Below are 71,508 nucleotides of genomic sequence, written 5' to 3'. Positions count from 1 at the left end.
AAAAAATATTTCATGGGGATGTAGACTATAAAAAAATATATCATGCTAAATATTCATAAATTAGCTTTATATTTTTTGGGTTTTTTTTTTAATATATAAAAACAAAAGGTCGGTCTCATCCAGGTTTACCAAGTCACACGGTTTTTGAGTTGATCTGGTGAGTTACTCGGGTGTTACTGGGCTAATTATAAACCTGAGTTTTAGACCATTTAAAAACTTAGTCAATACCCCAAGTTACTTGAGTTCAGGATCAACTAAATTCAATGTAATGTATTGAAGTTTTGTACTAATTCATTTCTAGTTTTATTCAAAAAAAAATTAATGTAGTTTATCTAAATTAAGCTTAAATCAGTAAATACTTTGATAATCACTCTTGATTTTTTCTTTTATCTAAACTTTGTAACCAACATTCAAGAAAATTTAATTTCCTAAATACGCCAAGTCAAAACTCCAACATATATGATATTTAGCCATACAGCCTGTTTTTGACATTTCGTTTTGTACCTTCCATGAATTATGTAGTTAGTTAGACGAGATATGTAGTGTTTAAAGAATACAAAGACCATCTATGAAATAGGGTGTTAAGCTCCTCTCTTTAAGGAATCACCGTCGATTAAAGAGTATGTTATTCCACATCTGTGGAGCATGTCTAAGGATGAGTAGTTTCATCAGGAATGGAGGGAAGGGCTTTAGCGTTGGGCGAGCAAGGGTGTGAAGGAGAAATCGTCTAACTTTTCTTAAGGCAGCCTATTTTTTCAGAAATGCAAGAGAGAGGTCTCGGAGAGAGTTCGCTAATGAATGCTACCGGTTAATACGGGTCTTGGTCTTATTTTTCACTTTGTTGGAGTTGAGAATGATTAGGAGGCTTAACCTAATAGTTAGCCAACCCTTTATATATATATGAGTAGGGCAATATACAATAGTAAAGGTGGAGATTACCACATAAGAATATGACTATAATATTTCCTATATAGTTACATTCTATAATACGCCCCCTCAAGCTGAGGGTGGAGGATCAACCCAAAGCTTGAATCTAAAAGCAGTAGACGAAGAAGTAGGAAGTGGCTTAGTGAAGACATCGGCAAGTTGATCCTGAGAGGAAATAAAACGAATCTGAATCTCCTTCTTCGCAACTCAATCTCGGACAAAATGATAATCAATCTCAATATGTTTTGTGCGAGCATGAAATACAGGGTTTGCGGACAAATACGTGGCACCAAGGTTGACACACCAGATAATAGGGGCAGAAGCAGTCGGAATCTAAAAATTCGTTAACAAGTACTGAAGCCAGATAACTTCACCCGTGCCATTGGCTAAGGCTTTGTACTCAGCTTCCGTCGAAGAACGAGCAACAGTGCGTTGCTTACTCGATTTCCACAAAATCAGCGTCTGACCAAAGAACACAAGGTAACCACCTGTAGAATTTATATCCTCAATACTACCTGCCCAATATGCATCTGTAAAACCATGTAAAGCAAAAAAAAAGAGTTGCGAGTAATATGTAAACCATGTGATATCGTACCACAAAGATAACACAAGATGCGTTTCACGGCGGCCCAATGAGATTCTATAGGAGCATGCATAAACTGACAGACCTGGTTAACAGTAAAGAAAATATCCGGGTGTGTGAAAGTGAGATATTGGAGAGCACCAACAAGTTGCCGAAAACGAGTAGCATCAGAAAACAATGGATCCGACATAATGGTGGCTTTGGATGCCGAAATAGGAGTATCAACTGGTTTACAGGATAACATACCAGCTCGTGTGAGGATGTCAAGTGTATACTTATGTTGGCAAAGCATAAGTCCCAGACCAGTACACTGCACTTCAATACCTAAAAAATAATGAACATCACCCAAATCCCGAAGTTTAAATTCTGAGCTTAGTAGCTGAATGAGGCGTTGTAGCAGAATATCATTATTACCCGTAAGCAGAATATCATCAACATAAACCAAAAGATAACAAATATCGCTACCAACCGAGAAGATAAACAATGAGGTATCCACTTTAAAAGCACGAAAACCAATGGATAATAGGAAGTCATTCAGACGAGTGTACCAAGCCCGCGGAGCCTGTTTTAAACCATATAGAGATTTATGCAATCGACATACATGACCTGGGAGAGCAGAATCAACAAAACCTGGAGGTTGTTTCTTGTAAACCTCTTCATCAAGGACTCCATTTAGAAATGCATTATGAATGTCAAGCTGATGAATTTTCCAACCACTCGAAACTGCAATGGAGAACACTAAGCGTATCGTTGCCTGTTTGATAACAAGACTAAAAGTTTCTGAGTAATCAATACCTTCTTGCTGAGTGAAGCCCCTAGCAACCAAGCGCGTCTTATACCTCTCAATGCTACCATCAGATCTGCGTTTAATTTTGTAGACCCATCGGCTACCAATAACATTCATGGATGGATGAAACGACACTAAAGTCCATGTTCTGTTTGCGCGTAAGGCCTGAATTTCCTCACGAGTAGCATTATGCCACGCCTCATATCTGTTAGCATCAGGAAAAATAAGTGGCTCATGCGAGGGAGGAGAAGTTACCCGACTGAAGGAGGCAGCAGATGTGGCTGCCGTGGTGGTGGTCAGCGTTGTCTTGGGCTGTCTCGGATGAAGAACCATGGAGTGTTTAGGAGCAGCTGGACATGGAGTAGTAGTACCTATACTTGGAATGTGCTGAAGCGGATAAGAGGAGAGGTCAACACAAAGTTGCAGACCAGGAGGTGAAGCCGGGGAGGTGATGGGTTGTGCCGCTACTGAATCCTGCAATTCAGAACCTGTTCCTGCACAATAATCATTGGAAAGACAAGCACGTGATGACAGTATGGCTGTGTGGGGTGGTGAGGCAGGGTCAGCTGAATCAACGGGCAAGGGTGCAAGCTAGGAAGGTGCGGCAAGGGGCAAAGGTGGGTTGTATTTTCTGCCGATTTGGGAAAGAATAGGCTGAAAACAGGAAGGGGGATGCAAGGATGGAAGATAGGTAGGTGGAGTGGGGGGAACCGAGGGTGTTGTTACATGTTCAGACTTTCTAAAAAGAAAGACACATTCATGATATGGACACATAAGGAGAAGACCGAAAATCTAATTTATGAGCATGATATGGACGTAAAAATGGAAAACAAAGACACCCAAATGTACGTAGGAAGTTATAATCAGGAGTGCGATGAAACAGACACGCAAAAGGAGATTTATTTTGAAGAACATGAGTAGGCATGCGATTAATAAGATATATCGATGATTCCATAGCATAGTTCCAAAAACACAATGGGGCATTACACTAGCCTAAAAGGGTTAGGCTAGTTTCGACAATATGTCTATGACGACGTTCAACTGTTCCATTTTGTTCATGAGTATGAGGACAAATTAATCGATGATGAATACCAATGGTTTGAAAAAAATTATTTGATTTTTGATATTCACCACCAATCAGTTTAAACAGATTTAATTTTAAGAGAAAACTGACGCTCAACAAGTGTCTGAAAACGTTGAAACGTGGAAAATACATCAGATTTCGCAACAAGAGGATAATACCAGATATATTTAGTGTGCGCATCAACAAAGATAACAAAATAACAAAAACCATCAGAAGAAAACATTGGAGCAAGGCCCCAAATATCACTAAAAATTAATTCAAGTGGGGTAGAAGTTTTGTGACCCGTCGGTCGTAATGACAAACGAGATGACTTGCCTAAAGGACATGCTTGACATTGAGTAAAAGATTGTCTAGACGTACAAATAATTTTATTATCGGAAACTAATAAATTTAGAATGCGAGGAGTTGGATGACCTAAACAACGATGCCACAGGTCGGCAGTCGCGGAAATGCAAGGAGACCAAAAAGCTTGAGGAACTGACGTAGCCAAAGACTCGGAGAGAACATAAAGACCATCATGACTCCGACCGAAAAGAAGAACTTCCTTGAGACGAGATCCTTCACATAAAACACAGAATCGTGAAATTCAAAATAAACATGATTATCACGACAGAATTTCTAAACAGATAACAACGGTTTGGTAATGTGAGGCACACAAAGAACATTAGTTAATGTAAACAAGCATTTTGGGGAATATAAAGTAGTATGTCCAACATGGGATATGTCAAGGGCCTTACCATCACCAACATGCAAAAAATCATTACCAAGATAAAGAGCAGAATTAGTTAGAGTTGCAAGGTTAGGCGTCACATGTTGATTCGCGCCGATGTCGGGAAACCAAGTCGTTGCAGCAGAATCATGTGCAACAGCAAGGTGAGCAGAGGGCTGCTGTGTGCTGCTGCGAAACTGAGAGCATTGAAGAGCTGAATGGCCAAGATTGGAACATAATTGGCAGCGTACATGTCCAGACCACTGCCCCTGATTCAACCTGAAATCTGCAGTAGAGGTGCGCCTATTCTGCCACTGATTCTGCCTCCAATTTGCAGCAGAGTGGCCTCTGTTTTGGGCCTGAAATCGATTGTTATTGGGATGCCAATTACCCCTATAACATCCCCTGTTTCGGTTGTGATTAGTCATGGCATGATGAGCAGAAATCTGAGGTGTTGGCAGCAATGGTGGCTGTTGCGGCAGAGAAGAAGAAGACAGTAGAGGCGAAGAGGATGAACCGACAGCCATGGAGTGAAAGGAATTCTTGTGCAGAAACCCATGGGTAAGGAGATGGCTATGAAGATCAGCATACGATAGCGGTTCGGCCTTGGTTATGAGGCTAGTTACCAAGTCTTTGAACTCACCACGAAGGCCACAAAACACATAGAGATTGAAATCTTCAAGAGACATTGGGCGACCAGCAGCAGCCAATTCATCAAATAACGATTTGGCTTTCTGCATATACATACTAACTGATGCATCACCTTGCCGAAGGTCTTGAAAGGAGCCATGTAGTTGCATGATCCGGGAATTAGATTGAGAGGCAAGTGCCTTCTTAAGCGTGCGCCAAACACAATGTGAAGATGCAACACATCCACGGAGAGAGAGGAGAGTAGAGCGCTCAAAATAAGTTGATCTTGTTGCTTTCAACGAAGAAAAGAAGGGCTGATGGCAGAGGAAGAACCAGCCGAAGCATCAATCATATGAGATGGAGGACACGGCAAGGAGCCGTCAACAAAGTGAAAAACACCTTGACCAAGGAGATATGGCTTCATCTACATTCTCCAATAGAGATAGTTGGTGTTCGTAAGTTTCAACGACACGGTTTGGTGGGTGTTTGATAAAGGAACCATTGTTGAAGTGTGTGTTCCCATGAGAGGCAAAGGAAAGGCAGAATCATGAGAAGAAGAATCAGACACATGTTCTACATGTGGACATTGTTCTCGGCCAGCAGCAGGAGGATGGCTAGCCGGTGATGTTGCAGCACCGGTGGAAGGAGAGATGGCAACGTCAGCAGCAGCAGGAGAGTCCATGGGGGAGAAAAAAAATTAGGGTCGGCTGCAAAGGGAGAACAGAGTTTTGACGACCGAAGGCTCTAATACCAAGTTGAGAATGATTAGGAGGCTTAACCTAATAGTTAACCAACCCTTTCTATATATATGAGTAGGGCAATATACAATAGTAAAGGTGGAGATTACCACATAAGAATATGACTACAATATTTTCTATATAGTTACATTCTATAATAGTTGGAAAGATTAGGACAAGAGTTAGGAATCTCACATCTTCGGGGAGTTGCAACTTGCATGTGTGAAAACATGCATTCATATCAATGTCAAGGTTGAAAGCTGTGATTCGGGATTACAGAAAGGAGATCAATTTGTCACGAGGTTGGAACCGGTTTGATATTTTAATTGTGTATATACACAATTAAATATTAAACCTGTTTGATAAAGAGTTATCGGTTCTTTTTCCATTTCAATCCATACTCATTAGATTTTTTGGATGGTTGGAATTGTGAATTAATTTGTTGGTTCAACCTTAAAAACAAATATAATTTTAAAAAAAAAAGTATATCATTTAAGATAAAATAATAACAAAAATTCCTAGAATTTAGTTAATTATGTCTTGTATGAGTTCAACCAAATCAATCGAGTTTGAGAAGGTTATTTTTTAAATATATTTCACATATCAACCTCTAACTTAAACAAGTTACCATACCATACAAATTCTATAACTATGCTTCAATCATTATAGGTATTATTTTCTGCAAGTTTAATTGTTTGAATTTTTTAATAAAAAATTAAGGTAATGCCTTGGACTCATTGTATGCATCTAGCTTATTTAAAGGTACTCATTAAAGTGTTTGGCATCATAAGTTGCTGCTTGGACAAAAATGGCTCAAGTACACCCTCAAAATACCGAGAGAAGCATTAGCTGGTTCAAGAGATTTCAATATGATAAAGAAAGGACTCACCAAATGATGCACGGAATGCTTTGCTGGTAATTGCCACACTGATTGCTGCAGTGACCTTCCAAGCTGGGGTGAATCCTTCTGGTGGACTCTGGGCAGGATGATAACGTTCAAGAACATCATGCAGCTGGCAGAGCAATTTATGCGTCTCAAAAAACATTCTTACTATGTTTTCTTGATGTTCAAACACTTTGGCTTTCTCCGCATCATTACTTGTTATCACATCTCTCACTTACAAGTTCCCTTTCCACTTTGATATTTGGGTTGCCACAGCTTCAATGATGGTAACTTATGCTTCTGCAATTTTTGCTGTTACCCCTCATGAAATCTGTGCATTTTCGCTATCTCTTGATTACAGCTTCAGTGCCTTTTATCACAAGGTTTTTTGATTCAGATGCTTAAGAAAATGCAGTAATAAATGTCAGAAAGATGAAGAAATAGGCGGGGAAACAGGCCAAAGTGTGTAGATGTAAGAGCTGCGAGCAAGGCCAACATAAGCTGGTTCATTTCTAATTTGTCCTTGGCCATGCTGGTTTTTTTCTTCTTTCTCATTCTTGTATCTCTTGTTTTCCTGGGTTGTATTCTCTGTATCCTCTAACCTCTAGACTATCTTCTAATGTGTTTTTTTTCCCATAATAAATTTGCATCCTGGTTTATAAAATTGAAAGGAAAAACTGATACGGCTACTGCACTAGCTTAAATTAAGGCAATCTGCCACAATAATAATCTGTATATCAAGAATACACCCCTTTCTGAAAAAAGCATTAAGGTCAAATGCAAGGCAAATTATGATTCCCCCCGATTGCATGCAGATTAGTAGGACTCTTCACCTCTCCTAGATCCGTGTCCTCTAGCTTATTGCAGGTTAATCAATTTAGTTCGTCAATTTTTCTATTCCTTTCTAGTTGCAATTTTTTCTTTTTTAATTAACTTAGATTTTCGGATCAGCTTACACGTTTCATGTTGTATAAAAATAGTTGACAAGTCACTCACCATCTAGCATCTACATTTAGGTTAGTATGGATGATCATGATCCATCCTTTTGCAACAAAAGGACTGTAGCATGAAAGTTACAAAGCAAAAGCTGATGACATAATTCATCCTAGGACATTAATTGTTGGATTGGATACATCGATGCAATCAAAATGAAGCCCCCATGATACTTTCTTGAAATAAAATAATCATGCTTAATGTGCAAAATATGGGAATAAAAGCATCAATTTAACCTTTTCCTTTGATTTCTCCTATCCAATGTCTAGCCTAAAAAGAAGTGTTAAACAATGTGCATGCAATCCTAAGGCTTCTCGTAGCTTTTGTTATCCATAAATACCATTTTACAGTCATGCCTTCTGCTCCCTGTTCCGAAGTATTCGATAAATCCCCCTTCCCTTCTTTTACAAAATCTTCCCTAATCAGGTTTTCTCCCTTTATGGTTCAGATCTTGGTAATACCACTTTCGCATTTTCATTTCAAATTACTTAATACCACAAAAAGGGGAAGAAAAAAAAGAGAGAAGGCATAACAGTACTGCCTGCTTGGCTGTTTCAGGATCTTATACCTCTCTTAAATGAATTCAGTACTCTACCAAAAGTACTCCTATCCAGATTTAATGGTGCCAGAGACTCGCAGGGGACTGAATCTTTCTTACTTGAATGAAAATCAAGTGCGTTATTCCCCTTCTCTTTAAGAAAAAATATATATTTAAAACCTCTTTGGCCCTTTGAGTTTCAATGTTAACAGAAGAAAGGAACCATAACTTCACTTGAGAGATATGGAAAATCACCCTAAAAATACTACTAGTACTAGAATCAAAAGCAAAATCAAGGTCTGCTTCAAATCTATCTCAAAACCAACAACGCCACCAGATGTAAAGCCAGAACCTCATGATATCCGAAATGTTTTGTTGGCCGGGGCTGTGCTGATCGCCACCGTGACCTTCCAAGCTGGAATTTGTCCACCCGGTGGAGTTTGGCAAAGTGATGATAAGCTGGGACATAAAGCCGGACGTGCTATTTATTCTGATCAGAGAATACCTTTCCAAATTTTCCTGCTATGTAACACTATTGCACTGACATCCTCCAGTTTTCTACTATTATGTCTAACCTTTAGGTACCCTTATTTCTTGGAAGTTTTCATTGCTACAATTTCTATGATGGGCACTTATGGTTCTGCGATATATAGTGTTACACCTTACGAATCAGTGTCGTTTCGTCTCATCTTCCTCGCCGCTCCTGTAACCTATAGTAATAAGGGTTCTTATTTGGGTGTTTTCCGCTGTATTTGACTAACCTAGTAGTGTGCCCAATGAATGGTTAAAAAAGATCGGATGTGGAAGGAAAGAACCATATCAGTAAGATGAGGTGCTGAATGTTTGCTTCTGATCCTTTCTTCTTCTTTCCAGACGGCAGAATGTAATTTTGTTTATAAATATTGTAGGCTGTGATAATATTAGCCAGATTTTTTCCCTTTTGAATTAATAATTTCGAGAAAAAAATCGGTTGCCAGCTTTTTTATGCAAAAATTGAACAAATTTATTGTCAATCACTCTTTCTATTCGTAGATTGATTAGCAGATAAAATTGTAAGCGCATCCAGCAAGGGACAAGTACAAGCCATTAATTTGTAATTCTCGATTGATTCAGTGAGATTATGAAGAAAAGTTAATTATAAATTTTTATTAAAAATCCTAAAAGTTGAACCAAGTTTGTTTTATATTAACCAAATCATTAAAAAACATGGGAACCTGAATTTTATTAGTCAATGCATTTTCAGGTTTAAGTTTAAAATCTAAATATACACCCACCAAAGTTAAGTTTTAAATTGAGTTTTTTAATATACATATCATATCTATTATTCATTAGATTAAATAACTATATAATTTATTTTTTTAATTAATGTGAGTGTTCGGTTCAATTTGCGTGTACCTTAAATAATCCCACGAATATTAAAATTTAATAATCTTATAAATTTTTAATGATTATCATATTAACAATTACAAGACTCGAACTTGAAATTGTTTAGAAGCATATAAAAAAACATCATATAATATATATATATATATATTATATATAATCTGGTGAGATGGAGTTGCTATTTCTGGATAAGAACGGAATTCATCCCTATTATTGATGATTTTCTTTTTGCAAAAAAACAAATTGTTGTAATTTGCCATTTTGCCTCTAATGCGGGGTATTCTTGACATTCTCAAAGCTGATGTCACAGAACTGACGGTGTGCTATATACATCATGGAAAGGAAATGATGAAATCATGCATGACGCTTCTTGAATAAAATAATCATCCTCGCGCGCAAAATCAGAGATATGGAAATAGAGCTAGCGATTTAACTTTTTCCCTCGAATTCTTCCATCATTCTTCTAATCTAATAAAACTTATAAATTGAAAATTAAAAAACACCAAACCTATTTCTACCCGTTATACGCTGAGCCAAATCTTCTTCGAATAGAACTTGTTATATTTAAATTTGAAAATCTTTTTTTTTTTTTTTTTTTTTGAAATCATGTACTTTATAACTTGAATTTTATTTTCAATGTATTAATCACCAGGCACTTTCGGCCCCTCTTAATTCTAAAGTACTGAACACCAGAAGGAAAAGGAGATTAAAAAAACAAACAGCACTTCCCGTTTGGCTAGCTGTTTCAGCATCTTATACCTTTCTTAAATGATTTCAACACTCCACCAAAAAGTATTCCCAGGTGAATTTCGTGGAAGAGAACCTTTCTTTACTTGAATGAAAATCAAATGCACCGTTCCCGTTCTTGTTATTAATTTATTCGAGCCTTGTTTTGCCCCGCCGAGTTTGAGTGAAAGACGGGACGGAAAAATCACTACTCTTACAATTCCTAGTGAAATATGGGATCAAGTACTGATAACAAAACCCAGACCAGTCCCTTTAAAGCTATTATATTGCCAACAAGCCCGCCATGTAAAACGGAGACAAATGGTCATGACTTCCGAAATGTTATGCTAGTCGGAGCTGCGCTGATCGCGACGGTGACCTTCCAAGCAGGAATCACCCCACCTGGTGGAGTTTGGCAAAGCGATGATAACCAGGGACATAGAGCTGGACATGCTGTTTATTCTGATCAGAAAGTTCCTTTCCAAATCTTCCTGATATTCAACACCATTGCACTAACGTCCTCCATTTTTCTCTTATTATGTCTAACCTTCGGTTACCCTTATTTCTTGGAAGTCTTGATTGCTACAGTTTCTATGATGGGCACTTACAGTTCTGGGATATATTGTATTACACCTTACGAATCAGTGTCCTTTCGCCTCATCTTCGTCGCTGCTCCTGCGCCTCTTGTAATACGGTTTGTCATAGGGGTGTTCACGATCCGGTTCGGTCCGGTTTTAACATAAAAATTCAACCGAACCGGAAAATACCATTTCTTGTTAATATAACCCGAACCGAACCGAGAACCGGTTCAAACCGAACCGATTTTGTTCGGTTCGGGTCGGTTTTTTAGCCCTTAAAAAACCAGAAAAACTGAAAACTAATTAAATAAAAGAAAACTTGGAAATTATTGACATCTTCCTAACTGAATGCAGGCTCCCTTGATGTTGAACCTGCTTCCAGAAGATCAGAGGATACATAGCAGAGAGTTTAAAGAGAGAATTGTTAAAGGAGAGGCTCATGTGCTGGTAGACGTGCGGCCTGCACACCACTTCAAGATTGTTTCTCTTCCCAATGCCATGAACATCCCACTATCAAGTCTAGAGTCTAGGTTAGCTGAGATCTCATCAGCTTTAAAGGAAGAAGAAAAGCGGGAGCATGGTGGCTTTGAATCCGAGCAGCTGGAAAGGTTTTGGGAGGGAGAGAGAGTGGGGAGAGAGGGATGGGGTTGCTGGAAGGGGGAAAGGGAAGGGGGAGGGTGAGTGGGGTGGAAGGTTTTGGGGAAAAGGGAAGGGGGTGGAAAGGTTTTGGAGAGGGGGCGGCGGGTTGGAAAAGTTTTGTAGGGTTAGGGTATTTATTATTTAGGTTTAGGATGTTTTTTTTTATATTTTGTTTTTAGATTCAATTAAACCGGTTCGTTTGGTCCGGTTTAAGTTTTTTTTAAACCGGAACCGAACCGGACCGGGTGGTATTTTAAAAAAATTTTAATCGGTTTTATTTGGTTTTTCTATCGTTTGGTTTTTTATCGGTTAATTTTTTTTCGGTTTTCTCGTTTAATCGGTATTGGTCCGGTTTTTTTGAACACCCCTAGTTTGTTCAATATGGGTGGTAGCCTCCGCAGTTCGCCGTCTAAGATTACCATTACCAAAATAATGGTTCAAAATACTGCTCCTGCGCAGTATTGGAGCTGGTTCTATTTTAATATCCGCGTTCATCATGCAGAATTTTATGTTTGATTCTTTCTTTCTTTATTTTTTTTATTATTATTATTATTTCGCTTCTGATATTGCTGTAAGCGTTGATTATAACAGCGTAAAAAAATAAAGTTCAACCCTGTAACCTCCCTAATATATATATAATCTTTTCTAATAACTATAACTTAAATTTTCTTCTTGGGTCTTTAATTGCTAGCTTTATTTCTGGTGGCATTCTGCTCTACTGGAAGCAATTAATTAATTACTATATGTTGATCTCCACTGGCATGCTGCCAGTACAGTGAAGCTCACAGTATCAGTAATAAAATATATATCTCAATTTTTATTAAGAATAATTAATCAGCATAACAACTACTCCATTGGTTAATTTAAGCTTTTTGTTCAAGTAATTTCTCAATCTTTTTTCCCACATTTCTCAATAGATCAGTCCTCCTTCCATCAAATTTTTGGCCCATCGAATAGATATATTTTATGTAATAAAATGATGTTGCTTCGAAAAACAACTATTAAAAAAGTAATTAATATTAACATAAGAACCTGATTAAGGATTGTTTTATAGAATATTTGACATCACATTGATAAAATTTATAGGTCTGATTGAGATCCAGTTAAGATTGAATATATAAATTAGAGAATAAATTAGGTTTTCCTTAAAACGTAGCGTTTTAAAGCTGGATCACAGATACTTGGAATTCAGTCCAACTTCATTCCAAATTTGCACCTTTCTTCTCCTGGTGGGGCTATTTGGATACCCAGATACCCGACACTGGTAATCACACTTCACCCATGAATTGACTCGGATAAAGCATGATTATTACATGAATTGGTTTTATATATATATTAATTAAAATTGTCTAACTGATTAGTGACAGGACGTAAGTTTTTTTAAAAAGAACTCCACTCATGAACATCTAGAAATGCTAATAAAAAATGGCTGAATAGTTAGAATTTAACATAAATTAAAAGTTTGTGGTTCGTGCTATTTATAAAAATTAAAAATTTGCTGTCAATCTCTATTAAGAGAGTTTTAGCATGGTTAGGAAATAATTATTCGATTAGTTCTCTTTTTGATTGGATAAAAATTGTGGTATTAGCTTAGTAGAATTTGCAAGGATATATAAAATTGAATTTTTTTAATAATTTTGATATGTTAACATTAAAAAATAATAAAAAATTTATTTTGATATATTTTTAAATAAAAAAATATTTTTAAAACATGTATTGCACCACAATACTAATATTTAAAGACACATTAAACCCACACTAATATGGGCTTTTTATTTCTATTTTCATTGTAAATCCTCCATTAGTAGCTGCCTTGTTGTAATCTTTTATTAATTGTTTTTTTCAATATTTTAATTATCAGCAGGGAGTAATTTTTAAATTACTTATTTTAAAATTAGTAAATTAGTACTGAACGCTTAATATTTATTATTGGTTAAAGGGCCTTCCTGATATTTTAATTATGATTTCTATTTGTTTGTTAAGGTTTTGTTTTTGTGAACATCAATTTGAGCTAAAAATAAAAAATAGCACAAATCTTTTGTGGTATTATTTTGATAGTTAATTTTATAATTAAGATTTTGAATACAAAAAATAGTATTTATGTAAACAAAAGCACCAATACAATATTGCTAGGTGGCACGTTAATTGTAGATACTGATTTATTTAGTGAAATTTTATAACAAAATTCGAAGTCGGAAAAGGAAATATAAACAAGAATAATCTTTATATCAAGAATATTATAGAATAATATAAATCGTATCCTAAAATATCACTTAATAATTTAAATTATTGAATTAAGATGATTTTTTGACATAGTATCAGAACTTTTAATAACCAAATAGTTTTGAGTTCGAATCTCATCATCTCTATTTATTTGGTAAAAATTAAATACAAAATAGTATTGGCATGTACAAGTTTCAAGTCCAAAAATTTTTTACTTTGAGGTGTATTAAAGAATAATATAAATTATATTATGTAAATCTCACAATAATATAAATTTTTTTTTCCATGCGGTGCCAACAATTGTAAAAAATAACTTCTAAGACTTGAAAAGGAGTCTTGAATATTCCCCGGGTCCATCTGCAAAACAACAAAGCAATTCAGCTTAGCTTTTCTCCAAATTTCCACCTTTCTTTTCCTGGTGGGGGCTATTTGGATACCAGATATTCGACATTGATAATCACTATTCACACAAGATTTATATAATCTTATATTCATTGACTTGCATTGACGCGGGTGAACATTGATCATTAAATTAGTTTGAAAATTCTTACATGAATCGTTGTGTGTGTGTGTGTGTATTAAGATTCAGACTTTATTTAAGAATCTTTTGTAATTATCCTTGATGAATTAGGTGTGCAGATATCAAATATGAGAATCATATGTGATAATTGATCAGGGCAGGGCCCCATCCTTTAGAACGGAGGGTCTTTATAAGTAACTTCTTGAGTGAGGGCCCCATCCTTTAGAACGGAGGGTCTTTATAAGTAACTTCTTGAGAGCCAGAGTGCTGGTATCTCCCACATATCTTTGCCCAAGTAAAAATGTCTCAAAAAAACTTTACTAAAAGCCATAGCTGGTTCAAGAAATTTCAGTATGATCCAAACAGAGACTCCCCAAGCGATGCTAGAAATGTTTTGCTAGTAGTTGTGGCCTTGATTGCAGCAGTGACTTTCCAGGCTGGGGTGAACCCTCCTGGAGGGGTCTGGCAAGATGATGGAAATGGTACTCATGTTGCAGGAACAGCAATTTATGCATCTCAAGCGGGTGCTTACTATGTTTTCGTGGTATCAAACACTTTGGCTCTCTCCACTTGTATACTTGTCATTACATCTCTCACTTACAGGTTCCCTTTCCATCTTGAAATATGGGTTGCTACAGCTTCAATGATGATAACCTATGCATCTGCGGTTTTTGCTGTTACTCCTCGTAAATCTGTGCGTTATCGCTATCTTTTGATTATAGCTTCAGTGCCTTTTGTGATGAGGTGTTTGGGTTATTTCTTCAAGAAGTACTGTATGATTGAGAATGAGAATCAAATAGAAAGTCGGGAAGAAGGAGACAAAAGGGGTGGGCAAGCAGGTCAACAAGCGTAGATTTTCTATGTTTTTGTAGATTAAGCCCATGCGCTAATGTGGACTTAATTTTTATTTCTAATTCCGTTGGAAGTCCTCCAGTTGTAGCAGTCTTGCTCTTATTGTCAGCTCTTGTAGTCTTTTATCAAGTGTGATAACTAGCCACGTATTATCCCATGTTGCTGTGATTAAATAAAGATTTTTCTGTTTTTTTTTATATATATATTTTAATTATCAGCAGTAGGATCAGTATTTTTGAATCACTCACTTTAATTTAGTAAATTACTGAACACATAATCTTTATTATTGTTAGGGTTTTGTTTTTGTTAACATCAATTTAAGCTAAAATTTAAAAAAAAAATCGCAATTTTTTTGTGGTATTATTTTTGATAGTTATAATTAAGATTTCTGAATGGAAAATTAGTAAAAGTGATTGAGGAACTGTCGGTTGAAACTCAAAATGAATTAAGGGGCAAGTTAATTAATTGTAGTTACTTAAAGATTTAGTTGAAAATGTCTCAACCTAATAGAAACAATAATAAAAGAGTGCTGGCTGGTTCAAGAGATTTCAGTACGATGAAGTGAGAGACTAACCAAGGGATGCTAGAGTAGTTGTGGCCTTGATTGCAACAGTACTATTGTCTGCATTCCAAGCTGGGGTGGATCCTCCTGGAGGGGCCTGGCAAGAAAGACATCATAAAGGAAGAGCAATTTATGCATCTTAAAAACGTGCTAGCTATGCTTTCTTGGTATCAAACACTTTGGCTCTCTCCACATGTATGCTTGTCGTTACGTCTCTCACTTACAGCTGGTTCCCTTCCATCTAGAAATATGGGTCGCTACAGCCTCAATGATGATAGCCTATGCATCTGCGGTTTATGCAGTTACTCCTCATGAATCTGTGCATTTTCCCTATCTTTCTGGTTGCAGCTTCAGTGCCTTATGTGATGAGGTGTTTGGGTTATTTCTTCAAGAAGTACTGTGTAAGTGAGAATGGAGTCAAATTAATTTTCATATGTCCCTTAAAAAAACTCATACGATGCCTCATCTAAGATCTTTGACATCCCTTTGCTAAGGTTTGTCATGGAAGGGAAGCTGCTACATGTGTTGAGGGCTTCTGTGCTGTGATCTTTTTCTTTAAATACAGAATTGTTGAGTTGACGAACAGTTGCTGCTACATCTGTTGAGGACTGCTGTGCTGTGATCTTTTTCTTTAAATACAGAATTGTTGAGTTGACGAACTGTTGCTTGAACTCAACAATATGAGCATGGCGCTTTCAAACACCATTTAATAAATTTGTTCTACTAGTTTGCAAAAACTTGGGCAGGTGATATGAGAAAGTACTTTCTAATATTGGAAATCTTGATCACTCCTTGTTTCATACTGTATGTTCTCGAGCAAACAAGTCTCGCAACAAGAAGACAGGCGTGAGGAGCACTCGCTAAGAGATGTAGATGTCAGATTAGCACTTTTTCCAAAGGCATTGTTGAAACGGCAGAAAATTTGCAGGAGGCAAACAACTGTATAATAAAAATATATTAATTCCCAATATCCATCAGTGAATTAACCAGCAACTCAATTCAGTTTTTAATACCAAGAAGTGGAGTCTAAGGCATACAGATTTAACCCTAGTTAACTTAAAACAATTTTTTTAAAAAATAAGATTTTAATATTCCTTATTAAAAAGTAAAAAAATATTTTATGTGGATATGAGCTATATATATAGTTATTCTACATGAAAAAGTTATCCCATAAAATAATTAAGAAATAATCTATGTGAATGAATGGTATATATTTATCCTACATTTAAAAGTTAATAAACATTCCATATATATGTAGGCTATAAATATAGTTATCTCACATAGAAAAGTTAAGAAATATTTTATGGGGATATAGGCTATAAAAAAAAAATATAAGACCAAATATTCATAAATTAGCTTTACATTTTTTGGGTTTCTTTTTAAATATATAAAAACAAAAGGTCAATCTCACTCAAGTTTTGCCAAATCATATAATTTTTAGGTTGATGTAGCGAGTTACTTAGGTGTTGCTAGGTTAATTATAAGCATGAGTTTTAGACCATTTTAAAACTTAGCCAATATCTTGGGTTACCTGAATTCCGAGTCAACTAAATTTGATGTAATGTATTGAAGTTTGTACTAATTCATTATAGTTTTATCCAAAAAATTAATATAGTTTATCTAAATTAAATTAAATCATTTATAATCACTCTCAATTTTTATTTTTTTTATCTAAACTTTGTAACCAACATTCAAGAAAATTTAATTCCTAAGGAAGTCAAGTCAAAATTTATGTTATGTCATTAATATTATTTGTAGAGAAGATTTAATCTTGAGTAATTAGCGGTAAGTTAGTCTAAAGATAAAGATGTTTCTGAATTAATTTTTTAAAAAAATATATAATTATTTTCTTGTTTGAGAAAATGCGAAGCTTTAATTATTTAAATAAAATCTAATATCTTCATGACATAACATTGAGTATCTAACAAAATGATTTCTTTCCAAAGATATGTTGATCAAGTTTTAGGCACTCAAAATCATTTTATTCCAAAAGAAGAAGAAAAATACTTTAGAAGGTCTTTATTCCTCTAGGGATGGGCTAAGCTCCTTCTAAATATTTCTTACGGGCCATTTTAATAGAAAATAAATATTTTAGACAATGACCGGCAGTTGAAAGCCTAGCAAGACAGAAAGCCCATTACTGATTTATGAGCCCATTAAATTTTTTTCCCGTTTTTTTCAGCGCCCATCATTATACGCTTGAACTAAATTAGTTGACTGTACGCTTTGGGCTTTGTTTTAGAGTGGTCGCTCGGCTTTGGTTTTCTAGTCCATTAAGGAGCCCAGAGCCTCCTTTATGGGTCAAACATAAAATTGGAATCAGCCCACAAAATCAAGAGAAGATGCTTGAAAGGCTGCATCACTTTCACAATCATCAACTAGCATAAAAACAGTTTCCATTTTCTAGTTTAAGCGGCTTTATGTTCTTCAAATATATATGATCTTGTGGCATTTCGAAGATAGTGCATCTAGATGCCAATCAATTTCAGATCATAAAATCAATCTTAAATTGCATCTAAGCATATGGATTATGACTTCTACACTTATTTAGAATTTGATCGAAAATCATTTAAAATTAATTTTTAAAAATAATTATTAAAATATAATATAAATTATATCTTGTAACATCATTGAAGTTTTTAGATCAGGATGGTTTTCTTACATGTGTTATAATCTTGTTGACTAAATAGTTATAAGTTCGAATCCATTCATATTTTTTCTTTTTTTCTTTTAATTAAAATTTATAAATAGCAAGAGATAAAGTAGATATATTCAATTTAATTAAATTTTTAGATTGAAATAATTTTTCAATTGATTATAGATAAAAATCTACTAAAAATATAAGTTGATAACTAAGATTTCGTTAATTGGTATGACTGATAAATAAGTATTCACTGAATTTAACTTGATTATAATATCTCAAAAAAAACCTTGTAAACAAAAAAAAAAATAGACAAAAAATTATGCATCTCCTAAAAAAATATACACTAAATTTAACCCGTGCACAATCTCTAAAGAAAACCTTTGTGAATAAAAATGAATGGACAAGAAGTTAAATGATAAGATAAGAAAGGTGAACGTGGAATTATGAAAATGGAAGTGATCTTCTTTCTCCCTCTCTCTATCTCTAACAGAGAGGGGAGAGAGTAGTTGTCCATGATTGCACATGTTGTCTGTCCCCTTACAAGAATCAGTACAACTGTCAAATAGAAGAATCTGTCATCACTTCCCAAAATGAACCACAACAAAACAGTGCTCTTTTGTCAACTACCCATGGCACTAACCATTACATCCAGCTTTACACTGCCCACTAGTGTTTCTTTCTTGAGTTCTGTCCACTCAAACAACTCATCGCCACATCCTGTGCTCTTTAGTGCCCATCCCAAAAGTTCAGAGAATCCTAACATGGACAGAAACAAGAAGTATCGACCCAATCATCCATGATGAAAAGAGAAACAGAGAACCGATCGAGTCAACCCATTACATTTTGCAGGTTAATGGTACAAAAGAGAGATAGAATTTGATAGCCAGACTGTAAAGAAGATAGTCCCATCTGTACATAAACTGAAATTCAAACCCATGAAATAAAACAAAAATCAAAAAAACCAAGGCGGTTTTAGTACAATCCAATATACGAGAGAGGAGACTGGAGGATAGTCACTATCTCTATAACTAACTACATTTTCCAGGGATTATAATTAAACAAGCTGTAGCTGTAGCTTAAACAGCAAGTTGCTGTTGTTGATGGGATGTCTCATCTTCATTGAAGCACAAGTGGACTTTTAGTGATCTCCCCAAGTTCAATGAAGATTCAGCTAAATTCAGAGAAGGTTGTTGCATCATCTCTCTCTGAAGGTAGGAGCAGTAAGTGTGGAAGGTGTTTGGAGTCACATTTAAATTGAAGCCTAATCCAAATAGAAAATCCACTTCTAGATAGTTCATCTCAATCGTGCTAATCCCTCCAACTCTTGCATAGTAAGCATTGTTGTAATACCTGAAAATCACAAGACAGGAGTCAGGAATCAAAGATGAGTTTTACTGTTTGAAGGTAATTGCCATAGTAGGAAACCTTGAGAGGCATTTTTCACGGATACAGGTCTTAAATTACCACCTGGATGAACTTGTGATACATCAACATCACATGCATTTAAACTTTAAAGTGGCTAGCTGGGCTAGCTGAAAGTTCAGAATAGGGAGTCACATGGCTGGGGAAAAAAAAGTGCTACTTTACAGAAATAAACCAAGAACTTCCTAAATCAAAAAAACTTCAAAGAACCAAACTTCTCCTATCTGGGTTTATTGAGTTCCAAACTCAGATCATAGGATCATAAGACAGAGAAATTAAATGACCATGAAGTTGCAGATAATTGAGAAAATTCAAATCAAGAGAAGCGATTTAAAGAAAATAAATCCTCGACAAGGAAATCAAAGAAATTCAATTTTCCTTGAGCACTAGAGAATTGCGAATCCAATGGGTGTGTGTGTGTGTCGATTTCCAGAATTTCAAGATTCTAACTTTGTTTAAAACCAGAGCAAGAACCAACAAATTCCCAGAAACCAAATCCAAGAAATTCAAATTTCCATCACTAAAGAAGAATCAAGAACTTACATGTCATCCATGAACTTTGCAGAAACCAAGACACTTGTTATAAGCAACCGGTGAACATTGAGAGAATTGATAGGCAAAGAAGGTTGTCTTTGAGCAAACCTATCAAGATACACATACGCAACAACAAAGCAAGAAGGGCTACAATTTGCGTACTTGAAAATTCTCTCCAAGTAACTTTGAATAGAGATAGTTGGCCTAGTTAGTCCATGGAAGACCGAGATTTTCTGTGGCTGAAACTCGCGGTTAAGATCATTAGAATCAGCAACCCTTTGAAGCAAAGAAGAGAGAAATGTGATTGATTTTGGCATCATCTTTGTGCTCTCTAGCTCTGCCATTGATAGGCAAATTTTGGTGCTTAGTGCTTGGAATTTTTTCGCAGCTTGCTTGTTTCGGGTTTCACTAAATACTATGCGTCTACATATAATAAAAGCAAACGTGGTGGTTAATGGGTTTGGAAGAAAACACCCTTATGTTTTTTAAACTATGACTTGTATGTCCTTATTCATCGGTGGACTTTGGCCCTTTGTATCCTTTTTAAAGTTCTTGGATTTGAGTTGGGTTAATGATGGTTATTTTAATTTCAAACTTAATTTGATAGAGAGGGAACAAGCTGAAGGTGTTCGATATTGGATTTTCTTTTTCTTTTTTCATTTTTAATTTATAAATATCTAACAAATTATATGATACACATAGATCTTTTGAATTATCTTGATTATTTTTTAAAGATTTAAGATTTATACAATAAATTCAAACCATATTTTGAATCATCAAGTCTTTTTGTAAGTTGATAAGTATATCTCTTTCTTTATTTTTTCTTTATTTGCTGAAAGAGGACTCGGGGTTTTATTCTGGTGATCTTTAGTGTGAGAATAGTGATGTGCAAGCCATCCCATCATGTGATTACATGTGGAAAATATTATGCGATCATAAAAATTTAAGGGTCCCGCGTTTTGAGAGATCTTGCATGTGTTTTGATTCTGCAATCTACACAATAAGGTGACATGACATGGATTTGTTGTATTAGTTCATGGCATTAGAGGACGCTGCTTATACTGCTAGCTTTTGTTTTGTCAATTAAAAACATATAACGCAGATTAGAGATCAGAAATCTTGGTCAGGATATTTGTGGGAATTAATGGAATCCTTTGGCTTTTCCTGGCTAGAACATCTCATGTTTTGTACGAAAAGGGTATCAATTGCGAGGCCAGCCAGCTCTTAGAATCTGAAGGCATATTGTCCCGCTACTAGCAAAAGGGATACCTTGCTAGCTAGCTAGCTAGGAGCTCAAACTTGTCTCCAAGCTTGACAGAAAACGAAATCTTTGGATACAGGCTGCAGGTTTGTGGTTGGGTTTGGCTTGGATTCATTGACTTGTAAAGATTTGATGGCTGTGGTTGTAATGATAGATCAAATACATGCATGTACAACTTTACAAAAAAAATCTGCACTTAATTCGGCTATTCATCAGCTTAATTGACCCACATCAATGGAAACGCTAAAATAGAGCTGTCAAATTGATTCCTATGAAGCTGGACAGAGCATAAATTAAATACTATAAGATTAATCTTTTTTAACTTTAACCAGTTATTAACCTCGCATTATATATATCCAGCACTAACACTTGGCAATATTTACTTGTTTTTTCTGAAAATTTAGGCCAAATCACTGATAATTAATTTGCTTGATATTACAATAGTTTTTATGATTTCGGTTTGAAAAAAAATCAATGCTATATATTAGTTAATTAACTAAATATTTTTAAATAAAAACACATGCATTTATACCGCTCGAAAATAAATAAACGGAGGCTAGAGCTAGAGCCAGAGCTATAGGTTTCACCATGTTAGCTGAAAATTACTCTGTTGCATGGTTTTGGAAACTCAAGGGCTGTTTAGGACAAGGCTGCAGTACAGATACACCCTCTTCTTTTGTCTTTTCCAGAGCATTTTCCGACCGACTGTCCTATAAAATAAAAGGTTAATTTTTAAGATAAAGTTGGCTTGCAAAATTAGCTTGTGTCTTAATTAACACTTACGTTCTCCTTCCTCAAAAGTTGCTTGGATAGTTACTGGATTTTCTTTTCATGAGAAAGATTCCACGTAAAAACACAATTTTTATATGGATTAATTCTTCAGAATGGAGTTTAAAAGATTTTTGTCTCATTTCGCACAAAATTGATTAATTTATAAGCTGTAATTTTCATATCCATACCTCACCAAACTCATTTTGAGATCACAAAATTAAAAATATTGCAGTATATATATATATATGATATATACACATCTAAAATTGAGTTGGGTGGGAATATCCTCCGAATCAAACGACGTGCTAGCTAGCTAGAACAAGAAATCCAACACGAGATCAAATGTTTGAATTGTCATCAAGGGATTGATTTGGAAAGTAAGCAAACGCCAAATGCCAAGCTGGAAGCATGTTTTGCTTGGAGTGAAACAAGAGCAAAGCATATGTCTTCGTAAGACAACTCTCTCGCTCGATCTGTATACATCAACGTCTCTAAAAAGGGATCTGTTTTGCGTCTTCCTCACCCATGTGCTTTTCCATGTGAGGCGCCAGCCTACTGTACTGCTGCCACCATAAATCGCCACCACAAAAATTGCAATGAAGAAATGCCTTACACTAGGAAATTAAAAAGAAAAAAAAAAGAAAAAAGAAAAGGGAGAGCGACATTAATAAGACCAATATCCCCTATCCATTGCGTTGCTGTGGGTCTCCAGTCTTCTATACCAGACTGTTGAATATGATCTTTCACGGTACTAATGTCAAGAACTAATGATAAGCTCTCATGCATCAAGGAATAAGCTTAATCCCATGATTCTGTGTATAAACCAACGAAATGCTGGCCACGTCCTCGTTTCAAAAGTGGTTTGATGAGTAAGTTTGTAGCTGGTAATGTGGCAGCCAGATAAGCGAGGGTGGAACCGATCTGCAAAATCATGGCTTGATGAGTGACCTAATATTTCTGTGCTGATCTTTTTTTAAAAAAATAGATTTAAAAAGAAACTAATAAAATAGCGTTAATTACTCCATGATTATTGTAAAACTTTTCCAAGGACGCAGAGAACCATAGAGAACGACTTGAAGAACAATTGTTGACTCGTGGAGCATGTTCGGAACGGTGTGGTGCGTTTTGTTTTTAATTTCAAGAACAGGCACTTGCCACCGACGTCTTATTTTGTCAAGTAGCTAACAGATCCAAAAATCTCTAGTGTCGTTAATATGATATTACAAGCTTCCATGATAATTTTACCCCTTGGGCTTATTTAAATGGATGAGTGTTTTTTTATACAATTATCTTATAGATAATAAATATGGTATAAATAATATTAAACTCGATTAAAAATCCAATTTTAATGGATATTGAATATCTAAAATTTGACAAGAAAACATGTTTACATGCTAGCTAGATCGTGGAGCTTGATTTTTTTATTTTGTCCTCGAAAGAATGGGAGTAGGGCCATGAAATGACAAAGGTACATGCATCGATGAAAATGAAAGCCTAACAATTTGCTGTTAAATTTTGGTAGCATAAACAAGTGGGCAGGGTATAGCTGATAGCATTCAATAGAAAGAATTAAAATTAATATAATAAGATATATTATTAAAAAGTTTATTTATTTAAAATAAAAATATCATATTATTTTATATTTAAATATTAAAATATATATATATATATTTTGCAGGGCGTGGATCTGCTTACCTCTTCTAGTTCCGCCCCTGCAAGAGGGGTTACACTGTCACAATTTGAAGCGAAGAAAACATGATTGTCCTGAAGGTGTTTTTCCTTTTCGAAGTGTTTAAGTTTTAATTATTTGCCGAATTTGAACAAAATTGTTTTTAATCATACTCGTTTTAGTCTGGATGATGTAAGGGGTAATTAATTGATTTTCTTACGATTTTTCTTTTATTAAATGGTGTGACATTTGTCTTATGAAAAGGTTTTGAATCATAGAATATGAGTCTTTCCATATCATCATTTATTAATGTAATATAATTATAAAATATATTAATTAATAAATCATCAATCATGTGCTTATCACATCATTTAATGAAATTAATCTTAATAAAAAACTAAATATATCTGATATTTTTTTTTTTGTTTATATCCTAATGTTTTTCACCATTTTAAGCGGTTAAAGATGTGTTTTCAACATAGGGGAAATAAAAGAGGCTTCGAAGGTTTATTTATGACTACAATATTGATTAAATATTTGTATTTTGTTACTGTTTACTAAAGTTTAATTGGATAGAGAGAAGAAAAACAGGTAAATATCCACGTTTATTTTTGTATTTTAAAAATATTTTTAAAAAAAATTAATTTTTTTGTGCTTTCATATCTTTTTAATGTTTTAATGAAAAAAAAATAATTTTTAAAAATTAAAAAAATATATTTTTTTAAATTGTTTTTTTTTTTAAACAAGTAAACAACTACCAGAACGTGTGAAATCACCATCATTTCCTATAAACCAAACCACGAAATCAGGGTCAGCTTCTACGGGCTCCTCTGTTTTGGGCGTGTGTAGCATGCTGGGCTACAATGTATTGAAGTGCTGGAGTGGGCTTGATACTGATACCCCAGTAGGGGGATTAGAACTAATGGACTTGGCTTTGGGGCTCTGAGCTCCTGTGTTTCTGGGCTTGATATTCAGCTGACCGCTAAAACACCAAAAAGAATGAAAAATAAAAAAAATGTTTCAAGTTGCTTGCAAACTCCATTGGTCATGTATTTAAATGGCGTTTAGAAACGTGGTTAAAAATATATTTTTTAAAATTAATTTTTTCATATTTTTATACATTTTAATATGTTGTATCAAATAAAATTTTTAAAAAATAAAATATATTAATTTTTTTATATTTCTGAGCAAAACACATTAAAAAACAACATACTCTCCAATGCACTCTCTCATAACCAATAGTGATATGGAATAACTAGTAAGTGATTTAGGGATTAAATTATGTTCATGTCAAAAGCATAGGGACTGAAATGAAATTTAGTTCGGGATTATATAGGACGACTTTAGTGCCTGAACTCCACAAATGGCAACAAAAACTTACAATTGCTGAATTGGAGATGGCTTACAGTCGTTAATTACAAGGAGTCAGGGGCATTCATTCCTTTAGGACAAACATTGTATAAATAAATATTATGCCACCCCAGAACTTTCAGATTTCAAATTCCCGGTCACCATTGGCAGGACTCATAAACTTGGCAGGTGATGACTGCGGCGAAGTAATGCAGGTTGTGAGCGAAAGTTCTGGTAAAATCTGCTCAGCAACACAAGGTCTAAAACAAACAACTTCCTCCGTATAGAAGCACGCAATGGAGTTGTTACAGACTACCCTGCAAATGGCTGACTAGCATCTCAGCCCCATCGTCATCGTCATCTTCCTCATTGTCAATCTGGTCGCCAGTTCTGTCTTCCTTTGTTGATAGCTCATCACCAGTAACAGGCATGCCTAAGAGTGATGCATATGCTTTATCTTTAAGATGTCCTGACTGCCTCAAAAAACCCTCCAAAGCTTCCTTTTTTTCCATGTCAGCTTCTTCCTCGCAAAGCTTAAAGAAGGAAGTTACATTTGCAGGATTTGGCTTCCAACTCTTTGATCCTGGAGTAACAAAAGCTTCCTTCAAGCAAGACAAAGCCTCAGAAGTTCTCCTTTCTGAAATGTGTCCTTGAGCAAGAATTTCCCATGTATTTGAATTCGGCTTTCCTCCTCCTTCAAGCATATGGTCAAAAAAACTCTCAGCTTCATCCAAATTTCCCTGATAAACATAAGCAGATATAAAAAGATTCGCTATTCTTGGATCATATGATGTCTTAACGGATAGCCATTCCTCATAAATCTTTTCTGCCCCTTCAATGTCATCCAGCCGAACCAGAGATGAGATAATAGCATGGTAACCCAAATTTGGAATACTGGGAAAAATAGATTTGTAAATATTCCACACACGATAAACCTCTTCTTTGTTACCGACATTACCATATAGAGAGAGGAGATAGTGATAAGGAATTCGATCCCGACCTGTGATTCTACTCTCAACCCTCCTCAAGCAATCTTCAGCCTTTTCAAACTGTCCCATCTTAATGTACATGGTAGCCATCGTGCTAAAAGTTGTCCAATTGGGATTAATGGATCTATCTGATTTCATTTGCTCATATACCTGTTCCATCTTATCAGCAGATCCTTGTGATCCACAAGATGATAACCAGATATTGTACGAATATATATCAAGCTTGATGTTTTTCTCATTCATTTCTGAAATCATCAAGTCAACTTTATCGTACTCCTTGATGTTCATATAGAGAGTCATAGTCACATTAAATGGAAGTGCATGCGTAACATAACCTTTATCTCTCATTTCATCAAACAAAGTTTCTGCTTTTTCTCTCATTCTGTTTTGCACATAAGCATTCAGCAAAGCTCCGTATACCCTCCTATCTTTGAAAGTGTTGGGGAGACTTAGGAAAAAATCTTCAGCAGTAGAAACCCCACGTACTTTGGCAATAAGGTCTAGTTGAATTGCAGCATCACTAGGCGATAATCTAAACCTCTCTTGTCTGTTTTTCATCCAATCATAGACCTACAGGCCAAAAAATAGCTTTGACCTTTAGAGCATACACGGTTTAAAGAGTAAAGATCAATACACTATAGTCTACATTCTCTATGTAAGAAAAAAAAAATGAAAAACCCAAATGATTTGAAGCGTAATCTTAAGAATCAATGAAACCCAAATTCCATCTTCCTTGCAAGCAAAATCGTAAAACGGCAACTGGTGAATATGATTCTATCAGCTTAAACAATACCAAACATACCAGATTCAAAAGTTTCAATTAGCAACCTAAAGAACAACGATCATCTGCAAAAACCAAACGCCCATGAACTGTAACAAACTCAAAGTATCAACCAAATGCCAACCCTAGTAGCTCTAGCAGATAAACTACTCATTGAACAAGTAAACTCAAAAAAAAAAAATCAAATACATGTCCAAATTCAAGAAAAGAAACGAAAGAAATCAAATACATATCAAATTCAAACCACTCTAAAAGAAGCTGAATTGAGAAATTCAATTCTCATAATTTCTATACCCACTAAAAAAAGCCACAATCTTAAGATGAAAAACAAAAACCCAAGATTCAAAAACACATATATAAACACCCAAATGAACCATTTTTATTCATGTTGTTACCTCAAGAGCTTGCTGGTACCTCTTATACTTCCTCAACTCCTTAACAACCCTACAAAGTTCCCATTTTGTGAGCCTTTTGCCTTCATTTTCCCACTGATTCAACACACTACCAGAACCCAATTCAGGATTCTCCATCAATGAAATCCTCCTGTAAATACCATTCCATTTTATCATTGGTCTTCTCTCATAGTCCACTGTTCCATAATTGTGGATTTGTGATATCGAGCATATGATTACTGGGAGTTTCTTGTAGTTTACAGTTTGGTGGAGGGTAGATTTGGGACTTTTCCATGGGACAGAGTGAGAGTAGGAGATGGATGATGAGAGGGAGACCTTATGGTGGTGAAGGGCAGGTTGGAGAAGCATTTTTGCTTCGGCTTTGGGGGACTGAGCGTCGACTGTTCAGCAGAGAGGTTTTGGTTTCTTGGGATTCTGCTTGGTTGGGTTTTGAAGATAAAGTTGGTGAAATTACCATAAAGACCATGGTTGCGAGCCTTTGTATAATTGTATTTGCCTTCGAAAAAGACAACCTTTTTATTGGGAAATCAGAATTTGAGTTATTAGTATCTCTTAGATATTTGTGCTTGGACATCATATGCTTTTCTTTCTTTTTCATGATGAATCTCACTTTCATTCAAGAATCCAGCCAAAGAACTTCTGTTAATCATAAGCCATTTGTACAGTGACTGGCTCAAAATCATGCGATAGAATCTCAAGTTATTTCTTTATATATATTTTTATTATTTTTACATTATATTTTTTTAATTTATTTTGATCTTATTGGAAATTATATTTATGAGTTTTTGATGCCTACAAAATTTTGTGAATTAATTGCTAAAGAATGAAAATTTTTGTATTTTATGTGTCGGACCTCATTACTTGTAATAGTTTCTCATCAAGTTATACTTGTAAAATATAAACGGGACCGAATAAAAGTTAAATTATACATATCAAGCTTTTAAAAAAGATATTATAAGCAGAAATCCAAGTTTGTTTAAACCTTTAATAAGACTTGTAAAATCATGATAAAATTCTCCTTGTAACAAGATTTTTTGCTTTCACACTATAAATTAAAACGGATATATCTTGAGTCTCAGATATCAAAATCATGCAATTTAAAACCCTAAAATTATATACACATCCAGGACTATAACTTTTATGAAGAATGTCAAGTTAGATCAAATTATTTTGAATGAGAAAATCTGGATGCAAGCTAAAAGACAAGATTGATGTCCTGATCTTATGAAGAAACTAACAGTGTCGAGCATCTCATTACGGCTAAAAGCTTAACATAAAAATGGTGAGCCTTAGTATTCAATAATTGTGCAAATGAAACTTCTAACGTTCTATGAATAAAAAAACATAGCTAGAATGACTAGATATTATAAGAAATCAAGTCAGAAATAAGTCTAAGTAGCAACATAGTTTAAATTACTGCATAGTTGTAATAGCAGTAAAATTGAGAGATTTAACCAATCTTAATGATAAAATAAAAAAGAAGAAATTAAGTAACAGTAAGGACTCCTAATAAAGAAAAGAATCCTAACCGACCACTCCTATGATAATCAGAACTGCTTTATATTAATCAGAACTCTAAACATTCTCCTGTCACAGTCAACTTTTAATTCACACAAACACTTGGCTTTTGGTTCTCAACGCTAATAGAAAGAGACGGTACAAATTATTTATGCTGTAAACTACGTAAAAAAAGCAAGTGAAATGCAAATTTAGTATGGTTTTTTCATATAATTGAGGAACCATTAATGTTTTTTCTGTATCTGCATTTGTTTGAACAACGGGTAACATGACATTAAATTGAAATTGCATGTTGAGTGCTAAAACAATTCATGGCACGGTTATAAAACTATTTAAAAAACATAAAATATGGGCCTAGCATGAAGTAATTTATTTCCCGTTTTCTCTTAGTGGTAAAACACAGGCCCAGTTTTTAATTATTGTAAGAACCCCGCTAAGTAACGGCTATAAATATATAACCGCGTGATGTTGTTAGTCTTTTTTTTACATAAAAAAAATTTAAAATTTAAAAATATTAGGTTTATCTGCAATACCTGGTCTAAAAATAATATTTATAATATTAATAATAACATTAAACTTATATTATCCAAGTTTGAGTGAGCATAGCTGCAACACTGGATCCAAGAATATTGGATACAGTTCTAATTATAAGATTGTGTCATAAAAGTGTGATAATTAAATAGATTAATTAAAAAGAAAAAAAAAACTAATGAAGAAAAAAAAATTGAATTAATTGGGTTAACCCTTCAAATCTGGTTAACTCGTAAAATCTAGGATTCACATCATGAAAAATTGATAACTAAAAAAAAAAAAAAAATTGACGGGTTTACCCAAAATTAACTGGGTTAACCCATCAAACCAAGTTAACTCGTCAAGCTCAGGATACATATCATGAAAGTCTGATAATTACATACAAAGAAATTTAACATTAACAAACTAAACTAAAAAAAAAAAATTAATTAATAAGAAAAAAAATCGGCATTAACTCATTCAAATCAGATTAATTCATCAAACCCAGGATCCGTATCATGAAAGTACGATAACTTAATAAAAAAAAAGTTAACAAATTAAATTAAAAAAAAATCATAAAATAAAATAAAAAGGAAAAAAAGAGAGACAATTCTATAATATAATAATATAATAATAATAATATACTCAATGCAGGTCGGCATGGATAAGAGAAAGCTATCTCTCCTTAGTGATTTACTATCAAATCTTGCAGCAAAGAAAATATTATATTAATAAGTGAAAGGCGTGGGGAAGCTACAGCAGTTTCCCCACGCCTTTTAGAATATTACTTAATAGGATCGTCACGTTGCTACCACCCAAAGCTCTATCCTCTTCTCTTTGACAATCTTTCAAATTCAAATTCAAATTCATTTTTTTATTATTATTTATAAATCCATTTAGTCTTTTAATTAGCCAAGCATGCGGCATTGTTGACAGGTAAGAACCTTTCTGGGTTCTTGCACCCGTTCTAAATGATTGCACAATCTTTGAAATCGACAGATCAGGTGCCTGCTTACAGGACTTGCAAGTTATTGTAGAATCCATCCCTGTGTTTGTGGATTGTGTCAATCTCGGAGTATGCTTGCTTCATATGATTTTTCTTTCTTTCATTCTTCTAGATGGAGAAAAGAAAGCTGTCAGCGCAAAGAGAATTAAAATGAAAGAGCTCTCCAACCCATGCACATCCACCAAGGGGCCACCTTAGAGGCTCCTGGAGATTAGCAATATTGTAGTGAAGCCAAGAAACCCAATTTATCCCAAGTAAAAAGGAATGGTAATTGCTTATTGTATAGGGTTTGGCAGATATGCTCTGCCCATGTAACATCGACATGTTCTTGCTAGCGTTCCTGTTCTTGTGCTCAGAAGAAAGCACATGACTTTCTGACTCAAAGCGAATCATCTCTGAACATGGAGCTCTGCCATGCGTGGAGACAAGAACGGAACTTTCAAGGAGGTGATTTCTGACTCGAAGCGAATCATCTCTGAACACGCAAGTATTAATGCAAAAACAAGAAGTTTCTGGTTATAAACATATGCTAATTCTATGAGGAAATTATGAAGTTTCCTAAACATGAAGTTTCTGGCTCAACAGGACTATATATCGAAAAGATGAACTCTTGTCTGAACTGTTTTGTCTTCGTCCCTTTCGTTTCTCCTTTTACCTCGTGTTTGTTGTGGCACTATGGCACAACAAGGAAAGCAACTGGATTCTGGGGCCCTGCTTGGCTGACAGCTCTTTCCATGGGGACCATCTAGTAGAGGCAACAAGCAATGACCAACTGCAAGCAAATTAAATATCTAACTAGGTACTGGTTCAATTATAAAAATTTAGAATAAAAAAGATTGTTTTTTCTATTTTTTCATGTTTGAGTCCAGATTGATTATTTATATAATAGTTATTGAAGAAATTTTAAAATTAAAATTAATTAAGGTATACATAAAGCAGTCTGGATATCCACATTAAACTAAAAAAAATCTTGTTACTGCATGCGTTTTCAGAAAATCTTTTTCGGTACAGTGCCTATGTTTTTGTGGCTCTATTTTGCCATTGACTATTGATTAATTTACAGAATCTGTCATCGGACCAACTGTGCCAAGAAAAAAGAAAGCTTTATACGGTTAATAAATGGCACCCACGGCGAGGATTGCCTTTTCCCGTTGTTGTTAGGCAGAGAAAGTTTTAAATACTGTTATGGGAAAAAAAAATTATCATGCCAAATTTTGACACAGATAAATATTCGTGCCACTATGACGGTGTACTTTTTTTTTTTATTGTTATGGTGAAGGGTTATGTTATTTTTTTAAAATATTCTTTGCATATTAATGTATCATAATAATATTTTTAAAATTTACTTTTTATATTAGCATATAAAAACTATTCAAATTAAAAAATATAATTTTAAATAAAATAATTTTGAATTTTAGTCAACTTTTTTATTTGGGTCACTGCTCCAAATAAAACGCAATAGTGTAACCTTTTAAATTTTAATAATTATGTTTAATTGATTGTGCAAAGATTACAAACTTTTTTCCACTTATTTTATTAAAAAAATGCTCCCAAATAATGTTAATCTTGTCTATTTTTATATTTTAAAAGTATTTTTAACAAAATTAAAAAAAAATTCTTACTTTAAGTTAATATTTTTTTGGTATTTTTAGATCATTTTAATGCGCTGATGTTAAAAATAATTTTTTAAAAATAAAAAATATTATTTTAATACATTTCAGAATGAAAAATATTTTAAAAATCAATCATAACTATACTTCCAAAGTAGGCTTGCAAGTACTATTTAGTGTTTATTATAATTTAATCTATAATTAATTGACAATATGAGTTGTTCATCTTACAGAAAGAGATAATATCAAACTAGTGTTATTCTTCCATAGATTGTGCTTACTATTCTTAATTATTGAAGAATTTTAGGCATAGATCTATAGCTGAAAGAAATTTTATTAAGAAAAATTAAAATAACAATACAATGTTAACATACATTGTAATCTCGTTGGGATACAGTGTTAACAAGGTCATATTACTCGTTTATATCATTGTGTAATGATGTTTTCATAATGATCATGTTTACATAAATTGTTTTATAATTGTGTTAGATTTAATTTTCGATCGCTTTGCTTAATATGTATTTTTAGAATCAATCATCAATTATGATATAGTTATAATATTTAATTCAAAGTTAATTGATAAATAAATTAAATTTATGAAATTAAATTCTATTTAAAATTTAATTATTAATGCTTGAAATGATTCCAAGTATAAAATCTTATTAAAATATATGAATTCAGTTTTAAATAGTGTATAAGAAGACAATGGTTTTTAACAGTCTTTGGAATAATTTATTTATTATCAATTCTATCAAATAAGCTTTTCAAATTCAACCAATTAAATATAATATTTTTAAATTAAAATTTTATCTCAACCAACGAAGTAGATTCGATAAAGGCTTTCTTGATAAATCAACAAAAATTAAGGGTGCAGATAATGGATTTCATTTTTTTGTTTTTAAAGAAATTTTTTTTCCACAGCACAATCAAAGGCAACCTCTTCTGTTATATAATAATTAAATACAATGAAGTTATTTAAACTCAAATTTGTTTGGCTAAAATATATAGTTTACAATACTTCATGATTACACTCATAATTTTAATATTCGATCTAGAGATCGATCAAAAACAATGTTCAAATCATGATTGATTAAAAAACACCCAACAAATTGATCATAGGGCTGGTGCCCATTACATTTTATACATTTATTGCTAAGGATCAATTAGTAGCATTTATGGACCCTTTTCAAAACTACAGAAACAGAAATAGAAAGCATGTTTGTTTTGATTTTTTTTTTATAAAAAAAAACCACTCCATAATTTTTTAAAACTATGAAATTAGTTGTTTATTTTTACTTTCTTAAAAAAAAAAATCTACCTTTTGTCCTATAACAATACAAAATGGCACAAAAAAATTAAATTTAAGACTCCAATAACAAAAAATAAAAATAACATGAGAGTTCACTTAACACATTATCATACAAGATTTGAATTCAAATAAAATCAGGAAATATCAATTACGTGTCTAAAATCTGATAATGCCTAAAATATCCTAATTCTTTCGAAAAATAAAAGGAAAAAAAAATATCCAAGTTGAAAGGTTGATTTTGGTATTTCAAAAGGCATCCTAAAGAGACAATAGATTGTAGAATTGTATATAAATCAAAATCGATCTTCACATGGGTCCCACACCATTAATGTCAAAAAGTCCTATTGGCCATCGAAAACCCACGCCATATCAAACTCGCGAAGGAAACTCCAAACGTTCCTTACGAAAGGCAACATATACTCAACGCACCGATCTCCTTCTCCCTCTCTGCAATGGTATCTTTCTTTCTCTCTAAAAGTTTGTAGTTCTTTTATGTTTGACCTACAAAAAGATGATGTCTTTATGTGCTGAAACTGAGTTTTTGTTTTTGTTGATTTTGGCATAGAAATATTGAATCTTTATGTGCAAGGATGATGGACTATACATTGCCTATATCTAAAAGGACCAGGCTTAGAGAAGCTGAAGTGTATAAGAAATTGCATGACGAGATTAGGAAAGGGAGAAACCAAGGGAAGGAAAGCAATGCTGCCGCTACTGGGTCAACGAATGGACTTAATGGTGCTCAAGCGGAAAGCGTTGGCGGGTTGTCTTACAAGGGTAGTAAGAGTCCAGTTGTCTTGGATGATAGTGAAGACGATGCCTTTTTGGATGACTGTGAAAAGGGGGGGCTTGAGGAAGGGTTGGATGTTGTTTCCCTTGACGATAGTGATGATGATGAACAGAGTGAGGGAGTAGAGAGTAAGAGTTTTGACGTTGGTGGTAAGAAGAGTGGGGGAACAGATGTGGGTGGAAGTTGTAGTGGCGTGGAATCTGATGGAGAGGAGAGTGGGAGATCAAAGGTTCCTCTTCCTCGTTGGCAGAGAATTGTGAACGAGAGTTATAATGATGTTTTTGCGCATGAGAGGAATGAGGCTGGCGTGTGTTTTTTGTCGAGTGGAATTGGGAATGGAAGTGGTGGGGTCGGTTTGAAGGGTAGGGAGAGTAATGGGGTAGCCGGAAGGACTGAGTTGCAGTCCGGGTTTTGTGAAAAGAACAAGGATGGTAATGTTGTTGTTGTTGTTGTTGATGATGATGATGATGATGATGCTTGTATTATTTTGGAAAAGGATGCAGAGGAATTGCAGAGTTCTAGTGGAGAAGAGGAAACCTTTAAAGATGATTCAGATGATGAGGATCATAGAGTGGAGTTACCGGAGAGTTTTATGGTTGAGGAGGAAGAGAAAGAAGATGATGGTGATAGGGAGCAAGGTGAGATGGAATTGAAGAGGAACAAAGTTCATGGAATTGAAGTGTTATGCGACTCTGATATTGGTAAAATTGAGAATAATGTTGTCGACATGGATGATTCTCTTTGTGTGGCAAAACGTACCCGATCACACTATAATTTGGAATCGGCTGAGAAGAGAATGAAGCTTGAAACAGTTAGCCGACCACTTTGTGTTGATGAGGAGAAGTTAGATGATAATGGTGACAATGATGAAGATGATACTGAAACCTATGAAGCAGTTGATGTTGCTCAGAAAGTTCGGTCTAAGAAAGGAAAAACTAAACCAACAGGAGGGAATGGTGATGACGTTGATGACGGTGATGAGACTTGTGATCATAGGTCTCAGAGAAGGACAATTGAGTCTAGAAAAGGCAGTAGAGATGAGCATGGACATGGTGTATGTAGAAGGAAGCCTAGTAAAAGAAGGCGAAAAGAATATGAAGTTGTCAAAATTCTTGCAAATTCCATTTTTCTGGACCAGGAAGATGTGCCTTTCAAAGAAGAAAGGGAACCACTCAAGGTGCCAGTTCTTCCTCTGAAGTTCACATTTGGAATTGAAGAGTCAAGTCCTCCTGTTAAATCAGAAGAGGAGAAACAATTGGAGGAACTTTGGGCTGACATGGCCTTAGCTCTTTGCTTAAAGGATACCACTGATGATGCAGCGGTATGTTGCCATAGATAATACAAGCACTTCAATAAATTATCTTTCCTTTAATTTATCCAGTCTATCAGCTTGTGAATACTGTTGGAAATGTAGGTTTTGCAATTTTGTTCCAATATTTTTACCTTATTAGGCTTCATGTTACTTCAACTAACAGGTTCCATGTGTTAAGTTTATTGTTGACATATTTTGAGGTCTCAACTATCTAAACTTTTTATGAAGGAAATCATCTGTATTATTGGCGAAATTTTCATCGTAGTTTGATATTGACAATGTATGACACGACTAGTTTAGACATCTTGATATCGTCATTATTAGAGCAAAACTCTACTCTTATGTTCTGAGTAGTAAACAGAATACCTTAATTATACAGAATCACAAACTTTATTTATGAAGTCCATCCCAATAAACAGCTTATGTAGTTCTTCAACAGCTGTAATACGAAAGGAAAAGTCTTTCTTGTCATATTTAGTTCAAAACTCCTGGGGCAGTGCCATCCTCTTTGCATCAGAAATTTAAGATCGGATATCTAGTTTTTCTTATGATCTGATTTGATGATTAGGACTGAGGTTTTCCCGTTGGGTTTTTTTTGTATTACTGCTTATTTAGTTATTCAAATCCTCAGATTTATGCAGGGCTTAGGTGACGACTTAAGGCATGATTAGTTCATGCTGGATGGAGTCTATTCTTGATAAAGACTTCCCAGCAATTGTAATGACATACAATATTTTCTTTATTAAATTACACCAAATGCACTCTCTTTTTTCTAATGCAATTGGTATCTAAATCGTAAATCATAAAGGTTACCAAAACTAATGCACTTTTTTTAACTGTCAAATTGCTAGCTCTATTAATAGAGAACTTATTATTTGTTTTGCTGCATCCATTTGAGAGGGGTACTGTTTCATTTGAATGATTGACATTTTGGATGCTTGTTTACGTCCTCTGAGTCCTGTTGTCAACAACTTTTTAATGCATTTCGCCTTACAATTCTATAATTAGAATGACAATCGGCTTATCTAATAAGTGCTGTAGAAACCACTGAGAGCATTGGTATCTCAAAAACCAGGTTAAAACATGAGTTTTTTTCAAATGAGATTGTTAAACCATTTTTTTCGGGTTGCCATTCTGTGATCACTTGCATATTCTTGCATTTTATTTGTATGCATATTGTTTGCATCACAATTATTTTTGTCTTGAATCTATCTATTATGCCTTGACAGGTTTTGAGTTTTCTAATTGCATTGAAATGTTATCCTCTTCTATTTAAGTGAAACTTGCATTGTTTTGTGTTTGATCAGCTGGATGAAAATGAAGATGACGGCCATGAGGTTGAACCTGATACAGTCACCCTTTGTCGTCAGGGGAATCACGAGCTTTATCTTGATGAAGAAATTGGACTTCTATGCAAATATTGCTCTTTTGTGGATTTGGAAATCAAATACCACGTGCCCCCTTTTGTAAGTCTTGTCATCCTGAATAAATCGTCATTTTGTTCATGATTAGTAGTTTATATTGCCGCATTAACACATGATGATTTAATTCATAGCAATCTGCCTTATTCATCAAAGTTAGATTGGTCTACTACCTCTTAAATGTAATAAGAAATGTCCTTTGCAATTGTCTTGCTTACCTGACTACTTTCACTTGAAAATGCAGCTCTTTGGCGTAGTCTATGTCTGACCAACTCTCTGTCAACCTTTTTATATAAAGGAAGTATGAGCCTAATGTCAAATGGTTGTTTGTTTTTAAGTATTGTTTTCTGGCTACTAGAAATAATCAGCCAATGGGTAGGAATACTGTTTTCCAAGGCCACTCGTTGAAACTGTACTTTATTTGTGGCCTATGTAATGATATTCCAAAAGCATAAATGAATTTTTGCCTGTACGCACATGCCTAATTCTGACTCTTTGATGTAATAATTTGACTGCACAGAATAATATTTCATTTGAAATTGATGCTGTAATCTTTCTTTAGTAAATATTTTGCATTCTATTCTATTTTCCTATAATCTCATAGTAGAAATTGCTCATATAACATCTGATTTCTGAAATGTTGACTGTCTGTGCTGCAGGATAGATACCCTAGGGGGAAATCAGCTAGGAGAGACTTTGTGACAATGCAACACAATATCTTCAATGATCTCCATCACCAAGATTCTGGTTTTGACACACATCCTGATTATGATCCTTGCACTCTTGCGCAAGGCACAGTGTGGAACTTAATTCCTGGTATTGGAAAGGGTATGCATGGACATCAGCGTGAAGGCTTTGAGTTTCTGTGGAAAAACATAGCTGGAGGTATTTATCTTGACAAGCTGAAAGAGAATTCTAACTTAAATGGTGGGACAGGATGTATTATATCCCATGCTCCTGGGACTGGGAAAACCCGCCTAACCATAGTGTTTCTCCAGACATACATGCAATTATATCCAACAAGCAGGCCTGTAATAGTTGCTCCTTGCAGCATGCTCCTTACATGGGAAGCAGAGTTTTTGAAGTGGGGGGTTGACATTCCCTTTCACATTATGAACAAGAAAAATCTTTCTGGAAAAGAAAATAGGACAGCTATGGATCTTTTCAGGGAACTTAAACCTGTAGAACGTGGTCTAAATGCCATCCGTATGGTGAAATTATATTCTTGGAAAAAGGAGAGGAGTATCCTGGGGATCAGTTACAGACTTTTTGAAGAACTTGTTGGTGAAGAAAAGAGTAGAACCAAAGTATCAGATAAGACTGAAGATGACCAGGTAAGGAAAGTCCTTCTTGAACTTCCTGGTCTTTTAATCCTTGATGAAGGACATACACCTCGAAATGACAAGAGTCGTATCTGGAAAGCTCTGTCGAAGGTCCAAACACAAAAACGGATTATACTCTCAGGAACACCCTTCCAAAATAACTTTGATGAGCTTTATAACACACTGTGCTTGGTAAAGCCTAAATTTGCAGATGAGATCTCGTCCAAACACCATAGAGCTTTTCCTAAAAGGCGTGGTTGCAAGAGAAATACTGATGCGAGAAGGAATTGGGCCTCCTTGACAACTGCGATTGGCAAAGTCACTGATGATAAACTGGAAGCTCAGAGGGTCGAAGAGCTTAGAAAGATGATTTGGCAATTTGTGCATGTACACAAGGGTGGTGTGCTACGAGAAAGACTCCCTGGATTGAGGGACTCTGTGGTTATCTTACAGCCAGTCCATTTGCAGAAGACCCTTCTTGAAAATGTTAAGCAAATTCATGGCCTGGATCATTTTGAGATGGAATATTCATTGTCCGTGCTTTCTGTACACCCTTCTCTGTTGCCAGAGAAATCAGTTGGAACCCTAGAGTTTAAGTTTGTTGATCGGATGGAGTTAGAAATGCTTAGATCAAAACCTGAGGCTGGAGTCAAAACAAAATTTCTTATAGAACTCATTCGGCTTTGCCAGGCGAGGAATGAGAAAGTTCTGGTGTTCAGTCAATATCTTGAGCCACTGAACTTGGTAATCAAGCAGCTCGAGTCAAATTTCAGTTGGATCGAAGGAGAAGATATATTATATATGCATGGAAAGCTTAAAATAGATGAACGTCAAACATTGATTAAGCATTTTAATAATGCAAATAGTAATGCAAAAGTGTTGCTCGCATCAACTAGAGCTTGTTCTGAAGGGATAAATCTTGTTGGTGCTTCAAGAGTGGTTTTGCTTGATGTTTTGTGGAACCCATCGGTGGAAAGGCAAGCCATCAGCCGCGCCTACAGGCTAGGGCAAGAGAAAGTTGTCTATATTTACCATCTCATTACTTCAGGAACAATGGAAGAGGAAAAGTATTTTTGCCAAGTTGAGAAAGAGCGATTGTCAAAGCTAGTGTTTGATTGCTCAAACAAAAGTAGCAGTCATCAGAAAAATGTGTTTGATATCGCAGAAGACAAAAGGGACAAGATTCTGGAAGAAATGGTTCAGCATGACAAGCTTAAACTTATGTTTAAAAAGATCATATACCAACCAAAAGATACTAATCTAGTCAAATCTTTCAACTTGGATTTGTAATAAATCATGCTGAAATTTCGCTACAATAATATCCTCAAAGATGCACAGCAATATATTTCATACTGTAATTTTGAGTGTGATTTATTTTGGAACATATCAATGATTCAGTATCATCTAGGATGTTATGTTGATATACATTTAAATGAAAACATTTAACTAGCAGATCTGACACTGATTTTGTTACAGTTTACAGTGTATTTGCCACAATATAGGTTAGTTCATTCTGACTTTGCTGTAGCCAGTACTACTCGTTAACTATTTGCTACAATACAAGTCTGCGAATTCCCAATTCTTCTTCTCACCTCTCCTAACCCTAAAATCCCCAATGTCACAAGATATCCAATTATAATTTACAATCTCGTTTGCAGCCCATAGCTTCATCATCTCAGTCCCCGGCATATAAAAGATTGGTTGGTGGAGAAATTAATTCTTCATCCTCTACTGTCATAATCCTATCATATGTATCCTACAATATTGAAATAATCTAATGTAAGAAATTGATGCGATTATTATTCGGTTATAACATTTCTCTTGGGATTCTCAGGGCATGTTAGACTGTCACGACCCTGTTTATGACTCTGACAGGTCATTTTCCTATCCTTCTTCACATCACTGTTTTCTTTCCCTTGTTCTCTCACTCTTCCTTTTCTGTCTTCCAGGCATCTTCACGATCTTTGGAGGATTGATGGATGGTAATCTTGTTCTTGTCGACCCAGAAAACTCGAGCCTAATCTGGTTGAGTTTCTAGTTGAATTGAAAAGGAAACGAGTGGATGGCCTGGCCAAATCTAATGACGATCCAGTGACTCGCAGATTAATCCCTGAGCGGCTATGACATCTATGCCTTTTCCCATTAACTGGATCAATGAAATACTGACAAGATTTGATAAACTTTTCTTTTCAGTATCAATCATCAATATACTCAAAATACTGCACAAAGAAGGCCTTGAAACCAAAATAAATGAAGTTAAACAAATTTAATTTAAGTGGTAAATTGTGAAATGAAAAATATGTGAAGTAAATACACATCCTCTTAAATCAGAAATGAATGTCCACCCATTTTCAAGACCCATTGGGATTTTGAGGTCAGCCATAATCTGAAGCAAGGACCATTCCCAACGTGTCATTCCATCTGTCACATGTTGCTGGAAAATTAAACGAAATTCCATCGGAGGGGCCATATTAAGAAAACATCGAGAGTAAAAGGGCCCTATAGATAAAAAAGAGTAGAGGGGTCACATTAAGAGAGTCTAATGAGTAGAGAGACGAAACAATGATATTAACCATTATTTGCATGGATGGGCTTTGGTAATTCTGCCCTTGTTAATGTGGGCCAAAGCCCTAAGGCCTTGTCAGCATGTGCCTGTTATTTTTCTCCTCTCAATAAATAACCACACGTGTCTCGAACGTACCAATTAATCTTCGCCAATACATATATTTTTTAAATTTGGCAATGCGGTGCAATCGTGGAGGCTGTTTATATATATTGAGATTATATTTACCTTAACTTCCAAGTCCAATTAAAAATAAATTTTCCTGAGGCCTCGCCTCATAGGTTTGGTAAGATTTGTATTGTGTCATGCACATAAGATTGGTTTGGGATTTATTCGGATCAAAGATTGGCTCATGAATTAAGGTTAAAAATTGAATTGAATTAATCGAATTTTTTTATTGTTTTTTAAAAAATCCCAAATAATATATGTCATATATTTATATCCAAATAATTATGGTTATATATAAAACTCAATTTAAAGGTCAATTTAGCTCAAGATTTGAGTCCCAGTTCATCAGATTGACTTGCTAAACTGAATCATATATTATAAATATACATATAACACGGTTTTTATTCGGCCAATCCTTTGAGGTTATAGGATCTTACCTTTTATACAAGAATTCTGATTTCAGCATTCACGAGTCCATCACAGAGACGAACACCTCGAACTTACAACATTGAAAATACAATAGGAATTGTACCGAAAATTCTTACTGCTCCTGTAATAGTGTGATAGAGTTTCCTCCATAAATGGATTGATCCAAGCCAAATTGGTGTCAGCCTTCTAAAGTCCACATAGAGAATACATCTTGTCATATATCAACAGGTACGTATTAATTGTCAGAAATGGTTGATCTTGGGAAGATGAAAACCCCTCAAAACCATTTACTAGCAAATACTGTCATAAGCTGATGATACGTTATATATTCTTATTCTAATAATATTACAGCAGTCTTTCTTAATAATTTAACTAAAGTATATGTATTAATTAGAAAGAGGAAAAACACTCATGTTCTGATGAATTGGAATCATCGCATGGAGAGTGATTGTGTCTACCTTCATAAGTTGTTATCACCATTCGACAATCCTCTGATAATCTTTCAACCCTCTTCTTGACTCGACAGTTGTTGTGAGTACAGCGATAGTAGCTTCTGCCAGTAAGTAATTGCAAGCAGAAAGTTAGGAAATAAAATAGAAAAACCCTTTTCAATTTAATACTCCCAAAGGAGTTTCCCCGTATATAAATGCATGAAAAGTGAAATACTCGTGCAAAATGTGAGGTGTAGAGTGAAAAAAAAATGGAAAAATGCACGATTTACTACTGGACAAAGACCTTCAGATTTACGTGCATTTTTCTATGTGATATTACATTGAATTGGATAGTTGAAACACCTGATCCAATCCTTACTCCATGATCTGGTCATGTAGTAGGGCATTGAACCGGATCAACGCTGAAATGCGTCGATCTTTTCAATGTGTTTTGGTGCTCAAAAGGCATGGAATAGATGATTGTCTCGAATTAAAAGACCTTTAGGTCAAGTCTGCCTTTAGATCACTGGCACCAACACATGTCTAACTCAGCCTAAACACTTGCCACTTTCCAGTATGCTCGTTATTCCTTGACTGAAACATGCATCTTAGACGTTAATTATCATTAAGTATCTTTCAAAAACACGTACACTCATGTACCTATAGGCTGCAAGTTGAAAGATCATAGGTTTATTCAAACCATTTTGAACAGGATATAGTTTGAATGCTCTAATGCCATTGCCAGTACTAGTTTGGGTTTATGTGTTTAGGCTGGTTGTTAGTCTAACATTGGAACAACTGTAATAATAGTCTATGAAGCACAAACACAACATAAAAGACTTCGCGCGTTGCGTTTCCTTTTTCAAAGTATTTCAACGGTCTGGTGTTTAGAAATAGCTGGTTAAATTGGTAAGCAAATCAGAAACTCAGTTCTTTCTTCTGGGTCAGTAGTACTGTTGCCCCCACACGATTGTCTTAATGGATGACACTTCATGCTTTCTCAATAGGTTGGTATTTCCTATCCCTGTCTCGTTCTACAAATTAGGCGCAACAGGGAGAGGCCACAATTATTGAAGTTCTATATATACACGGATGAAACACACCTTAAATCTGAAAGCCTAACCTTATATAGGTGATGGGTACTTCTCATATATGAATTAATTTACTTAATTAAGTTCCTAGCTAGCTAGTTTCGATCGATATCAATATCAAACTCACAAATGTTTTTTAATACAAGTGTTTTGATCCGATATTCTAGTAATTAGTAATCTCAATTATAGACCTCAAGTGTATTTTGGAAGGCAATGTCCATGTTTTTGTATGTTGAGTGTATATAGGTGAGGTAGTGAATTATTACTGTAAAACTGTTTTTTTTTATCTTATTAATTTAATTTTTTGAATTTAAATTTCCAATGACATGCTATTAAAGTTTATTTAACTAAATAATCTGGAATTCAAATTTTACTATCTCATCTTCTCTTTCAATAAAAAAGTTATATAAGCACAAAAGAATGACGAGTTTCTATGATTTCCAAACTTAATAGCTTTCATAAAAGACATTGTTGATGAGTTAATTTTTAAACCTCATTTTAATGGGAGAAACATTTAAGATACACACACACACACTTTAATTCCAAGATTTTGAAGAAATTGGATTTTAAACATGTGAGAACAATTTATTTATTTTTCCTTTCTAATGTTCAAGAGTATGTTAATGATCGTAAAATACTGTTTGAAAGATGGAACAGCTTGGAGGGTTTCTAGCTGGTTAAAAACGATACAGTAAAAAACTCTTTGCATTATATTTCATGTAAATTAATCATATCTACTCTTAAATTAGTAGGTAAAAAATAAATGAATTAGTACCATGCATCAATTCCGAATTAGTTGCTTGCTTGTGTCTTAAGCGGGCTAGCTATATATTCTCCTGACACCCCCCCCAACAAATGATTAAAAGAAGCCTGAATAGCTGACATGCACACCGTACTCCTATTATTCTTTCTTCTCTACTAGTGGATGCCTTTGAATGAAATTATTGACCATCATTGCTTCAGTTTGTTCGTGAGTTTTGCTATGATATTCTATAATAATGTCATTATTATTGTTTCTAAAATAGTTAACCTAGGTTAATAAATTAAAACACTATTCGTAACTTTCTCTGAGAAAAAAGGAAAGTAAGAAAAAAATTAAGCATAGCATGCATCAAGAAATTAAATTAGTACTTGTTATGTAATGCTAATTATATTGAAACTTGAAGGTGATGCATGAAATGAAGATTCAATTGTAACAACCATTCATAGCAAATATTGGTTCAAGTGTGCATGGAATCTGTGTAAGATTGAGGACATTAATTAACATTGGAATTACCATAGAGATTATTAATAAATTTACCTTGGATGAAGGCTGTTTTTGACAACTTTCTGGCCATATTTCCTCCATTTATAACCATCATCAAGAACATCCACTTCACTCCTTGTTTGAAAACAAAATCTTGGTTCTCTAAGCTTTCTCCTCACTTTCAACTTGTTCTTGTCTGCGGATGAGCTCCTCCACCTGCAAAGAAGATCATGTCAGATCCTAGCTAGCTCAGCCTTTTTGTCGTGGTTCATAAAAGGGGTTCAAATTAAAGAAAAAATTAAGCTGTTTCATGAGCCGCGGATGAGGGGGGCTAAGCGCAGTTGTGTTTATTTAAATAGATGGGAAAGGATAAGAAATCCATCGATGGACAGGAAGATCTGAGCATCAAGAGTTTCAAGACTTTTGTGATTCAACAGAAGAAAAAAGGAGAGGTTCTGTACTATTGTAGAGACAAAAGCACACTGTGGCAAAGTGGAAGCCATTTATCTCTTCCACATATATGATGAGTAGATCTCTTTAGATTCTGTTGAAATTTAGACACCTTGAAGAATAATTTCTACCATGTGTGTGTTGTGTGCGTGCATGTTTGTCCTTGCTGTGGAGAGAGAGTGAAGTGCCTAAAGCTCCTTGAAACAGAAAAAAAAAAAAAAAAAAAAAAAAAGAAAAAACAGAAACACGCCACAGTGAGAAGGATACCATTACCATGAATTGTTGCCATCGTTGTTAGCATTACCAGTGCAGTTCTCATCACTAGAAGCCTTTGGATCCAATGCCCCAACCTAAATTTTCAATAACCAGAATACAGCACAAAGATCAACCAATCAAGTACTCCATGAGTAAAGCATCTTGTAAAATTGGAAAGATATAATCTACTATCGAAGGCACTAAATGAGAAATCAAGATATGGTCCAGTTTTTATTCGGAAAAAAGAAAAAAAGAAAAAGGAGAGATACATAGATAGCTTTAAGGATCTCACAACCCTAGTCTTTCTGTGCAAGATTTTTCTTTACAGAATAGATAAAAATACATACCTGCTGGTCATTATGACTAAACCCCATGTGAGTATTGTTGGCTGTGGTAGTATTAGCATTGAGAGGCTGAGATATCTGAGAAGATTGTGAAGGGGCCAAGAAGCTCAAGACCTGGTTTTCTTCAAATTGAACAAAACCCATCTCATGGATTGCTTGTGGTGTTGAGAAAGAGACATGTAGCTCGTAATTTGGAACATCTCTTTCTCCATGATCCATTCTGATCAAAAAGCTTCTCTGTCCTTCTTGTGCTTCTTCTTCTTCTTCTTCTTCTTCTTCTTGTTGGCTTATTTGGTGCATAAGTGTCGAGCGCAAGATGTTGGTCTTGCTGCTTTTGTGTTTCACACCATGTACTATCCGGTCAACAAGTAAAGGCCGAAAGGAATGTTTCCTGGTAATTATTCCTTTCCATCTTCTTTAAGGATGTCTATAGTGTCTACAGAAGTAAAAGACTTGAACAGTCATTGCTTATCTCCCTCGCACACACACAAGAAACAGTACGAACCAATAATTAAGGGAATATTTGGGTTGTCTACCATATAATAATAATATTAGGTTTTCTTTAGGCCATTGGATGAATTGGGTAAATAACAGTGAGGGTTAATCTTTCTTACCCCCGCGTAAGGGGGGATAGGATTATATATAATAAGTAAACTATACTCTACCATTAAAACTATAGCTCAACACCAATGAATTAGAATGAATTTAAATTAATAAATTAATTGTATTTATGTTTAAATGATATAAATATCATTACTTTGTGGTTTAAATTCAAGTAAGAATCAAGAACAAAAATTAATTTTTTAATATATAAATTTAAAAAAAATAATTTAATTTAAAACTAAACATAAAAAGCTCGTCCGATGATGCTCCTAATTGTTAATTAATATATACAAATAGGATGCGAATGTGATGGTGTGTATATGCATTTTGTTAACTAATACTAGCTATAAAAGTTTGGAGTAATAATGTTTTTGACTGACTATTAATTTAATACATGTTTGTCACAAATTTAGTGATATATTGCCTGTGTATTGGTTAGGTTAGAATCTTGAAGATAACCTGTTAATCATGAAACCGATCAATCAAGTTTCAAAAGCTAATTAGCAATTAATATGGATTGAATGTGGACTAATTGGTTAGGATATACATATATATAACTTGTATGTGAAAATCTATGCGATTATGACAAAGAAGAATGTATATATTTTTGCTTAACAAACACGTTTTTTCGTGCCACACGTTCATGTTGGAAATTAAAGAACTTGTTTGTTTGCTAGGAATTCTTTAATGCCATCTTAACACGCAATCCAAACTAAATCCCGCATTCCAAAGATGACGTCTGATGTTGATGCATAGGTAGTGATGTGGTGAAAATGTTGTCTTCACCCTCCACTTTGAGCAAGAAATGAGAGGAGAGGATAGGGCAGAGCGTTCTTTTTGTCAAATATTGCAAATTGATGAAATTAGAGGAGAAGGGAGCCTCTTGCTTACCTTATACAAGATCATTAGTGTATGTGAAGGCCCTTATTTTAAGTAAAATTTTTGTTTTGGGGGTTAGACATAAGAAATATAAAATGGCGTCACTATTAGAAACCAAAAGGGTGGCTTCCCATTACACCAAGGGTTAGCTTGACCCCCGATGCGAGTAGTCCTAATCAATGGAGGAATATGTTTAGTATCTGAAAAGGGCTCACATGTATTCTACACCTTTTTTTTTTTTTTTTTTTTGTGTATAGATAGATATCCAATTCTTATTAAATTAAATGCAAGTGATCTTCGTCATCAAAAAAAAAAAAAAAATTAAGCGATGAAGATTTCTATAATTTCAATTCAGTTGTAGCCGCCATGAAATCAAATTAAATATGGAAAAAGTTTTCTTCTTTCTTTCTTTGTTTAAAGAAAAAACGTAGCACTTGGTTACAAAGCTTGGTGGTAATTTTCTTCATCTTTCTTTTCATGTCATTAGGATATATATTTTAGTGTACCTGAATTATCAAATTATGAAATTCTTGATAATCTTTTCGGCTTTATATACATCATGTATGACTGGTCGATCTTATCCTTCAAGATTCAAGTTTCACTTTCGATAGTATAAGTTATGACATTAATTAGTTACTTTGATATATTTACATGGTAGAAATTTAGAGTAGAAAAAAAATATTATTTGATAATTTATTTATTATATGTTTTACATTCAATTCATGTAGAGTTTATATATCAATATAATAAGATATATATAACAATATTATGGAATGTACTTTATTATAGGAAATATTAATACTTACCTTGTATATATAGTTATTCTGTGTAATATAATTTACCTTGTAATTTGTATGTTCTCCTGTTCACATATACATAGACAGGATAACTGCCACATTAGGTGAAGTCTTTTATTTTTACACAAAACTCTATTTTATTATCTTCTTCAATTAGAAATAAAATAAATTATATAAAATTCTTGATCAAATTATTTGATTAGATAATATAAATAATTTACAAATTATCTTGAGTTTATCAATTTCTGGATTTCTTTCTTTTATTAATTAGAAAATAATATTTATCTTGATTATTTCCTTAACAAGCATCTAGTAAAAATTCTTTTCAAAAATACATTTTAAAATGTATAGATCATATATTGGCCCCATCATTTAGATTTCTTTTCCCCCAAACTTCACATACAAGGATATGCTATAAAGCTGTCATACAATTGGAAAAATCATAAAATAATGAGATTATATTCTGTGGGGTGTTTTTGTTTTTTTTAGAATATTTATACGGGGCTCGCAAATTTCAAGATGTTAAATGTGCACTAACATGTTGTTACGTCTTTGAAGAATAGAAATTTTAGTTGAATGCTGTTTCTTAAATTTTTTTTATAACAGTCGATGATATAATTACTATATAGTATGTATCTTCCAAAAAACAGGCAATTATGATTGTCATAATTAATATTGATTGTAGTTTTTTTTTTCTGAGTTGCCATAAAATAAGGTTTTTGATGAGTGTGCATGTGCATGGCTTTGGCTCTGGCCAAGTTCCTTGCGTAGTTCAGACTCCATGATGTTGTAATTTCAGTTTGCTTAATTATATAGTAATGGAGATGTGGAGCTCTAAGGCGGCCTATAAAACAATTATCGGAGAAAGTGGTCGTGGTTGCTGCTTTTGTTGTCCTCATTATATGATCAATCAAAGTAGATAAAAAATATAGTTATTTGTTCACTTATTTAAGTAAGCATCATTAAAAAGAAATTGCTTCAAGAGCCCAACATGCGGACACTAGTAGGAAACACTGTAATAATTCCTTTGTTTTTTACACTATCAATGAGAATTGGTACAGGCAGTGCTTGAAAACTGAAACCCAGTGTCTTTTTTTTACAACAACGTACAACGTTGAACCACAAATTCACGTTGATAGCTAGTATTTGCCTAAGTATGTCGTGCTCCGATTCTACATTGATATTAATAAATGAGAGAGATTCTATTGGTACGTTTAATTATGGGGGCTAAATTAATGGCCACAAAGCAATTTTAGCTATAGGTACATGTTAGTTGATGGATCCTTGGCATTACAAAAATGGAGTAAGAGCCATTCTCACTTCATATATTTCATATTCGAGGCGTAGGGTATTTTTTAAAAATAAATTAAAATTATTATTTTAACGTATTTTTTAAAAGTTAGAAATTTTAAATAAAAGACTAGAAAGCATTTTTTCAATTAAAGAAAAAGTATTTTATACTTGAATGATCTATATATCAATCAACTATTATAGTTGTAATTCTATAAGAATTTTTTTTTTTTAATTATTATTATTAGTTTTGAGGTTGTTTTATAGTTATAATACTAACATGAAATTCTATTTTATTCAAGATTTAAGTTTCCTAACCTTTATCTTAAAAAAGAGTTTATGTTATTTTTATTTAAGAAAAAGATTTTTACATTGATTTAGATTAACCTAACCTTTAACTTAAAAAATAATGATTCTATATACTTTGATTCAAAAAAAGATTTTTAAATTAATTTACACCAGGCTCCGAATTGATTCGTCGGACCGAACAGAGTCTTCTAACTAAGTTTTTTTCTGGAGGGGCCGCAGCCCGCAGCCCCCACCTGCCGCCCCTGGTTCCATTGGTAAAGGACGTTGATAAGAGAAGGAAAAATTAAATGAGCGAGGGGGATTCTGTTGGGAAGAGGAAGTCTTTGGGGCAATGAGTGGTGGGGTACATGTAAACTTCCATCCATGTCAACACATGTCTATGACAGTTGAAAAAATGAAAAAGATAAGAACCTCTCAAATCTTGCCAAATCAAATTCCAATATAAGCTATATATATATATGTGTGTATCTATATATATATCTGTCTGTACTCTGTATACATTATGAATATCTGTCCACTCGGGCCACCCTTATTTACCTTACCTGCAAAAGAGAGAAATGAAAGAAAAACTATCATGGCCCCCGTCCCTTCCACTCACTCTCACCTGTTACTTCATCCACAGTCCTCCCTCCTCTCTCTCTCTCTCTCTCTCTCTCTCTCTCTATCTATCTATCTATCTATGAAAAGTCCCTCCCAACTTCCCCCACAATACCAACATCAACTACAACTAGAAACCCCCCATTATTTCAACACCCTAACAACAACAGCACAAACAATATACATGTTTAATATTTATGATCAGATGAACTTTTTCTAAGTTACCATAGTCTGTTGGTGATGGAAAATGTGTGTCCTTAACTAGCTGGACTGAACAAGACGTCTTTATGGAATGAGAAGGGGCTCAGATCACTTCGTTACATACTGAGTACTGAAGAATTACTTTTGATTCATGAAGCACGCAATTAAGGGGCTTCCCTCCGAGACAAAGAGCCTGACTTTGTGGAGAAATCATATATATGCTGCCTCTGCAAAATGTATTAATTAAGAGATTTTTTCTGTGAATGAGCTGATCGCACTTTATAAAGGAGAACAAATGTTTTAAGAGATGAGGAGTTTATAAATGGAATACATTGAGTTTTATAGTTTAGTTTAAATTCCATTGCTTCAATGACAAATCTTATTCTCATTAATGTTTAGTAAAAAGATAATTAATGGACTAACTCTCAACCCAATTGCCTGACTCAATTTGTGAATATGAAGTCTTTTATTATTTTTCAGGTAATTAATTAGTTTAATAAAAGAGATTTTCTCATGTTATATTCTCGAGTTTTAATCTATAAAGAAGCTACAAAAAAAAAATCTAGTGAATTGTAAATGTAAACAACTGCTTATCCAAGACCCAGCTAAAAAGTGAGCAAGTCATTAGTTTTCAAAATACCTTGACCTGTACATAGAAAAATGCTTGTGAAAAAGTATATATATTTAATTACTATAATTTGTATGCAAAGACAAATTTCTTTGGCAACAAATCATAACTTAATTCTTTCTCAATTTCTCTCTTCCTTTTCCTTTAAAAGAAATCCGAGTTTGAATTCTATGGAATCAAGAAAAAAATATTTATTTTTATTAAAGCAACCACTCCACCAACAGATATCGAAAGCTTTGTCATCTTCTAAAAGAAAAGGTATGATATAGGAAGCATTACAAATCTTTTATTTTGTCTGTTCAAAACTTCAAGCAATCTTTTCAGCTCTTTTTATCTCTTTGAACGTAAGAGGCTACCGAATAAATGAAATACGTGGCTGCAAATCTAGAAATGCGACAATTTAAGGACAGTAAGTCAACAGGAACGGAGTATAATCTGCCGGCATATTTGAGTTGGATGTTATGGTGACTCGAGATTCAACCCTATTCTCAGCAAAGTCAAGAAGAATTCAAGCTGCTTGTGAATTCACTCGGCCGACATGAGGAAAAATGAGACTCTTGAAGGTACCACAATTTCCGAACTTGTCGAAAATCACCAATGGAATTTAAGAAATCTATGAAAGGTGCAGTACTGATCTATGTGTGAAGTTAATCGAAGAACTAGACTGTACTTCATGAACAAATTGAATAATGTAAATAGAGTGCAGTATTGTTTTCTGAGAGTTTAATGAGTTGTTAACTATTTATGTGATGCACAAGTTTTTCCTGAAGTTTGAATTTCAAGTAGAACTGCTTAATTGGGATTTGACTCCTAATTAGGAGCAATCCAAATCTTAGATTTTTATAGAAAAAAAATAATTGTCAATTTGAAGAAAATTCTAACCATTTACTATAAAATAAAATCTTAATCATTGAGGTTTAAACTGATCATTTGGTTTTCACCAACATAATATATCATTTACCCTTGAAATAAAGGAGTTCAATCCAGAGTGAATTCTCCAATTTCATTCATTCCTTATATATATATATATATATTGTAATTTCATATTCCATTTATTTGCAGTAAATCTTGGAAAAGGAACACCTTGCACTTACAAGCAAAGAGTAGATAAATATTTATCGGGGCTGTCGCATACAGTCCCACAAGGGGACTTGAAATTCCACATATAGAGCCTGTATATGTAGGAGAATGGCTTGTCATGGATTATCCCCAATTATCTATCATGTACCCATGTTGTGGTCTGAATAATTCTCTTCAAAACATTCAAATTATGTCAGTCCCCACAGCTTGAAGAATCCTCTACCTTTCTCTCGCATCTTTGACATCCATGCACCTCCTTGTTCTTAATTATCTGCATGATGACTTCAGGCCATGCGTAGGAATTTGATCTATGAACTCCTCAGGACCTGTCTGGATTTCCAAAGAGGTTTCAGGAGCATTAAGTTTTGTCCTTTCAAGAGAGTTATTGTGGGCGAATTTTGGCAGAGAAATGAGTGAAAAATGAGACTGAGAGATCAACCATAACGCTGTTCTTCGCTTAGGATCGAGATTCCTCATTATCCATGTACTCGGTGTTCGAAGAGGCTATGTCAATGCGGGGTAACCATGTTCCTAAACGAAGCACTTAATTTCTTGGTATATTGGGGTTTGATTAAAGAAGGGTACGAGAAAAAAAGTTTTTTCTTTTGTAATGGAATATCTAAGTATAAAAGAACCGTTTAAGACGGCTTTAGTTTTACTACGGGAAGAATTGATTCTTGGATAGTGTTTAGGATATTAGAGAGAGAGAGAGAGAGAGAGAGAGAGATACTCTAATTATCATATAAATGAATTCTTTAAATATTTTTATCCTTGTTCCCAATCAAATATATTTTTGCTCTTTTTACATATTTTTCTTAATTATTGCAAACAAAAATAAAATGTTATGGGATAATCATTTGATTATATTTTACATCATGGACCTAGCTATAACCTATAGATTGAAGTTGTTTCTGAGTCAGTATATTAAGTCTATTTACACACACACACACACACACCGTATTATATAGCAATTAAGATGTGGATCCTTTGTCACAACCAAATAAGTGGATATGGAATATATATCATGATGAAAATGAAACTTTTTCTGTGAAGAAAAATAAGTAAATTGAACTTTATCTTGTTCAATAAACGTTACTTCAGGTAACTCCAGCGATGCTTTGAGAGTTGACACAATTTTTATGATTATTTGGATGGATAAGATAGTGGAAGGAAATCAACTGGAATCAAATCCAATGGCCATTAGATGATAATGGTTTTATAAGCTACCCCTTCCGTTGCATTTTTTAGATAGCTTTTAGTTACTCTTTCGAGATAGAAAAGATAAAAGTAATTAAAATAGAAAAGATAAGATAAAAAAACAAAGTAAACAAAATTGTATTTGATAATAAAATATAAGATAAAATAATTATTTCTATATCATGTTTAGTTATGATGGAGAAGACAGAATAAAATATTAAAAAAACTCTATTTTACCATTAATATATATTATTGTTAAACTTATATATTTTAAAAAATAATTGAATATATATATATATATATATATATATATATATATATATATATATATATTATGGTTTTACAATTGAATTTTACTTTAGTTTATATTGAGTGTTAAAATTAATAATATTACGATAACCTTAGTTATAAAACCAAAATTGACCTGATTGTTTGACCTGAAGCTAGGAATGATTCAAGTTTAAAAAAAAATAGAGGAATGATTGACTTGACTTGAACCGGTAAAAAACACGGGTTTAAAACCTGTTGATTTTCTTTTCAAAAAAACTGGTCAAAACAAGGCTGCTTCGATAATTTTTTAAAAAATTCTTAGACAAGTCAAGTTGACCCTCCTGACTCGTTACCTAAACCTTGCCATGGTAAACCCCCGAGTAAGATTTTAAAACTATAATAATAATAATTGTTATTCTTATATTGACTCGAGTCAACCCATGTTGACCTTTCTAATCCATGATTCTGGTATTGTCCCGGGTTGACCCTTAAATCAAGTTTTAAAACTATGATAATAACTATTTTTGTTTTATGTTGACCCGAGTTTACCATCTTAACACATGACTCGGGTCTTACCCCGGATCGACTACTAAGTCAAGTGTCAAAACTATGATAATAACCTTTTTTGTCTTTACATTGATCTGGATCAACGATCAACTTCGCTAATGACTCGAGCCTTACCTCAAGTCAACCCTCAAACCGGATTTTAAAACTTTGATAATAACTATTTTTGTTCTTACACTGACGCGGGTCAACTTAATCCATGGCTTAGGCCTCGACCACTGACCCAAGCTTTGCCCTGGATCAGCCCCCAAGTTGAATTTTTAAAATTATAATAATAACTATTTTTATCATTCATATGTCTTAGTTGGATAATTTTGTAATTGAGAGTTTTTTACAATGATATTTTAGAAATAAAAAATAATAAATATTATCTCTGAATACATGTCTTCTTCATACCTCCTGTTTTGAAAGTATAGAAATTCACTTTAAAATTTTCTAAATTATATATCTCATAAACAGATTTATTTTTATATTTTTTTTTAACCAAATATATTTTTATTTTTATTGTTTCTGTTTTTTTCTATTCAGACAAATAACCTAACACTACTTTACACATGCAAATAAAAACTAAAAAAATAAATGAAAAATAAGGAAATGAAAATGGGTGACAAATTTAAGTGACTGCCTCTGTGCCTGTTAATAATTGAAAACATGTCAGCTCATGAATCGAATATGACTTGCAATGTTCTGTTTGTTTGTTTGTTTTCTATTTTTTTTAGCTGAATATATATAATCAAACTTTTATATGACCGGAAAGTTTCAGAATGTATTATTTAATAACAATTAAAGCTTTCTAAAAAATTGAAAGTCCTTAATTAAAACATGCTTGCTACTGCATATTATTTTTTTTATAGAATTAATTTTAAATTTTGAAAATAAGAAAATAAATTTATTATTTAATATCATTACTTTAATTCTCCATCCAAAAATTATGGTTTTAATTTTTTTAAAAATAAAGCTAATAACCTAAATGCTCTTTTTTTTTTGTCTCATAAACACCAATAGCCTTAAAATCTCTTCTTGTTTTTTAAAATTCAAAGCCAAAATTTTTGGATGGAGAATTAAAATTATGATATTAAATTTTATCTCTGAAATTTAAAATTGATTTCATTAGAAAATCTAAAACTGAGTAGTTAGGTTAAAGGAAAAAATTATTTCATGTACTTGTTCAAATTCAATGATTTCTAATAATTCTATTCGTCTGATATATATGATCTTAAGTGGTGGGGCAGGTTCATGTAATAATTTTTTAGTTAAAGGTTATTGAAATTAAGAATATATTTAAATTATTTTGCTAGTTTTATATGCAAAATATGAAGGGAATTTTTTAAAAAAAATAATAGAATGACTTTATTTCAAACATATTAAAAAATAAAAAGTCAAAACTAAAACTAAAAACACAAAAACTTAACTTTCAAATTAATACTCATTTATCAGAGTTCCAAAATTGAAACGATGCCACAAAGAAAAGGGGGAGAAACTATTAACAAACAACTGCATAATTTTAGTGCATGTATGTGTGTGATCACTGTTGTGTTAGAATATCTTCACAGGACATTAGATCAACAGATCCATGTAGAGTACCACACACCAACAGATCAATACATTAACAGCTATATACCAACATTTGTATTTATCAATCTAGCAATTTACAAGTCAATTTTATAAGTGCGTCAACATGCACTGGTCCCAAAACAATCTGCAGTATGTAGTATAATTAACTCGTTTCCAAAAAACAATTAAATTGTTTTTCATCTAAAAAATATTAAATTTATATTTTTTTTATCATTATGATACGTTGGTGTTAAAAATTTAAAAAAATATAAAAATAATATTATTTTAATATATATTTTTACAAAAATAGTTTTATTACTAGACATATATTAACGTTACTGCTAAAACTATGTCCGAACACTTGTGCTAAGGGAAAAAGTATGCTTACTCACGGATCCGACAAGTTCATCATTTCTAAAATTCAAGTTCAAAAGTGTACTCAATAATGTAGCTCAAAAGATCCAATTTGAAGCGAGAAAGGGGAGGGTAACCAAAGGCAGTATATGCTGAATTCCATGCAATCATCATGGCCTTTCAATCAACTACTAAAGTCTTCCAAGTTTCATGATGGTAGAGTGAGGCATCAGATATTTGGTGGATCCCACTGTCCCTCGATCCTTGTCCAGTCTACTTTTCCTTTTCAATTAGCTAGTTTCATTAATCGGTTGCAACATTGAAGGGAATGTTCTTGTAGGTGAGCCTTCGCAATCCTCACCAAACTAACTTGCGATCATCTTTCAGCTGTGAATTTAGCAGGGATTTTGATAACTCTGTAAACTAAGTCAATAACAGTACCCTTTGATTCTTGCATGATTAAGCTAAATTTGGAGGGGAAAAAAGGTCGGTCAAGAATTTGTTCTAGCCGAACTAGCAAGACAAAATCTCATTGGCGAGAGAGCTCGTGGCAAAAGCTTGAACTTCAGGTACAATAGATTCAAGTTGATTGTTCAGAGTGGAATCCTTTCGATGCTAAAAGATCATTCGTTTAGTGATTTGCCCAAAAAAAAAGAAAAATCTGAAGCCAAAAGGAAGAGAAACTTGAACTCAATTTGAGGAATTCACCACACGAGCTCTTGTGGAGTATTAAATAACCAATCATTAGCAATTTGGTCAAAGACAATAGACATCGAATTTACCAGATCAAAATCTGAAATCAAGCGGGTGAAATTAAGCCAAATGTACTCTCTCTTTTTTTAAGTCACTGGTGACCCTATTTACACTGTCTGTGTTCACACAGTTGGGAAATAGTTTTTTCTTTTTTTTTCCCTTTTTTTAATATATCAAAAACTTAGTTTATCTCCAGTATGTCAAACGCAGGCTGTTCATACCAGTAAACGAAATTCAGGGAAAAAAACATTCTTAAAGTACGGTAATGAAGTTAAAAACGATATAATAATCCATAACCACTTACTCATCTAGGTCAGTTATCATGCGAGTTCATATGTGCTTGCCGAATAGTATATTAACATGCTTCCCCGAGCCATCATATCCTAATATTAAAAATTAAAAAAGAAAAGAAAAGGAGGCTAGCTGGTTTCACACACATGGTATTATAGTTTAGAGCTAGCATCATTATATAACATCTCTGTTGCTACTTAAAGCCCGGCATTCATGGTGGTTAAGGTAGCTAGAACCATAACAGCACCAGACCAACCGCATCACCGCGTTAGTGTAGGGTGTTTGCCTGTAAACTTTGACAATTTAGGCATGGCATGTGACAATTTTGACAAATACTTGTAATTTGGGCGACAATGCGAACCCTAATATGCTTGGAAGCTGTTATACATACAGAAGATTCTCAATCCAATTTCCAGATGCACTCAATTGGGAGCTTTTGCACATCATTCCGATATTGTCATGGGCTGCTCCCCCGCGTTGTTGCCACTAAAAGTTATCAATCATGGCGAAATCTGCCACTACATATATTCATTTGATTTTTTGTTCAGATAGCCAAGTACCAATCGGTAGCATCTCAAAATAACTGGTGGTTATATTTTCTTTTTCTTTTTCTTACAGAAATGAAAACCGTGTCTTGATTTAAAACATGGTTTTTTTTTTATTATTATTATTTGAAATGCATGCATATATCCTCGACATGTCTTTGCTCAGAAGCCACTTATTGAATCAATGATACGGGCCGAACATATGTGAGGTCGGTGTGGCCTTTCTGCCGGTGATGATTATAAAACTAGGAGTGTGATCAATTGGCTATTTTTTATTTTTATTTTTTAATTTTTGACAGAGATTTCAAGTATATGGTGTCGTATGGTTGAACATGAGGTGGTGTTGATGTATATTGGAAATTAATGATTACCGAGTGTTGGCTATTCTAATTTACCAAGAATGTACACGGCGCGCAATATAGCACAAGAGAGAATTTAGATGGATTGTACTAGTAAAATAATGTTTTTATTCTTTCTTAAATTATGTTAGAAAGCTAAGTTTTGAGGATAAAATAATCTTTTCATATAACTCATTTGTTATTCTCATTTTTAGTTGGATATAAACATATTTTCATCTTTTTTTTTTTCTTTCATATAACTGCTCTTAAAAGAAAACACCCAGATAATTGATTACTAGGGGTTTTTTTGAGATTAATTTCATGTTTTTATGGACAGCTTAATCTCTACCCTATCCTAATGTTAGAATTAATTAAGGCTTGCATTGGGGGCATGGGAGCATTTGTGTATTTTTATTATTCTTAGCATAGTGAAATCATGAAATTAGCCTTTATCTTGGAATTTATTTAGGCTTGGTTTGGGGCAATTTCATGTTTTCACATGTACATATTTCCTCAAGGACACAACAGTTAAAGTTTCAGTATTTCTCTTTTGAGATCTCGAATTCAGACCTTAAAAAAGTGGGATGGGATTTATAACAGGGAGCACCATAATTGTTAACTGATCGGTTGACCCAATGTGTAACCTACCTAGATTTTAAATTAAATTGAAAAATAATTTGACTTGATTGAAATGATTAAGTTTTTATTGACCAGTCTGATTGTGTCAACTTTAATTAAAAAAAAAATATCATTGCTTTAATAGGAATAATTGATTCGATAACCCGTGAATTACCCGATAACCCGAATTTATTTTTTTTAAGTCAGTCTCCAGACCGGTCTAACAACATATATATTTATTAGGATTTTTTATACAGTAAGCAAAGAATGGTTTTCTAATTTTGATTGCATATATCGAACAAAGCGCATCACAATGGATATGCGTAGGCTAAATTAATCCTCAGTGCTCTAAACAGTTGGGCCCGGATAATTATCTGATTTTTTTTACTAGATAGCAGCCCGGGCCATGAATAACAAAAAAGGTGGCATGGTCCTAAAAGCTACTGGGCTTCCCCCTTGGGCTCTATTTGCATCCCTCCTCGCGACGGGTTGCCCAGGCCCATCTTGCAATTTAGCTGATGATTTCAAATTCGATGTTATTTTTATATATATTAGTGTTCTTGACAAATACATTACATAGCATGTGTATCAACAAAAAAAAATCTAAAAATATTAAAAAAAATTATAAAAAAATAAAATCAATAAAATATTATTTAAGAATGACATTTGAATAAAACCATTTATATATATCAAACATACATTACAGAGCAGTTATTTATTGAATGTTTTAAAATTTCTCATGCTCTTATTGTTTCTTATATTTAATCATTGGCTTTTATAAACCTATTTGTAAGTATTTTAGGCGTTTTTAATAGTCAAAATAAAATATCAATAAACTACTGGGTAGGTTATGTTAGGGGTGATTTAAAAAAATTACTTTATATTATATAATCTTCTACTATGCATAGGACTATATATAAAAAAGAAGGAAATAACATATTTTTTTAAAATATAATATAGTTGATTTTATTGACATATATTTTGCATCATGATATAAAAAATAAATACTTTTCTTTTATATGGAGTAGAATTCTTTTTAATTTTGACAGATAAAAATCTAATCAGGAAATGGCTTAATATTTTTTTTATTTTGCATCATAACAACTAGGGTAATGAAATATCAGGAATTTAAAATCTAATCAGGACTATATTTTTAATTTAACTGAATAGAATATTAATATGATAAGCTAAATTTTTAATAATTTAGTCCATTTAGCTAAATCTTGCTGGGGCATCCAACAATCCCAACCTATTTAGTCCAGGTTTTTTTTTTTCCCAAATCATTCCTCCAGTAAGTCCAACAACTATAATAATTACCTCATTTCTAGAACAAAACAAAGAAAAAATCTAATTTTGGATCGAATATTCCATACCAACTAGGGTTTGCTTCTCTTTTGTTACGTATAAAACTCGTCGTCTCACTTTCTTCGAAACTCGTTGTTTTTGGCATTTTGCTCCTTCACTGCAATAGAAGAGAAAAAAAAATATCAAGCAAGAGAAAATGGAGCAAACCTTCATCATGATCAAGCCCGATGGTGTCCAGAGAGGACTCGTAAGTTTCTTTTCCTTCTTTTCTTGAACTGGGGTTCTCGTGTTATCGATTTCTTGAAAGAATTATTGATAAAAGTTACAGTTCTAGTGCTTGTCTGTGGAGAAAGAAGACAGAGATTAGATCTATCATGGGTTTGAATTATTTTTCTGGAAAGCGAAAGCTTTTAAGCCCAAAAGGGATTTTTAGCGTTTGATAACTGGTTGGACTTTTTTAGAAAAATCAATATTCTGAAAAGATTCTTAAACTTTTCAGGTTGGTGAGATTATTTCAAGATTTGAGAAGAAGGGCTTCACTCTCAAAGGTGATTAATTTGGTCTTGATTTCTTCAAATGTTGAAATTGTTGTGCATGTGTTGCTAACGAAGATTTTTTGGGGAATTCAATGGCTTAAACATTACATCATTACTGTTCTGTTACGTTCGGATATTAATTCAAAGTAAAATAATACAGAAGTATCATGCTGGTTGCTGATTTAGTATGAATTGTTTGGGTTTAGGTTTGAAACTATTGACCGTTGAGCAGTCTTTTGCTGAGAAGCACTATGAGGACCTGGCCACAAAGCCGTTCTTTTCTGGTCTTGTCGAGTATATTATTTCTGGCCCTGTTGTTGCTATGATCTGGGAGGGCAAAGGTGTTGTTGCCACTGGCCGGAAGATAATTGGAGCCACAAATCCTGCAGCTTCTGAACCTGGAACTATCCGCGGTGATCTTGCTATTCATGTTGGAAGGTCAGTTGTTTTTTCTAATTTCCTTTGGATGATAATCTAAATGTTGTGTTATTATTAATCTTTTTTTTTAGGGATGTGGCCTTAAATCATTCTTATTAGAATCGAGTCTGTAGCAAAATATTTGAAATGCATCTTCAAATCAGTGGTATAAATATATCTGATGCTGAAGAATTACCGCTGCATTGCAGGAATGTTATTCATGGAAGTGACTCAGTTGAGAGTGCAACTAAGGAAATTGGACTGTGGTTCCCGGAAGGCCCAACTAACTGGCAGAGCAGTCTTCACCAATGGATCTATGAGTAAGCTTTTGCCAGTCTAGAAGTTGTTTGCCACCAGCCATTCTAATTATCTTGCTTCTCGTGTTTGCTCCTGAAGTTTGTGGCTCCTTTGCTTTGTTTACTTGCTTAAGTTGTTGTGCCTATCAGCATTTTTGTCAAGCTATGCTGCTACTTGAGGTATCTTCATCGGTAACAGTTGAATTGAGTTGATGTTGAGTTATATTTTTATTAAGTGAATTTTGAAAGAACAGATGCTAGGCGTGCACGTTTATTTTATCTACGTTTTATTCGTTTGTTCATGTCTTGCTGCCTATAATCACCATTACCCGTACTCTGAAGGCCTTTTTAGCCATTCATGTACAGCTATGACATGAGAAACAAACGGATTTTATCCAATGACCAATTGTTTTATGCCATCCTTTAAACAAAGGAAGCATGGGTTCTTATATATTTTTCCGGGTATTTTTTCGAGGTAAAAAATCTTTGCCCTTGTCTAGAATGAAAAGCAAGGGTTCCAAGTAAATCTTTCAGAAAAAATGTTCAGTTCCACCTGATACATAGTACTCCCAAGACAAAAACAAAATAAAAGAGAAGAGGCCATTAGATTGCCGTTGTCAATTTACCATTATCACCAGTATTCTGTCTTCGGGAGTGTTTGAAAATATAGTAGAATTTACTATTATCATCAGTATTTTGTTTTGGAAGTGTTTGAAAATATAATAATAATATTTTTAAAAATTGTTTTACTGGAAAATATATTAAAATAATAATTTTTTTATTTTTTAAAAATTATTTTTAATATGAACATGCCCAAATAAATTGAAAAAAAAAACTAAAAATTAAAACAAAAATTTAAATACACTTTTAAAACAAAAAAATCTTTAAAATGAGTGAATTTAGATGCAACCAAGCAAGCTTATGGCTACATCTTTCTCTTTTTTCCACTTTTCAAATGCTTTTTTAAAAAAATAATTATTTTTATAAAAAAATATATTATTTTAATTTTATAAAATATTATTTAAATATATTTCAATAACAATTAGCTCCATACCATAAACTACCCAAGAATGCATACCCCAAGATTCGCTTGCTTGTTTGGGAAGGAAGGTGTGAATTATGATATTTTTTGCTAATAAAGTTTGGAACAAAATTGTGATGTGTTGGGAGTAGGCAATTCATATCACCACCAACAATTGCTTCAAAGAAGTTTTCTATTAACAAAACTCAAGGGAATTAACCTAAACAATTCAAACCAGCATTTGAAACCTAAACGCAACCACACTCGTATTCATCCTTTATAAAACTCAAGAAGTTTCTTCTTCCCCTTTTCCGCTACAAGAAACTTGACAAACTCAACAAACCCTTTTTATGGAGATTAAATGGGGGAATTCACTAACATAGCTTCGACTAAAGTTTTAATGAGAAACAACATATCATGTACAAAACACCATTCAACTAAAAGGAACAAGAGAAGAACGTGGCAGGAACCCAAACGTGCCAAATGCTGGCAGAGGTTTTTCTGTTACATGAAAGCTTAACTTTCCAACTGCTATACTATCGTGTAAGAAGGGAGTAGGAGGGCAATTCTTCTAGCCGTGTTATGTCTTCAGACAGGAGCTCTCTCTCTAGTTGGCGGCGTGTGGATTTCATTACCGCCTGGTGAAAAAAACAAATCAAATTATGGTTTAGTGAGTCTCAAGATCTATGCAAATATTCGAGTGCATTTAATAAATGTTAGTGCTTCTCAGAAAGCATCAGTGCATCCAGACCACTTCCATACGTCATTCATAGCTTTATGCAAAGCAAGACTGCCTCAGACTCACCCCCAAAAGAATTTCACGAGTAGAAAATATTTAATTCTTCAAACCCGGATGCTACTACGCTAGATAGAACGATAATTCATGCAACATGGAAATGTTAAAGTCTTTCCCTATCTCTAAAAGGAATTTTATGATGGAAGAAAACATACATTGAAGTCCATATATGAAGCGTGCATGTCAAGCCATTCATGATCCATTAGCTTGAACGTTATGCAATAGAGAAGGTCAAATGCTGAGTCATCCTCTGCCAAGGCAAAAGCCAAAAGTTAAAGCCAAAAAAGTAACCAGGATAGATACTTTTGATGTTAAGCTTAGTTGAATCGGATAGTGAAGAGTACATTTTCTACACTAAAATACAAAATTTTCCACAACGATGTATTGGGAAAAAAAGAAAGATGAACATGCAGAACAAGCAATGCCTCCATGCATGCAATTTCTACAAATTTTCCATCAAAAGCATTTCTAAGCCAAGAAAAAGTTCTAGCAACTTAGAAGCTTAATATTACCTGCTAGAAACTTCAAGAAAGTTGCTCCCACCAGTGTGCGTGGTTTGACTGTAGAACAGAAGCACATAGTTTACATTTCCAGAAAATCAAGCTCCAGTTCTGAAAATCTAGTTTCAAGACTACACTTTGGATGTTAAATAATTATATTGAGCTTTAAACAGTTAATCCAGAAATGAATTCCAATTCAAAATTTCAAATATACATTGCATGCAGCTTGGATATAGAAGAATTCTATTAAGCTTTGCATGGCTAAAACAAAAGGACAAACATTATTGCCTGGAAAAAGCTAAACACCATTCAAGAAAACCTACAAGAAGCTGGTAAAAACAAGTAAAATAAACTACTTCAGAATGACATGTAAGCCAAATCCATGGGGCATCAAACTTCAAGATATCCTTAATATCCAACAGAAACCAAAGACCAATAGATATTATCTCAGAGAAAACCATTAAATACTAATAACCATGGAAAGGAAACTTTGGAAATCGGTAACCTCCTCCAGTTTAGAGTGCTATGGGTTACCAAACAAAAATAACTTCTTTTCCCTGAGAATACCTGCTTCAAGATCAAGCATCTGAATGAGCATAAAAGTGATGTTCACGCCAGCTACAGCAAATGGGTATTCCCATACTGATCGATCACCTTCTCGCTTTTGAAGAAGATCCTGGAAGGACATCTGCATGGACAAGATGGTTACTTTCATTTTAAAAAAAAAAAAACAAAGATGATAAAGATAACAAAATTTAAATGGTCCTAATTTAAAATCATCACTTTCAAATAAAAGTACCACGCTAGCTTTTGCATAGGGTTACTAATGTTACAACTTATCAACCATTTGGTAAACAATAAATTGCAACAACTATTGTCAATGGAACACATGAGTGTACAAATGTCATGTGGTAGAGCAATCTCAATAAAGCCCAAGCATAAATACTGTTGAGTCCATTAAAAAATGTAATATAATAGTTCATGCTTCCACGATTTCAGCTGAAAAAGATTCTAAAAAGACTTAGGGAGCAACAGAGCAGATTAAGTTGACTAAGGTTGCAAAACTAGACATACCGGAAAATTCCTAGCAAAGAACAACAAATTCTCCAATGATATAAAACCACCACCCCTGAAAAAATAAATGCAAGTACCATAAGCATAAAAAGGCAATGAAGATGGAAATAATGAAAGAAACAACAGGGAATTAATAAAGGAACCAATGGTCTACCTAAAATCTGTTGAAGGATCCTTTCCTTGCCAACCCATTTCCTTCCACTGCTCAGATATCAAGCCATGAAGTTCTTCTTCAGGAAAGGCAGCATTCCATAAGGCTTTCAAAGCTTCCTAGAGGAAAACAGCAATAGTAAAAAATAATACAATCAGGGAGCCTTCACGTTTCAAAAATTAATGACCTAATTCTATGCGTGAAATAAGTTGAATTGAAAAGTTAAGGACTCATGAGAATGACAAATCTAGCAAACAAGCAATTCATCTGTATACTTTAAAGTGGTTGTACTGATTCTATTTCTGTCATATCCAAATCATCAATGGACCTTCGGAAGAAGGGGTACCTGTGCCCAGGAACTAAACTATCATCACATGAGATATATTGAATTGAAAAGTTAAGGACTCATGAGAATGAAAAATCTAGCAAACAACCAATTCATCTATATATTTTAAATTGGTTGTACTAATTCTATTTCTGTCACATCCAAATCCTCAATGAACCTTCAGAAGATGGGGTACCTGGTGCTCAGGAACTGAACTATCATAGGCAACATCTATACGACTTTGCAACCTCTGCAAGCATTCCTCCTGAATGCATCAAAGAGATAACACAAATATACTAATTTAAATGGAAAGCATAGTAGGTCACTAAATTGAAAGCAAAGGCAACAAATAGTTTTAAAATGGAAGATCAGTAGCTTTGATAATTCTCATTTGGCATTACTTCTGTAGCTGTTTTAACATTAATGAAAACACAAGACTAATATTAACAGGGTACATGAACTTTGATAGTCGAGTTGGTAACACTATAAAGAATATTGGAATATGAAAAAATAGTGCAAAAGTAAATGATTTTTAACTTCACCAGAAATTAATTTTATTTTACTTTTCCCAAAGAAGTATGACACCCGTGATGTTCACACAAGGAACGATCACTACTGTCCAGCATAGTTGTGATAAATAACATGGATTAATGGGCACAGAATGAGTAGGAATTATGTGACAATATCACATGATGAGAAGTGGAAAGACAGGGTCTCAAGGAAATCAAGCTCAAGAGAGTCATATATTTGGGAATATATATTAAAAGATGGTAGCATGAAACAGTTGTCCTTTTAGAAATTTGCTAGCTAAAATTGCAGGAAGTGTCATTGCTACACTATAATAAAACTGCCAAAAATCCCAAGAGAACTATTATGCGACAGAACAAATTTTAAAATTTTCAATCTGTCCTCAAATATCAGTTCATTAATTATATCAGCCAAAAGCCCAGATTAGACCCATAATTTAAAACATCAACTACTCTCTTCGTGACTGTATCAAAATCCTCTCTCACCCAAATTTAACCAGAGGATATGACCTCGGGAAATTGTCATTAGTAGGTTTACAGGGCAACAGGGAACAGATGGGAAACCAAATACAGAAAAATATCCAGACTTTTGAGGAATGAACCACAAATGATAAAAGAAAGCAACAGAATAGTAAAAAAACAATTAAAAAGGAGAAAAAATCATTCAGTGTTTTTGTTATAAACCATTGCAAACAGAAGAAGTGTTGGATTTACATTACAAATTCGATACACATGGAAAAAAAGAAGGCACAAGGAAACGCAGAAAACATTGATCATGAAAGTGGTTCCCCGTAAGCTTGTTTTCCCTATGAAACAGAGACAAGAGGAAATCAAATTAGATTTAAATTGAACTAGTATGAATAATACCTGTGGAGGGGTTAAATCAAATGATGGACGAGCATCACTCTCTCTTCTCTGTGCACAAACACAGGAAAGACCACGGCCAAGCCAGGCTGCTGATCCTGCCACAACCTCAGCTGTGACAAAATAAAAACTTAAGGTTGAAAGATGAAATTTCTACAACTTCAACAGTGAAGCTTCACAGTCCACAGTGCAACCATATTCCAAGTTCAACTAGCAGAAAACGATCCACATGCTTCATTACTAATCCTCCATACAATCAGGAAAGAACATCAAACTTCTTAATGAGCATGCTTCAAGCTCATTATCCTACAATCTTTCTTCTAAAGCACAGAAACATAAGTATGCTTCATTAAAGTAATAGATCCAAATTATTGACAAGTAAATGAAAGCAAAATGTGACTCTAGCATGAAATTAACATCCAGACAAAAAAGTCGATGCATCGACTTCAGATTGAAGTGTTTTAAAAGGATAAAAAAAAACGATTTCTAACATGATGAGTAACCATAAATCACCCATAACTTTAACCATGAACTAAACAAAAAAGCAACTAATGCAAATCAAAGTAGTAATAGGCATAAAATTACAGTATTAGAAACAAAGTAAGCAACCTACCACAACAAATTTGAATATCAGGAAACATGAAGGTAGCGTGAAGAATTTTGTTGTTACTCAAAACCTAATTAATAGTAAATAAATTAATTCAATTCAAGCCACAGATCCAGTAATCAAAAAAATACACAGAAGAATAATAAGAATAGCACGTTAACAGAGAGAGAAAAGGTTAAAACTAAGATTACCAGAACTTGAATGGCAAGTATTATTTCCTCGCTCGAGACCTTGAGAAATCCTCCTCACAGCCACAAATGATCCTCCTCTATCGTCCATTCTCTCTCTTCTCTCTCTCTCTCTCTCTATGTATATATTCACTTCAGCATTTCACTGCTAAAAAAACCAAACAGAAACCTAAAAATCACACAAAAACATAAATAAAATATAGCAAAAAAATCGTCAGCGTGTTGAAATAAGAGCTAAGAGAATTACGGAAACCACCGCCAAATCGGAAATGCCGGCCGAATCGGTTCTCAACCGGGTCGGAATCACCAAAAAACAATTAAGAATTGCAGAAAATGAAGAACGGAGAAGGAGCGATTCTATTTCTTCGTGGAATTAGCAAAAGAGGAACGAAGCGTTAGAGAAATTGTTGAGACAACAAAGAAGAGAATCTATATGAATGAGAGGGACAAATAAGAAGGAAAGCTAGGGTTTTTTTGGAGATCTAAGAGAAAGAGAGTAGCGTGGCTGTGTGAGAGTTTTTCATTGTTTTCTTTCTGTTTCAGTTTCTCTGGATTTTTGGAAGCATCTTGTTTATTTGGTGAGAGGGAGAGGGAAGGAAGAAGGAAGGGCGATATTTTAGAGAGAGAGGATTGTGAATAACGAATTTAATGGGATTTAATTAATGTTCTTGCCAATTCGGTAACGCCGTTTGCTAATAATATTGGATTTTTTTCACCCTTTGAAGCTTTAATTTAGTGATAAGCTAGTTTGTTGTTATCCACCTTATCATTTCGGATTCGAATCCAATAGTAGCTAGGTTGTGAGTAAAAAAGAATTATAAATATATTATATATCAAGAATTTCATAAATAAACAATTTAATCTTATCATGTTAAAGTTAATGTGAGAATATTTTTGTCATTAAAAAAAAGTTATTAATTCATGGTTAATGTATAGTTTTAGGGATTGTAAGAAACATGTAATATTTTAATTTTAAAGAATAAAATAAAATTAGAAAACGAAAAAACTAGGATTTTTTTATTGAAATTAATGTTTTTTATTTAAAAAATTATATTGAATTTGAAAAACAGATTATTTACGGGGGTTTTTTAAGTATTTTAATATTTTTCAAATAAAAACAAAACATGGGCAATATATAAGAACTTTTTGATAATATAAAAGATTATAATTATTATAGCATCGTAATTTGAATTTTATTATAAATCCAGTATAAATAATTTTTTTAATTTGAAAGTATAATTTTTTATGATAATATTTAATTAAAATAAAATAAAATAAATACTTTTAAAAAATAGTTGTAATATTGATGTATTTTTTATTTTTAAATAAAAAAAGATTTTCATTCTTACCAAATTAACAATTTTTTTAATTAAAAGGTAAAACAACTAAAAGTAGAAAATAAAAAATATTATTTTATTAATAAACAGAAATTTAATGTTTGGTTTCGTATTTTTTTTCTAGTTGACTGAGGAGGAGTTGTTTACCTTCTGTGGCTCTCGTGGGAAACGGGAAGTCGATACCTCGACGGTGATGGCGTGGGCTTTAAACGGGAAAAGGTGCAAGGCGAAAGGGGAAAAGAAAAAAAAAAAAAAAGGTCGGGTGTGGAGGGGGCATAGGAAGGTTGACTGATTAGGTTTGGATAATTTGGTAATTTACTTTTATGGAAAAAAAATTAAAATATTTCTTGATTCCCAGGGGCACGAATTTAATGTTTTTGTTGAGCTTATTTCACGAAATCATTTTTTGCATGATGAAATTCTAGTCGTGCTCGAAATTGAAGAGATTAAAAAAAAATCATATTACTATATCTTCACATATGTATTTGCATATTTTTACAGGCTTGTCCTGGTGCTCGTGTGTGCATCATTGTATTCATAATTTCGGTTATAATATAAAATAAAGCCTGTCTCTTATTGTATAGTTTAAAATCTTTAAGATAATATATATTCGTGTACCCACGGGTCATGCATAACAATTTATACATGTTTTGTTTTTTTTTAAAAAAATATTAAACAAGTTATTTTAAAATTATAGTTTAATTTTTTTTAAAAAAAATAACTCTGACTTATCAATTTTAATTCATATTACTTCTAGAAGAATTTTGTTGGAGTCGTCAAACATATCTTCACGTGACTTTTATTTTAAATTATTCATAAAAAAAAAAATTAAATTTGGTTTACGGTGAAAATCAATTTATAAAAAATTAATCGAACACAGTCTATCACCCATCTCTTCTCTCGCTGGGGATGATAAGGAACACTGAAAGCAATTAAGATGAAGAAAAAGAAAAAAATTTGGGACTTTTTTTTGGAAGATTTTTTTTTATTAATATAAATATTCGAATCAGTTTATATGTATTTCTCGATTAATTTTATGGATTTTAAAATTAACAATTATATAAATTTTTAGTGATTATTATATTAATAACTATAATATTTTAAATTTAAAATTATAAAAAAATTAAGTTTTTTATTTTAGAGTACTTACTAAATTGTTTTTTTTTTTTTTACAACTATTTGCCTGTATGGGTGAGAGAGAGAATAATCAACTAACGAAAATGTCCTTTTGAAAAGTGAAAGGGGGTCACATGGGATGTTTGTCGAACGTGGACCAAGGGCATGATGGATGGAGTTCATTTAAGAGAAGGCCCTACGCCAAAAACATCATTTGTACTTGCTCACACACCATGATGTATACCTCCCTCCAAATTAGAGTCATGGTCCACACGCATGGCCTTTCCACCAACCGCTTCTCTGCTTTGCGTAGGCGGTGAATCTCTTATCTAATTTTTTCTCCTTTTTTAAAAAACTTAAGAGTTAAGCACCAGGAAACTCTAGCTGTATCTAAATGAGAGAGACTGTGTTTTGTATTACCGTTTATGATATTTTTTAATTAAAAATATATTAAAATTATTTTTTATTTTAATATTAAAACCATAAAAAATACTTATAAAAGAATTAATTTAATGATTTTTTAGACGATAAACAATTTAAAAAACATTAAAAAAAAACATAAGGAAACACAGTGATAGACGGGCTTGTAACTTTAAGATCATTCAAATAGACTATTAAATTGATGAAATGTATTATTTATTATTGAATTAAAATAATAATATTTTAAATTAGATTTTACAAGTTAAAATAAAATTATTTTCAAACATGTTTTTGGTAGATCGTCTATATCTAGGATGGTGTATTCATAATGATTTTTTTTTATCTGAACATAAACTGATTTTAAGATTAAATTTACTTCTATTTATTTATTAAATTTTATTTAAAAATTAATTTTTTTTTAAATGGATTAGAAGTAAATTGTTTACGTCGCTATAGCAAGATTTATAAGAATTTTTACCAGTCATCGCCTTGTGGCCCCTGAAGACGGGGGCCTAAGCGGCCAGTTATGCATAACTTTTTTGTGTTTCACAAGGGCTGCCTACTCCCTCTCTCTTCCTTTTATATTATTATTATTATTCCGTTACTTTATTAAGAGAGTTTATTCCCCTACTTTATTACACGTGGTTTGGCATAAGCAACAATCCCAATTCATCGACTTTAATCGGATTTCTATTTTATATAAAAGTAGCTTTAATCCAATACTGCATGCTTATGCAATTAAATTGACATGCATGGCCTGGGAAGACGAAAAAGAGAAAAAAAGTGATGTCATGAATATTTTAAAAATATAATAATGATTGTTTTTAAAATATTTTTATTTTATTTTTTAAAAAATTATTTTTAACATGATAATGAATAAATAATTTTAAAAAATCAAAAATTAAAATTTAACAAAATAATTGTTATACCGCCTATCCAAATACCCAACAAGAGAGTTATTAAACTTAGTTTCACCCGTTATTTGATTTAACTTCTGGATAATATAAAGTATAAATTAATTTAAATTAATATTATTTCAAGATTTTTTTATAAAAAAATTAAAATAACATTTTGTTAAAAAAATAAATTAAATTTTTGGCAAGTAAAGAGTTGATATGTCAAGTCCATCCAATCAACTTTTATCTAATTTAATTTAATATTCGATTAAAATTATGGACCAATTTATAAAGTTATCGGGTTAATAAGATGACGCATATTTTCTTGTCATAAAAATAAAATTGAATTACAAGATTTTCTTTGGAAAAAAAAAAAAAAATAATAAATAGCTAGACGGTTTCTGAATTTCTTTCCCCTACGATTATCATTCGTTTTCAATGAGACTGGGAAGAATAAAATGTTTAAGACATGCATTTTTTATTTTTGAACACGCATCTTCCAGTAAAGAAAGCCAAGGTTGTTTCCTTCTTTGCTCCAATAACATATAGTGATCTCAAGCCACATGACACGTGGAAAAACATAAAAATAAAGTCAAATGCAAACTCATATAATATAGAAGACTCATACACAATAAATACTGTAAGAAAAGTCCCAAGCAAATTCGTAAGAAGGAAAACTAAAATCTGAAGCCCGGAGAGTATGAATTGCATGCAGTTTCCAAAATATAATAGGATGTGGATTAAAGCAAGTTTGTAGAATCTCTTTGCAATTTAACAACTCTCACTTAAATATGATGAAAAAAAAACCCCTTAACGGTTGTTTTAAAAGGTTGCTGCTTTTATCTAAAACAACAATTTGTTTTTATGTTTTAAATTGGTTTCTATATTTGATTTAAAAAACATATTAAATTGATTTTTTTAATGTTTTCTTCATGTTTTTTGTATGATTTTAATATGTAAATAAAAAATTAAAAAAATTATTTTAATATATTTTAAATATATTTAAAAACATTTTTCACCACAATACTAAACATACATAGTAAGTTCACGTTTGATATTATAATGCATAATACTTTTCAAATATATATTTTCAGTTAAAAATATATTAAAATATATTTTTTTAATTTTGATATTAATAAATTAAATGCATAAAAAATCACTAAAAAGATAATCAATTTAATTTTTTTTTTAAATAAATATACTTTAAAAAAAAACATCCAAAATTAAAGAATACCGCATACCTGACAGCCTCAAGTGTAAAATTAACCAACCATTTGACAAGTGATATGGCACTTATCAAG

At 33.3% G+C, this 71,508-nt stretch overlaps 6 protein-coding genes across 13 annotated transcripts; 2 read left to right on the top strand and 4 right to left on the bottom strand.

Moving 5' to 3' along the window:
- Nucleotides 1-18,453: 18,453 nt before the first annotated feature.
- On the bottom strand, nt 18,454-20,393 carry LOC118042489 (cyclin-U4-1). The gene is made up of 2 exons (XM_035050192.2): nt 19,964-20,393; nt 18,454-19,348 (listed from the first exon to the last, which is right to left on the bottom strand). The coding sequence occupies exons 1-2, from the start codon at nt 20,296-20,298 to the stop codon at nt 19,075-19,077; spliced, it is 609 nt and encodes a 202-aa protein (XP_034906083.1). The 5' UTR covers nt 20,299-20,393; the 3' UTR covers nt 18,454-19,074.
- A 4,568-nt stretch (nt 20,394-24,961) lies between these two features.
- LOC118042482 (pentatricopeptide repeat-containing protein At1g02150) lies at nt 24,962-27,671 on the bottom strand. The gene is made up of 2 exons (XM_035050174.2): nt 27,171-27,671; nt 24,962-26,564 (listed from the first exon to the last, which is right to left on the bottom strand). The coding sequence occupies exons 1-2, from the start codon at nt 27,534-27,536 to the stop codon at nt 25,311-25,313; spliced, it is 1,620 nt and encodes a 539-aa protein (XP_034906065.1). The 5' UTR covers nt 27,537-27,671; the 3' UTR covers nt 24,962-25,310.
- Nucleotides 27,672-33,568: 5,897 nt separating this feature from the next.
- On the top strand, nt 33,569-39,355 carry LOC118042490 (SNF2 domain-containing protein CLASSY 3). The gene is made up of 3 exons (XM_073404421.1): nt 33,569-35,252; nt 36,551-36,709; nt 37,324-39,355. The coding sequence occupies exons 1-3, from the start codon at nt 33,732-33,734 to the stop codon at nt 39,274-39,276; spliced, it is 3,633 nt and encodes a 1,210-aa protein (XP_073260522.1). The 5' UTR covers nt 33,569-33,731; the 3' UTR covers nt 39,277-39,355.
- A 1,712-nt stretch (nt 39,356-41,067) lies between these two features.
- LOC118042486 (probable WRKY transcription factor 12) lies at nt 41,068-45,465 on the bottom strand. Of its 3 annotated transcripts, none has more exons than XM_073404311.1 (5): nt 44,967-45,465; nt 44,638-44,714; nt 43,969-44,130; nt 41,605-41,699; nt 41,068-41,356 (listed from the first exon to the last, which is right to left on the bottom strand). In XM_073404311.1, the coding sequence occupies exons 1-5, from the start codon at nt 45,261-45,263 to the stop codon at nt 41,325-41,327; spliced, it is 663 nt and encodes a 220-aa protein (XP_073260412.1). In that variant the 5' UTR covers nt 45,264-45,465; the 3' UTR covers nt 41,068-41,324. The 3 variants fall into 3 exon arrangements, with proteins under 3 accessions (XP_073260412.1, XP_073260413.1, XP_034906080.1); XM_073404312.1 differs by having other exon boundaries at nt 41,068-41,332; nt 44,967-45,464; XM_035050189.2 differs by having other exon boundaries at nt 41,345-41,699; nt 44,967-45,464.
- Nucleotides 45,466-59,224: 13,759 nt separating this feature from the next.
- Nucleotides 59,225-60,638, top strand: LOC118042485 (nucleoside diphosphate kinase 1). The gene is made up of 4 exons (XM_035050188.2): nt 59,225-59,383; nt 59,636-59,684; nt 59,879-60,110; nt 60,299-60,638. Exons 1-4 carry the CDS (start codon nt 59,333-59,335, stop codon nt 60,411-60,413), a joined length of 447 nt encoding a protein of 148 aa, XP_034906079.1. The 5' UTR covers nt 59,225-59,332; the 3' UTR covers nt 60,414-60,638.
- A 1,008-nt stretch (nt 60,639-61,646) lies between these two features.
- On the bottom strand, nt 61,647-67,140 carry LOC118042483 (uncharacterized). 6 transcript variants are annotated; one of them, XM_035050178.2, is made up of 10 exons: nt 66,686-67,139; nt 66,442-66,607; nt 65,647-65,756; nt 64,449-64,517; nt 63,931-64,046; nt 63,777-63,831; nt 63,270-63,390; nt 62,715-62,762; nt 62,358-62,452; nt 61,647-62,044 (listed from the first exon to the last, which is right to left on the bottom strand). In XM_035050178.2, exons 2-10 carry the CDS (start codon nt 66,527-66,529, stop codon nt 61,943-61,945), a joined length of 804 nt encoding a protein of 267 aa, XP_034906069.1. In that variant the 5' UTR covers nt 66,530-66,607; nt 66,686-67,139; the 3' UTR covers nt 61,647-61,942. The 6 variants fall into 6 exon arrangements, with proteins under 6 accessions (XP_034906069.1, XP_034906066.1, XP_034906067.1 ...); XM_035050175.2 differs by having other exon boundaries at nt 66,442-66,586; XM_035050176.2 differs by having other exon boundaries at nt 66,442-66,583.
- Nucleotides 67,141-71,508: the final 4,368 nt, after the last annotated feature.

This window comes from Populus alba, chromosome 14 (genome assembly GCF_005239225.2).
Source record: "Populus alba chromosome 14, ASM523922v2, whole genome shotgun sequence".
Classification (NCBI taxonomy): Eukaryota; Viridiplantae; Streptophyta; class Magnoliopsida; order Malpighiales; family Salicaceae; genus Populus; species Populus alba.
This window is presented reverse-complemented; position numbering and strand designations above follow the sequence as displayed.

Excerpts from the sequence above, each read along its gene's own strand:
- LOC118042486 (XM_035050189.2), bottom strand. The coding sequence starts at position 45,263 with ATGCACCAAATAAGCCAACAAGAAGAAGAAGAAGAAGAAGAAGAAGAA. Across the intron at positions 44,715-44,966 it reads TTAGTCATAATGACCAGCAG|GTTGGGGCATTGGATCCAAA; the intron begins GTATGTATTTTT and ends TTGAAAATTTAG. Across the intron at positions 44,131-44,637 it reads AACGATGGCAACAATTCATG|GTGGAGGAGCTCATCCGCAG; the intron begins GTAATGGTATCC and ends TCTTCTTTGCAG.
- LOC118042485 (XM_035050188.2), top strand. The coding sequence starts at position 59,333 with ATGGAGCAAACCTTCATCATGATCAAGCCCGATGGTGTCCAGAGAGGA. Across the intron at positions 59,685-59,878 it reads GAAGGGCTTCACTCTCAAAG|GTTTGAAACTATTGACCGTT; the intron begins GTGATTAATTTG and ends GTTTGGGTTTAG. Across the intron at positions 60,111-60,298 it reads CTTGCTATTCATGTTGGAAG|GAATGTTATTCATGGAAGTG; the intron begins GTCAGTTGTTTT and ends GCTGCATTGCAG.
- LOC118042490 (XM_073404421.1), top strand. The coding sequence starts at position 33,732 with ATGATGGACTATACATTGCCTATATCTAAAAGGACCAGGCTTAGAGAA. Across the intron at positions 35,253-36,550 it reads ATACCACTGATGATGCAGCG|CTGGATGAAAATGAAGATGA; the intron begins GTATGTTGCCAT and ends GTGTTTGATCAG. Across the intron at positions 36,710-37,323 it reads AATACCACGTGCCCCCTTTT|GATAGATACCCTAGGGGGAA; the intron begins GTAAGTCTTGTC and ends TCTGTGCTGCAG.
- LOC118042483 (XM_035050178.2), bottom strand. The coding sequence starts at position 66,529 with ATGGACGATAGAGGAGGATCATTTGTGGCTGTGAGGAGGATTTCTCAA. Across the intron at positions 63,391-63,776 it reads TCTTTGCTAGGAATTTTCCG|ATGTCCTTCCAGGATCTTCT; the intron begins GTATGTCTAGTT and ends TTGTCCATGCAG. Across the intron at positions 62,763-63,269 it reads GATGCTTGATCTTGAAGCAG|TCAAACCACGCACACTGGTG; the intron begins GTATTCTCAGGG and ends TCTGTTCTACAG.
- LOC118042482 (XM_035050174.2), bottom strand. The coding sequence starts at position 27,536 with ATGCTTCTCCAACCTGCCCTTCACCACCATAAGGTCTCCCTCTCATCA. Across the intron at positions 26,565-27,170 it reads GGTACCAGCAAGCTCTTGAG|GTCTATGATTGGATGAAAAA; the intron begins GTAACAACATGA and ends TTTGGCCTGTAG.
- LOC118042489 (XM_035050192.2), bottom strand. The coding sequence starts at position 20,298 with ATGGCAGAGCTAGAGAGCACAAAGATGATGCCAAAATCAATCACATTT. Across the intron at positions 19,349-19,963 it reads GCAAAGTTCATGGATGACAT|GTATTACAACAATGCTTACT; the intron begins GTAAGTTCTTGA and ends TGTGATTTTCAG.